The sequence below is a fragment of the Liolophura sinensis genome, chromosome 6, assembly GCF_032854445.1.
Source record: "Liolophura sinensis isolate JHLJ2023 chromosome 6, CUHK_Ljap_v2, whole genome shotgun sequence".
In the NCBI taxonomy this organism is placed as follows: domain Eukaryota; kingdom Metazoa; phylum Mollusca; class Polyplacophora; order Chitonida; family Chitonidae; genus Liolophura; species Liolophura sinensis.
The window spans coordinates 17,512,121-17,574,923 of NC_088300.1; the positions used below are offsets into that span (position 1 = coordinate 17,512,121).

Genomic DNA, 62,803 nt, shown 5'->3' on the forward strand with positions numbered 1-62,803 from the left:
GTATAGATCTACAGAAAGATGACCGCAAACTAATTGTTTTCTTGGAAGACGCGGGTCACTAACGGAAGGAGACTAAATGTAGCAACCATGGACCCATATAACTTTTGAATAGAAGTGATAACATTTGTTTTAAACATGTCTATTTGTCCTTTTGCATAAACCATAGACTTATAAGATGTAACAAGCGACAATATTTGCTGCATCTTTCAACAAATATGATAAGTGGTATAGTAAAGCTGTTGTCTTGATACTCACTTGATTCATTCATGTATATGTAAACGTGATAAAAAATATGTACGGGAATAGACCAAACAGACGACATACATTACGTCACACAAAACCCCTCTTCTATAAATATAGATATTTAAAGATATTTAACATCGTGTGTAGTTAAAAAATACCAAGTAATACTCAAAATACATGTACTTCTAAGCCATCAGCAAGAGATGTAATAGTGATGTGATCTCTTGCCAAATATTTTATGACAGATGAGTTGTTTTATCAGTATAAAGTTCGGTACTGATTTGAATTACCACTAGCGCTTTCAATCATCCTTCACCTATAGATGCACATAGCTCATTTCCATCATCAACAATTGACAAGTTATTGAATCGAAAAGAAAATTCTGTCCGAGCAAAAATAATTCTGTCAAACAAAATAATTCCACTCATAAAATCTGAACAGCTGACCTTCTTCTGTTTGGAAAACGGTTTTAAGATTATACACGATTGCACTGGCACATACGGCAGCGTTGACCTGAATAATACTCCACTTGCCTATATATAGTGTTTGAGTTTCATGCATTAAAAACGAAAATATTTTACTACATAAGAAATTCAATATTTGATTATTTGTTGAAAATAGGACGAACTCTAGTTAATAAGATATACACCTTTCGATTGATCAGGACGGTTTTTCAGCCCTAGGTCTCCCTGCAAAGTGAGCTAGTTTCATGTCTGAACATGTTATCGTTATAATATCTTTCATCTAATACATACAAAGTAGGCCTATTTCGAAAACAAATCGATGAACCAGAAGAAAGGATTTTCTACCTGCCAGGAACTTCCGTGATTCTTCATGTCTATAGGCTATATCTACACGCAGCTGCTTAATTATGTTTATAAACTGGGTCTTAAAAAGTGAGCATGCAGTTTAGACACGCATTTTAGATCACGTAATTAAGGCAGTCACGGAATTTAGATTTCATTCAAAAGCTATATATACATTGGTTTAATTGCAGTTCGCGTATATACAATTATCTTTGTTCAACATATCAAGTGTTCATGGAGTTGGCCTGGCACGGCGAACAAGCTAGCCGATATTACAGGGCCAAGAGGATATACTACACTTCCCTCTTGTATATGCATGATTAGCTATAGAACTATAGTATGGTCCATAAAAATTTTTGCGAGGCCACTGCATAAGACACAATATTGGTGTTACAGAGGGCTACATCATGTGAGAATTCCTAATTCTTCATATTATGTAGTAATGCACGTGTCTATAAATATGCCAGTAATTAACAAGCATTTGTATTTTGGTGAAAGGGTGATAACCCCATATAGAAAAGTTGTCACCATAATTTGCAAACGTGCTCACACGGCACTTGGCTAAGATGCAAACGTGTGGAAACTTATTGGGGCCACGGTAAATAAAAAGTATGGGTGGAGAGTGGTGGGTACTTTACAAAGTTTGTTTTCTTTTTATCTGGAATTTTGAAAATCTTTCCTGAAATTCTGAGTTCCGGATGCCTATATTAGAACTTTATTTTGCCGAAACCCTGACTGTTTTCCCCAAACCTTTCACTTACATTCCTTTGTACATTACCTGCGTAATGACACCCGTAACGTGCAACTGTGCGCGTTCTATTTTGATCTGGTGCCCATGGAATTGTACTTTTAAAATATTCTTCTCTTTACCGGACATTATACTTGTACCTGGGACTGAATACCGTTCTGAATCACCAGATAAATTGAAGTAGTGGACATTTTCGCTCAGAAAAAGGTTATTATTTGCAGCACATAGCAAACAAAAAAATTAAACAGATTTGTTTGGAACAAATGTGTTTTATTTTTTACACAGCAAATTTAATGGGCTTACAAAACCTGTATAATAGATGTACGATTAATAAATATTCCGCAGCGCGCCTTGGGGCTGAAAGTTCATATTTGCAGTATCTATATATATGTGGTTGGGTCAGAAGTCTATATGATATGATCATAAAGATTACAAGTTCCAACAAAATTCAACTTATATCGGAGGTGGAAATAAATATTTTACCTGCGGGACGTCATTCTAAAATTAATGGGACCTATACTACCTTCCTTGGGAGGGCAATCCAATATCAGGTCTCCGCTTTTTCTAAATTTAAAGCAATCTAACCGTATGCTAAATAAATCTACCACAAAGTTCCTATCTCCAGCTGTATGGATTGTGAAAAAAATTGTGATTGTGAATAAAAATAAGCGGATTTACCACGGTCTTGCCGGTACCTCGTTTTACCATTTTTATTCCGGCCAAGGCGCATTAGTAAATTGAAAGCTATTTGGCATTTTAGTGCCGCACAATCTGTTCGCGGTACCATCCACATTTAGGATGTTGAAACACTGTAACAAACAATTATGTCCTAAATCACCTTAGGAACTAACCTGTGAATGATTTGTCTGGAACCGATGAAGCCACTAACAACAAGCTCCCCTGTCTTTCAATGTCTGTGGAACTAGCCCCCTGATATCTCCACCACTACCTGTGCACGGATGGCGGTAAAGCTTCTACTGATTTGCTATTGCGCAGACTTATTGGTTAAGTAGTTTTCTAATTTTGGACAGATCCGTGGGAGGCTGGTTTTGCAGGCACCCAAAGAGGCAATCTTACCAGCCCATTTCTATGATTCCCTTTTTCCTGCCGAGAAAATTTGCTAGCCATTACAACCAAATCGCAAGACAGGTCATCACTGACATGTCATTTCCTGTATGCCACTTGGCTCATAGATCAGCTACATGGTTTTTCATGTATACAACAGTGCCAAGAAAGGTCACATGGCACTTTCCATCCTTGACCAAGGCTGTATTCCTCAAAGGTATGGATCAAGATTCCTCTCACCATAATGCTTGCTGCTGTCTTATAAGTGAAATATTCTTGAGTGTGGCGTAAAACACCATTCAAATGGCAACACCTTTAACATGTGTAACATGTGTTGACGTTGATCAAGAGCCTGCACTGGCTTTCTGGAATTAAATGGTTTAAGACGGGACATAAGACAAAAAACAAGTTTGCTATTGTATTATTACCAGTTTATTTGGATGTTTGAATGAGAGGAGAGGAGAGCAGGTCTGACACAACATTTCACCCTTCCATACACTATTATAATATGATCGAGTAGGCGAGGTGGAGAAGGAAGCTAAGCTATAGGTTAAGAATGACAGAAAGATGAGTGCTAATATGAGGATTACATTGGGCTGTCGCCAGAGTGAAACCTAAAACACTGCAGGCAGGCACAAGATCTTTAAAAGAAATGTTGAATGTGAGATGTAAAGACTTGTGAGATGTAAAGACTTGTAAAATGCGTACATCCCTTGTTTGCTTTCCAATGATGTGCAAGGTAAAAGCTTGTCCGCAGTATGGCACTGCAAACTGCGAGTTGTCATTCAGGCAACGTTTGAATGGGAATAATTGGACAGATATACACTTGGCGACACAGGTCTGCCATTGGACTCCTTAACTACTACAGAAAAATTTCAACATCTGATGCTTTGATGTCTACACGTAGGTTCACACACACTCAGCGTTTAATATCATAAAACCACATGAAAACATTTCCATTAAAAGGTGCATAAATATAAAATCAGCACCTCAGCAATTTGCATATTTGTCAGATAGCATATCATTGATGTTCAAAATGATCTGTACTCAGCCATCTAATTGTAATCCTGTGAAATGATCTAAACGGACCGCTAAAATCTGATATTAATTAAGTTTGTATCAAATGCATGTAACCAACAGAAAGATGAATTTACTCAGGCACCAAGCCCAGAAAGGAAAGCAATACCTATACAATTCTGATTACTAGCAAACGATTCTTTGTGCTCACATACAAAGCAAATTAACTACAGGTAGGTATACTGGATTGATTGGATATGGAACGAAATTCATCATCACACCCAAAGGCCTATCCCACTAGCTGTGTTAAAAAACTAAATGGCCTTCAGCAGGATGGTGATGCCACTGGACTAGCCGTCTTAACAAGGCACATACTCACACTTGACAAATTTATCCTCATGGTCTCTTCCATAAAGCACTGGCAAGTCATGGCAGTGGTTGCAAACATTTTCTTCACAGATACATGTTCTTGTTACTCAAAACTGGTTGCCAGAAAATTATACACATTTTAGTTATCAAGCCACAGAGCATTCAGAAAAACTATCACACTCAGTAGCAAGCATAGGTTTACTAATAACAAATTTATCACCCGTTACAAGATGCGTCGACATCAATATATATATAGCTTTCTGCATATGTGACTTCACCGCTGTTAGTTTTTGATAAGTACTGTAATATATAAAATACAATTGGCTAGTTTGATAACGTATCATTGTACGGAATATACCTGCAGAAAAAGACTGGTGGCTACAAAAGTGCTATGTCATAGGGGGGAATGCTCCAACTGAACCCAGCATAATTACTGGAGAAGTGACAGAGCCTACACAGCTGTAAGGTATGAGTATCACTGAATATACAGTTACAAGTACAATTGACGTCTGAGCAGGATACAGCCAGTCGCACTACTGTTTAATAATTACTTAGTTTACAGGTGAATTGCACGATTGCTTGGAGGAGAAAATATAAGATTCATATTGAGGGTTAGTTTATAGAATTTCTGAGAATCGATATATCTAAAAAAAAAAAATTATAAAAATTATACACTGCTTGGCCACTGAAGCTGTGTCGTCAAAATGTTTGCGCCACCAGAAGTGTTCAAGTGTAATTAGCTCATTCCACCGTTGAACAGCACAGGTTTGGAATGTACCCCCAGCAGTGATGCAGCAGACCGAATGTTTGCAAAATTAGTGGAGATCAATTCTTAACAGACAGATCCAAAATGAAGAGAGTTAAAAGCAGCAAACCAATACCAACCCATCTAAAAACAGAAGACATGTGGAGAGTGATGTATGATATTCATAATTCTGTAACACATTTGGGAGGATGGATGAAGACAAGCCCTCAGCTTGGTCAGCATCAGGAGTCAAAAGGATCTTGTCAGGAGACATTTGGCTTAACTGGCCATAGGTGTACATTCTCTCCAACACGTTAGTTTACTGCACAGAACACTGCATACCTGCGTATTATACAATATACTGGCTAAGATAGTCACTATACAAAGTTATTGTACATGTGGTGGGTGCAGAGTGAGACGGTGTATGCCCATGGACAATATCCTGGCCTAACTTTGACCATCTCTACACTGCTTCATTATGATAATGTAAGTAGTATAATACAAATGTCACCAATAATAATAATAATAATAATAATATTACTTTTCATAATATTAATAATTACAATTTAATGTGGCATGAAAAGGTTATATATCAACACTAGGTACAAAAGCGGTGGTACAGTTAACAGTTATGTGCACAGATAGAAAAGTTGTATGTACAAAGACTGTACAGGACACAGCTGCTACTGGCATGGGGCAGGCTCGGTAGTGAGGCGATTTCTCATATACATTACATACATGCAGAGAGCTGTGCGCCCCTTACTAGGCTTCAGTACAGCTCACGTTGACACGTGTCTATATCATACACATATAGCAGTAATATCACCCCATAATTATGATGTACCAGGCCAGACAGAATCCTCGGGTCTGTGAAAGTTGACAGGTGACTGAACCCTTCACTATGGGAACCTCTGTACAGATTGTCCTCGTCATCAGGGGATATAACTCTGTGGAAGCATCCTCAGAACAGGAAGACAACACTGGCAAACCCAGTCAGAACACATGGGGGTAATGATACAGCCATGACTGGTGGGGTAGACGGGGAGGGAACACATGGGCAGGTGGGGAAGGAGCCCTTCAGGGCAGGTCCTGATAGGACAAGGGAGGGAAAGTCAAGGGCTGCTGCCTAAAATGTGCCTTTATTGATCTCAGGATCTGTCCGCTAAGCCTTCATGCGCCTGGTGGTCACTAGAGACAGCCCTCTGTAGGACAGGGGAGATAACCCAGGAAGATATGTTTATTGTATGATTACAGGCGAGACCATTCGCTTCCAGAGCTGTCCTGCCCCTGATCACGATCGTCCACCAAACTGTGGCGGTTTGAGCCAGGCGGGCTGCTGGGATTGCTGCTTGTATTGGAAGCTAAGGACAGTCGCCAATTGCCAGTTTCCAAGGCATCCTGCCATTAAAAAGAAACAAGATTCAATTATTTTTAAATTTGAATATCTGAAAGAAAGAAAAAAAAATCTATACATGTATCTTGACATCTAATATAAAAATTGACACTGCCATAATTTAAAATTCATAAAAGGTTTAGTAGACATGCTGATGAAATATGAACCAATGAATTCCAATTTTTTTTTCCCTTTAGATGAAATGTAACAAAGTAAATGTAGTTAGAAATAATGAATGAAGTGACAACAGGCTGACGATGAGTGACAGGCTACATGCCAGGAAATCATCATAAGGGAAAACAAAACACATTCTGCATGGAAAATGGTAGCTGTGATGAAAACAAAAGCAGGATCTGGAAGAAAGGAAAGGTTTTTAACAACAACAACAACAACATTACACATTACTGTTAGGAGAACCAAGACGTTATCCAGCACATCATAAACACCAACACTTGAATCGCTACAAACTAAATCTTTATACCAGCGAAATCTCCACATTTATTGACTGGAAGCAAAGAAAAAGAAATCTATAACTAACACTTTAATACTGCAGCTACATGTAGGAGAGAATACCACACTATGAAGGACATTATTATAAATGCCGAGAGTTACTGATTCCATGGATACGTGGTGTTTATACACCGGCATCCTGTACAACAGATTACAACAGCTAGATGGGAGGCTACACAGACTGTCAGCTGGGATGAGGTGATGGGCATGCTATCAGCTCACAGAGAGGCAGCCATAACCACTAGTCTCCACACACACACATCTTCACTTTTTCTTTGTTCACAATAGTTCTGTTGAGTTTTAACTTTTGTACATCTAGTGTGCTTCAGGCTCCCGCACCACAAAAGGTGCCATAAACTTACTACAGACCTAGTCCTGACTTGAGGTATTATTCCTGAACATATACTTGAAAGCCAAAAATAACTCATAGTGTCAAAACTAAATTCCTAAGTCACAAGTTTAGCGTGGTAAACTCTTTTGAAGTCAAGACAAAGTCAGACTTAAGACTGCTTCGTTATTCTGGGGCCTGATATTTAACATTTAGAATTAAATGTTCAAAATTTTAGAGCAAGAAATGTCAATAATTTGGATGCTGAGATCTATCAGGTGTACCTATTACAAAAAACAGACCTTGATATTTTTTCAAGTTTTCAAAGGGTGACAGATGAATTAGTGTATCTCTCACACACAAAAACCACACCGTTTCAATCTGAGTAAATATAGCCTTGACTTGCAGATGTCTTGGTGTAAGAAAATGTCAAAGAGTGATTTTCATTTCAAATGACTTCTTATTTATTGTCAGGTAAAATGCTGAGAGGTGAAAGCTTGAAGCTGGTGCTGCATGCTGGGTGTGGTTAGGGCAGACTCTGGGTGAGATTTAGGGAGGGGCAAGAGGGTTTGTCATGCAGGGCTAGAGCCGGTACCCTGGCATGTCTACTCCTGCCAGCAGGTCTCATAGGTGTGCACAGAGCTGTAGTCAGTCTCAGTAAGGGCGTGGCCACCGCCGGGCTCTCGGCTGCTGCTCGAGATCTGGCAAAACAGAAAGTCACACAACCAAGGATGAGGAGGAGTGGGGAGTTCTATAGAGAGGACGCCTCATGTTACAGCTGTCAGTCGTGGTGTGACCCTGCCCTCTCACTCGCCTCCCGACAGAGAGGCACCTGCTGGGCTCGCCTACCGTCCTACTTCCCCCTCTGCTCGTCACACGCTCGACTGAAGGATGGAAACGACAAAAACATAAGAGCCCTGCACATCCTCAATAGCCTGACAATGTCAGGGCCCTCACTGGGGTAGCAGCTGTGGTGCATGGCCTGAGTTAGTTCTGGTGGCACTACAGTACATGGCACTAGTGCAGCAAACTACAAGCACTACTGTCGTATACCATCTTCATGGCAGCTAGAATCACCTGAGCTGACTATTGCTCCAGGCACATATCAAACAGCTATGCTTACAATATTTATGTTTTATGTTTCATTAAGCCTCTGGGGAACAGACACTGACTGGTTTTTGAGGCCAAGTGAATAGAAAATATATGTTGCAATCTAAAACATCTTCATATCTAATTAGGCCTAGGGCTACATCGAGTGAAATGTGATTGCCGGACAGAAGAATGTGCAATGATATTTTTCTAGCGAATGTGTTCTGTCAAACCAAACCTACAGGCATATGCAGACCTTAGGGAAAGATGAGCACTAAGCAAGATCATACCATTGACAGACATGTACTTAGCATAGAAAGCTTACGACCTGTCCAGTGCTTGTGGCTGAGATTGAGTGAGTGATTTAGAATTAGCCAAGACCTGACAGCTGGCATCATTCATCAAACCTGACATACACAGAAGCATGGTTGAACAGGGACTCAGGGGAGACTACCTAGTCATGCCAGCATGTGACGAGGCTGAATAAGAGGTTACAGATATTACAGTGCTCAAACTTGACCAGTGCTGACGAACCACACAATCACTGCGAGGGAGCTCATTTACACAGACAGATAATCCACTTTATGTATCAGCACATTACATTCACTAGTATGAGTATGAAAATCTGAAATCCTTCATGAAAACAACCCAAATCCTAAGGAGTACAGCTGTATTAGCAATTGTGTGTAGTTGATGTGAACAACCCTAAGAAAGCTCCCGATACATGAAAAAAAAAAAAAAAGTAACTAGTGCGTCCAACTGTGAGCCTTTAAGGCAAACAATTCCATGACTAAGGGTATTTAATGAAGCCTTATTCCTTACCTCAAACGACGTCTCCTATTCTGCTGCATGACCTGTCATGCTCTTTCACACTATGTTATTCAAAACATATGCTTTTATTAGTTACAGATCCCCACCATGCTACATTGATGACTTTTCTACAGGGCCAGAAATTTAACACCACTGGTGTTAAATGGTTAACAGTCACATTTCTACAGGGTAAGTAATTTACCACCCTCCATTCTTTAATACATATACAAGAGTTAATTTCCTACAGAGCCTGTATTTACAACTCTCTGCATTGAACATATATAGCTCAATTTCTTACAGAAACAGTAATTTACCTCTTATCTGTAGTCCCCATTAATCACTCTTCTACATGACCAGTATTTACCCTCCCTTCTGTATTAAATGTACATAAATTATTTTTCAACAGGGACAGTAATCTACCCTCTCTTACGTAATAGATGAACATCAGTGGCTTTCCTATGGCTCAGTGTCCACCTTCCCTTGTGTGTTAAATGTACAGCAATTTAGCCTCTTTTCTGTGACAGATGAATATCAGTGACTTCCCTATAGAACCAGTATTTACCCTCCCTTCTGTGTGACATTCCTGTGTGCAAACCCAGCCTTACCTCAAAGATAGCACCAGCATCGCCTGAGCCAGCATGTTCCTGTGATGACCCTGAGATGTCCGCTGGGGAGGCAGAGACCCCTGAGGGCATCATGCGAGGGCTGCCCCCACTACCCCCACTCCCACTAGGAGAGTCCCGTCGCACACCTGCACTACCTGAAATGTATATATATGTTCATTTATCATCTCATTTGGTGGAGGACCATTAATATTAATTATTTTGACTTGTGTAGTACGGTAACATTTTGCTGAATTTACCATTACCAGCTACAGGCTCATCAATCTGGGGTGCACATATAGTGCCATGACCAGTACTATCTATTACCTCACCAATACGGTACTATACAATGAAAAATTGGTGTCTTTACCACTGACTGTTTTACCATTACTGAGGCCCTGCCCAACAATCTTCCCTCCAACACACACACACAATTTGCCATTTACAACCTAACCACTGAAGTGTGATACAGTAGCATGACAAGTTGACATTTTACATTCCCCAGACTGTGCCTTACCATTAAACTGTGGTGCTGTGCTTGCCGGCCGGGCTCCTCGTAACTGGGCCTCTTGTAGTGACTTCATGTTAGGCTGGAACAGACTCTTCACCCTCTGCTGAATCTTGTCACCCTCTGAAGGGGCTCCGCCTGACTGTACACAACACAAACAACAGCTGCATCACTAAAACAGGGTCATGCGACATTTAGACAGGATGACTAGCAGGTGTGTCCATTTGGCATTGCCTTCTTACATAACGTTTATCATCAGATTTAATAACTTACCTGAGTCTCTTCACCTTTAATCATTCTTCAATTCAGAACAAAGTTCAATCTAGTTTTTAATAATATGTGTAATTTTTATATTAAGTTCTTTATTTTATCTCACCTCAGTTACCAAACTACTGTAACACTTTGATTTTAGCAGGGGTAGGCAGTTCTTATCTAATTTTTGCCAAAAACAAAGAAAACATGACTGCCATGACTGAGGTGGCTATTCAACCCCTAGACCAGGCATGTTGACAATATCCTCCAGGAAGCCTCAACTCACCTTCCCTCCCAACCCTCACCTGTCTGGTGTATCACTAACCTTGGGTAGATCTATGAGCACTTGCATGCCCTGATCAGGGCCCATGTGGGCAATATGACTGAAGTTCATTGGTGTAGAGATGAATTTTGACCGTTTATCACTTCTGAAAATTGACCACAGTAAAGTATGTTAACATATATGGGATTCAGATAGAAAAATGTCCATGTTAATAGGGTTGGCTGATCAATCAGAGCAGGGCAGATCACATCAGCCACACTTAAGCAGATGTTATTGGCTCACTTTAAGCTAAACAGTTCAACAGAATTGTTTTAACAAGTTGTTATGACAAGGACAAGAGAACTTAATCAGCAAAAAATCATTGACAATGATACATAGGGAAAAATTGAGAGGGTAAAACTCAAAAGGCACAAAGCAAAGTTTCTCTAACTTAAATAATTATTACGTAGCAGAATGCAAGGAAGATAGATGATGAATTTAAGTTCTTCATAGAGAAAACAGGGAAGTTGATAGGAAGTGTTATATACTGGCAGATCATGCAACTTAGGAAGAAGCCCACAACCATTATAAATAGAAGACCTTTCTATGTGACAAACTAAAATACAAAGAAATGCTACATACACGTATGTAATTAAACCATTCAGTTCTATCAATGTGACACAGGGAGCTAAAGAAATACCTTCACCCACAGACATACCTAAACCAGTTACAGAAGCAACTAAACTACTGACTTATATAATTATAATATATATATATATATATATATATCAGTGCAGAAACATTTTACATTTCTGTTGGATAGAAAATAAATTATAATGCAGATATAAGCAACTCACTTCTACTTATACATTCAGCAGCAAGCTAATCTACATATTCAATGTAACAGCAACAAACAAAGGCTCCAATCTACTTGTGCATTATGTGCACTGACTGATGTGCATTACATGTACGTGGACCAATCCATGTCTCTAAGACAATCCATGTCTGTAAGACAACCATCTGCAAATGCAGCAAAAAACAACATGACTGCATATGCATCACTCATAAAAACCTACCAGTGAAAAAGTAAGCACATTGTCTCTATGGTTAATTTCAGCACAAATCCAAATAAAGCTGTCTGTTTTTAGAGCTATCGCAACCTGTGTATTGCCAGAGCCTGTCACACTACCTGCCCCATAGTAACGTAACACACTGCTCTGGCATGCTTACCCGAGTGTCAACATACATAGGTTTTACTGTGCAACAAGCTCTGATATTAAGTTTGACAAATATTAGCAAGTTCTTTGTAAACCGGAGCCTTGTTCATCTGTTAGCAGGAGCATTACAATACACTTTTTCAGCCATATCCCACTAAAATCACCTCTAGAAATGGTTTTAAAAATTGACACACTACTAAAGGGAGATAAGCAAGGCAAGCTCAGACAGGGAAGAACATTGGTGTTGGTGTTGTTAGATATAGCCTACATGCCAATATGAGACTCTGAGTGTGGTAAAAGATGCATGTCCAAATACCAAGCATGCAGTGAACTGTGTGACTTGATAAAGTACTAGCACTACCACCCAGGTCAGTGCCCTATGGCACTAGCCCACCCACACCTGTCCTGGCTGACCCAGAGAACAGAAGCGGAGTAGAGGAAATGCTTACTGGCTGCCTGTCACAATTACTTGTTCGGGGCCCATGTGAGCCACGTGGCTGAAGTTGAGAGGTTTTGAGATATCCCGGCTTCGCCGCTCTGGCCTGATAACACAAAACACCAAGTCAACATCTTCACTGTACCCCTGCCCTCTACCACAAATATCTCACAAGCTTTATAGGCCCAGCAGTGAACTCTACTGACAACTGTTCTGTATGTCACCTGAATCTGTTCAGCTAACCTGTAGATGTTCTGCATCAATACAGAATATAGTTTACCACACGAAAATTCCTCTTTCTTTATCTCCATATATCCATATTGAATAATACCTCTCCCCACAAAATTAGTATTATGTTGTATTACTTTCATGAAGATTATCCAAGACTATTACATTTCATTACATATTGCAAATTTATTAGATATAAGAGCCTATGACAGGTGGATACAAGTGGATTTTGTTCTAATCCTAACGATTCCCCTCACATAGGTCACTTTAGAGAATGAAGTGAGAAAGTTTAGATCAGTAAACTCTTCATTTACATGTCCATATCTTTATAAACACCATTTTAATCTTGGGAGCCCTGAAGTAGTACCTGTACATGTATAATGGTAACTGTAGATTATTACATCGAAGCCAACCCAAAAATCAGGGAAAGGAATATGTTCAGGGATACAGACAACACTGCCACAACACTGTTCAGTCATGAACAGACTATAGAACAGCTTTAGGTAGCAGGACAGGAATACAGGCATTACAAACAAGGGGGAGGTTACTCAGTTCAGATCATTCATTATAGCCTACTTCACAACAGAAGTATTATGAGTGTAAACCCATACACTAATTCTAGACATCATATTGTTTTCTGAATTTATTTTCTGTTTTCAGAAAATTAACAATGAAACCACTGTGGTGGCATTAAAAATGAATGATTAAGAACTGAATGTACACAGAGCTTGTAGTGTTGCAGTATTTTGTTTAGATGCATTCCGCTTGATTTTTCTTCATTCAAAGCCTTTAGCAGCGCTATATTAAACAATCCAAACATCTCCTTGGCTGGAAAAGTCATGGTTTAGTCTTACAACACAGCATGTCATACAGCCACCCATTTGACAAACAGCCAAACTGTCGTGTTATCATGCCACATTTTGCAATTCACTTGAAGAACCTTAAAAGAACATCTGTCTATTCCATTTTGCATCTCCTTTTGCACTGGTGCATCTCCTTGGGTTTTTGTGAACAAATCACACTACTGGCATCCATACCAATTCAGGCAAATAAATGAAATGTTAACTAAGATATACTGAAACGTTCAACACCTGTTATTAAAAATGTGACACATTCTTTGTCTTTTTACAGCAATAGTCAGAGTAATGTGAATCAGGGGGAGATGAACACCATGAAAAAGACAATGCAAGGTTTTACATGACGACATCGGCCAGTATTCATTTTTATTGCCCCCAAAAGACGAGTGTTGTCGTCAACACATGTTGGAGACCCATGTCTAGCTTATACAAAGTTTTGTAACTGTACACTCTACCTCTCGTGTGACCACTAAGTTCCCCAAAAACCTCTACGTCTGATTTCAAGAAAAATCATGGGAGTAAAAAGGAGAAATTTCAGGTACAAAATCGTCAATCAAAATAGAGACTGAAGAAAGGATAGCAGTTGGGTATGGCAGAAAGAATGAAATACAGGTAACAGGCCAGTTTCATGAAGCGCACTTTATTAAGAAAGCCCTTAACTGCCATGGCAATGTATGTTATAGAGATATAAAGTGCACTTAGCCAAGGGCTACCTAACACTACATGTAAGAACGCTTTCATGAAACTGCCCTGTGTTCCAAAAATTATAAAAGTTTTAAAAATTATCCCACTTTCTTCTACTCATTAACTTTCCTCCCTTTTCCACGAGGAAGACAGAATAGCTTTAACCAGTTCTAATAATTATTCTACTCTCTTCTATTCATTAACTTTCCTCCCTTTTCTGCTAGGAAGACAGAATAGCTTTTACCAGTTCTAACAATTATCCCACTTTCTTTCTAGCTGCCATATTAAAGGAATATACTGCAAATCAACACAATTAAGAATCGTAAAGTCTCCTATAATTCACTTCAAGTGTCAGAAAATAATTCTACAGCTGACTGATAAAGACTTTGTTAGTCCTTCTGATTAACAGGACTATAGAACTACTTGTTATTCAAACCTTCAGACAGCTGTACAAACGACATACAGGACATCTGACAAAGCAGCCAATGTCTTGTGTGGTACATGACACTTCCTGGTTGGATCAAGAGAGACCTTACTTTCTTCTTTACTCAAATAACAGGACAGGGATATTCAAACATAACTTTTAGCAAAGAGATGACATAACAATAATTACCAAGCATGTCAAACATGCTGTAACCTTGCTGTAACTGGGAAGTGAGGAAATAGATTTTGGACTTTATTACAACAAAGTACACTGCCTTGTAATGGAATAACTTGGAAATCCAATCTGACATCCAGAGTCAACAGCTTTTAAATAAAGTGGTACACCTATATCGCTGATTTCTTTCATCAACAAGCAAATGTTTTCAAAAAATTCCCCCCCCCCCAAAAAAATAAATAAATAAAATAAAATAAAAAACAGCAATTGCCATCAGTGCAAGTCATTCTCAACTTGAAGATTTACATTACTTTTACAGGCAGTAATTCAGATCAGATTAACATCTGATTATAGTTACAGAAAGGTTACACAGTATTTCACAAAGCGCACATTTCACTGGGTGACCTGGGAGAGAGTTACAAGTGCAGGGCCTCATCACTGACCCTACAGACAGGCACACTTACCCCTTTGCTGCTCGCTCTTCTTCACGCGTTTTAAATGAAAATCTCCTCTTACTCCTATTGATGCCTCGTCCCCTAATGAAATCAGGGACCACTAACCTCTCCTGAGCTGTGAAAAGGAAATGAACCACACTAAGCAACTTTACAATGCCATGCCTGCTACTTTACAACATGTTTCACTGCCCAATAATAAAGCATTTGGTCTGAATTATCTGGTTTATGTAAGAACTTCTCGTCTTTCTTTGGGTTTGAAGTGGGTGCATGCAGAAAACAAATTATCATGTCATAATACTCTATTGGGGCATTTGTTTAAACCAGATATCTCACATTCATCCTCAAATATTTGTGTAGATATTTCAGGTTCTACCATACAATATACAATAACATCTTGATACTGCCAATAAATTACTGCTTCAGAACTCATAGGTCTTAAACGCCTTCATAAAGTAGGTTTTTCCCGGCATTGCGCTTTATTAGACAGTGAGGGGGAGCTGGACAGTGAGGGCCCGGACATTTCCGTTACCAATATTTACCCAGATGCTATGACTAATCAATACACATGATATGTTAAATGAGGCTTTGATGACGCCTACAGTACTTACCTTCCTGAATGTTCCTAAAGTAGACAATGTGCTGGGTGTCTGGGGTGATGCATAGATTAAGGGAACCATCCTTACACAATGGCTTAGTCTGCAAGTGCAAACACATTATAGCAAAAAAGGCCACACATAAGTACATTTGAAAGATGAGAATCAGAATCAACCAGAAGTCTTCCAGGGTTAATTCCATGGATCCATTTTTGACTTATGTCAAAATGTAAATCCTCATCACGATGCTCAGTTTCTGGTCAACTTGATGTTGAAATCTGGATAACATTTGAGGCTGTCAAAATTTTCATTTTAAGGATAGGCTCTAAAATTAAACTTTAAATTTTAATATAAGTCAGAAATGGTTCTGTGAAAATGGCCCGTGTAACCTACAGCTACATATGGTTCACATACCTTAATTGTCGTTTACATTAGACAGGTTAAAAGCATACATGTATTCCCGTGGATGAGGTATCATAGTGCGTATCAGCTAGTCACAAATTAAATCCTGCAAAGACTAATTCAGCAGGCTTGAACTTGGTCCAACGTATTACCAAATGTGTTCCCATTTCAAAGCTGTCTTTTATGACTTTTCTGCAACTATACTGCAGAGGGAAAGTACATGAAATTAGCCGACCAATGCAACATGGATACTGGATGAGAGAGCAGCTATAAATGAGCCTTACCTTTCTGAGACAGAGGGTCTGCACCCAGTCTGTGTACTCCACATCAAACACAAACACAGCATTTTCTGTATGGCAGCAGAGGTAGGGATGCGAATAACCTGAAGAGACACAGACAAATTGTCAGACCAAAAGGTATGTCTCATTTTAAGAGAGTGGCTTTGTAAAGCTGAGTAACATTACTCCTAACTAAAACCCCTTTTATTCAAAATATAGATTACAGAACTTAAGGGTGGGTGATGGTGCAGATTGTAGGGTAACATCTTACTTGTTAACCAAGCACTGAGTACCCCTATGCTTAAGACAGTGTGAAGATATGCAAACAGTGACAATAAGCTTAGACATAAACTAGGGACACCTTTGAGAAACAGTGGTTTTAACTGGTTTTAAAGGAAAAGAACTCTAAAATTCAAAGTAGGTATCACTGAACAGACCACTTAAAACTATACATTACTATGCTTTTATATATTTTTTTTACATTTTTGTGGAAAAGAGTTAAAGACACTTGAACATTTCAATGGACTTTAAGGACCACACTATCACAGGTTGGGAACTCTGACATCACAGGAAATTTTTTTCAACTCTATCACAACAATGAATGTTGGAATAAATCTTTTTACCTATAAGTGAAAGACAACTGAAATAATGTTCTCAAAAATTCCTTCTGGTGAACATCAGGAAAAAAAATGGGTTACTAGATACCGTCAGTATGGTTCATAAAGCCCACAGTTTTCAAATATTTGAATGCCTTTAAACACTCTTTAGAATATCTAAATAAATACATAAAAGTATTTTTACACATAGTCCTCAAGTTCTCAATTGTCTGTATCATGAACCTTATTTCATATTTAAGCTTTCTTTTACTTTAATACACCAGGAGCTGTATGCATAGATTACGTCTCAAAATGCAAAACACAAATCAATATTTTCAGATTTTGTTTTAAATGCAGGATGTCTTTTAACATATTTTGTTAATGAAATAAATTTGATGGAAATTTTGAAATTGGATCTTACTGATATGAAGAGGTGGAGCTGGCCACATGATTTCCTGGAGACGGCTGGGTTTGCCACTACTGTCCACATACAGGGCCAGTGCTACAACAGAGAGAATCACATTACTCAATACCACAGTACAGGTAAACACAGTAGTTCACTGTAGGTCAGCTCACAACTCACAGATGGTCTGGGTTTTCCCCAAGTTTCCTCCCACCATTTGGGCTGGCCAGCGTCATATTAGTGACTCACTCTTTGAATATGGCGTAAATCAACAATAAAATAAATAATTATATTATATTATTATAATAATTATCATCTCAATACCACACTCTTGTAAACACAGCACAGGGAAATTGATTACTTCAGTACAGGTAAATTGATTTATATAGTAATGGTGAACTGATCAGCACATGCAGCACAGGTGAACTGATATGGCACACAGAAACCGATTTAAAAGCACAGGTGAACTGATAACAACAGTATAGGTCAACTCATTCATAAATTACAGCTTAACAAATTTACGAAGTGCAGTTCACAGTGGGCTAGAAGTTAACTAATAAAAAACAAGATGAGGTGAACATTTACAAACCAATGACTAAAGCGGACTTCCAATAATTTTATCCACAAAGTTTAATTTACACACAGAATAAGGCAGCCCAAAGGATTTCCCTGCACTCACCATTGAACACCAACAAGTACTCTTTATTGGGCTGTATTTCTATGGCCATCATAGCATCTATTGGGGATTGTAACAAGAACTGGAGGCTATGTTCCTCTGTATTCACCAGTGCTGAAAAACGGCACAATATCACGGAACATTTGTTGGATATAAAACAAAACATTCAAATAACACATAACAAGCAAATACTCAGACTTTACGCATGGAGTTTGCTGCTTTTCAAACTTCATCGGAGGGTTCTCTAATTAATCTGCACATACCATTTAATCCAAGTCGGACAATAAGCAGTTGTTGCATGAAAAGCAACAACTGCTCAAGTCACAGTAACAACATATTGCAACAGTTTTATAACAATAACACTACCGGACCAGCAGTAACAGTGAATAAAGGATTGTTTGTTAAATAGGGACTACCTCCTGACAAATGTCCCACACTACTTACAGATAGGTGCTCCATCCCCTTGAACGCTGTAGACTGCAAAACAGGAAGGATACCCAACACACAGTCTCTCATTGATCATTTCTATAAACTGCACGGTACCCGGCACCTGAATATCTTTGACCTTTCTGTGTCGCTGTCGTGTTTTGTTAAGTTCGTACACCTGAACAGTTCGTTTGATGGCCACACAGAGCGCGACTGTGGAGCCCTGCCTCATTAGGCCTGTACAGAAAAACTGGCAACCCTTCGTCTCCTGTATCTTAACCACTTCTGCTTCGTAACCGTCCAGCGTTGATCTGTGCAGCAGTTTGACATGTCGCTGTTTTCCTGTAGACATTAGTATTAATCTTCCACTAATCATTTTTGTTCATTTGGTCAATTTGTTCCAAACAAACTTGTCCTAAAATTTGCCCCCCCCCCCCAACCCTGGACAACAAATAGAGGCAAATAAAGGTCATGAGGATTCATACACAGCAAAAATTTCAAATTTCCAGGCTTTTTGCAGGCCCAAAATACATATTTTAGGTATTATATGGAAAAAATATCTACATTTATAAAAGCTTAAAGCAACATAAAGAAGTGCACCAGAAGTGCATCAAACAATTTCAAAAAACATTCGAAACAAATCTTTCTAAGAGAATGTCAACATGCCATATACAATAGTCCAGGGTGGATATGTAGTATGTTAGAAGTCCCAGTCACACCAGAACTATGACTAGCAACAAACTCTGCTATTCGTCACAATATTTTAATTGTGGTTTATCATAATTTCTACAATAAAAATTCAAAAAAGCATTGTTTCCAGTCACATGGAAACTGACCCATTGACTTTTCCCAGACTTTATTCATGGTAGTCACATAGTTCTACAAAATTAAAGACATTCTGTGACAAAAATATGCATACAATTCACATACAAGATCATTTTCAATACTGGTACATAAGCTAAAGTAGAGCTATGAGCAAGGGCGCTAGGCTGGGGCACTAACTTATCACATTCAAAGAACAATGTTATCTGAGACCTCACCCCAGGCCAGTTTGTATGCCACATATCAAAGTTTCTGAACGTTCCTGTGATCTCTGAAGAAAAGAAAAAGTTTCCCTTCTTCATATTAATCGCAAGTTTTATCTTTCTCATCCAAAAGGCTAAAGTCCGTCCATACACTTACCACTCAGGTATATCAAAAGTTGTTCTTCCTCGACTAGTTCAATTTGATACACTGGCTTCTTCTCACTTTTATCCCCTATTCTGATAAAAGCTGAAAATAATGAAAATAACATACAAGACATTGTTCTGTTAACATCATGAGTCCTGAGAAGCCTAGCTGGCCATGAAGTAATAATATGATCAAGATGTTCTCAATCAATTTAAATCTCTTTAATTTTATCCCTACTAACGGATTATACATCAATTTTCTTACCTGTTACATTATCAACAAGAATGCAATACTTACTGTCTTTACTCAACTCTGCAACATAAAGACCGTCTTCTGTTCCCAATAAAATTCTATTGACATCTGCAATTGACAAAATAGAATATATACTGAATACTGTTTCTAACTTACACAAATATCAGTGATACTGCACATATATGTACATAGACATTACAGAGTAGAGAAAACCAGATTTAAGCCATTCCTTCAATTTACAAGAAGCAGTATTTCATCTTCAATAAACACTGAGGAGCCAAAATAACAATATTTCAAGTTACAAGCAAAACCAAAGCTTACCTAAAACAGCAGCTGAATGCGTCCCTTTCACAAGACTCAAAGCATTGTCGTAGATTTCTTGAGCTTGATACACCTGATAAAAACAAAACAAGTTTAGTATTTTTTTTTCACTGCTTGGCAAAAAACACTAGATTCACATGTATACCACAGTAATACTCATTTCATAATTTATCCAAACTATCAGACTACTGAACATGTCAGAAATGCACACCAGTCAATGAGATTAAAGTGAAAATGCAAAGGTGCTACTGAACTTAAAAACAGTTCTTACTACGCTGAAAAATCTACACATTCTTATCCACTACAGTATTTTCCTATAAAGTGAAGTTAATTTGTAAAGAATCTAAATATTGTTGTGTCTTGCTTTTTTGTTCACCTCTTTTCACCGACTTCATATATGTTATACACGGTATTCAAAATATATCTGCTTATATTTGATACCAGTCAAGCCTATGATCAAAGAAAAAAAAAAAAAAAAAACAGCAGAAATTATTCCTTTTTGTCAGTTTGGTAAATTTTTATAAACATATTAAATATCTGTTAATTGAAAGCTTAACTTACAAATGCAGCATGATTCTGTTACGGATAATTTCATTTCCATAAAAAGTTTCACAATATTCAACCAAGACGCTGGAGATGACCCAACCTGTCACTCATTCAACCTCCATTAATTAATTGCAAAGTTAGCCTTGTATGAGGAATGAGGGCATGCCCGAGATTGAAATCAGACTTACTGCCTTGTTTGGAAGCTTGTTTTTGCGTAGAAGTTTGTGGAGTTCTGTGAGTGCCCCCACCCACCGCTGTCTATCAATTTCGGAGTCGGCTAAAAGCAGCACCTGGTGTTTTGAGTTGGGTGGGTTCATTTCACTGACCGTTACCTGTCAACCACAAACATGACCACGGCCATCACAACCATTTCATTGCTGTTTATACCAATACACATGGAAAAAAAAACTAACTGTAGAAATAGGCAGGTTCTGTCTTAAGGAAGAACTGTGGAAACCATCTCAATAAATTGATCCCAAACAGGAAGTTTCTGTATTTAGTCACACATACATTTATGTCATACACTGGACTGTTTCCGTTCCAACAATTTTACATAAACATGTATATGTATATGTAATGTAGTAAAACTGGTAGGTGTTTTTCGGCACTGTACACAGCAGACTGAATACTGATCCTGCTTACCCTGAATATACAAGGTATGTCTTTTTTGTTGGCATGTATCACATCGGTTTGTGTGACCGGGCTCACAGAAAACTCTTCATCCCTTGAAGAAACAACACACAATAATGCACAAAATGAATACAGCATATATTTTAATAATAATTAAGTCGAGGCATCACCGAATAAATGTAAAACGTTTCACAATTTTTCAATCCATACTCCGGGATCATTATCAAGTGACTAAACACTTTATTTCAAATAATATAAATTGCATACAGTGGAATGTTTAGATATACAGGAGCCACTCATTTTGTACGTACGTTTATGTGGTGATCTCTTTTTTTCATTATTATTACCATAGAAACCCATGTAGAGTCACGAGTCTTACGCAGTAAATAACATATTTGGACAAACTAATATGTAATTAAGTGATTATAACCAATACCATACTAAAGTGAATACGCACAACACAGTACATATATTTCATAAGTGAATATAAATACAGGAAAAATCTAACATTTCTGGGTATTTTCACAAATCAAGAAAGGAGATAAAAGCCATTTTACTTAACCTACAAATTCACTAAGACTACTTTACCACTAAGTTTTCATAAATGCTCAAATGGCCTTTATGTATTAACTATGACAACAGTGGAGTTGGCTGAGGAGAAAAACTGACCTCATATCTAGCACCTGACTGACCACTGGAGAGCTGACATGTTTCTGGTCAGGTTGGACATCATATAAAAATAGTTTAAAATCACAGACTACAACAAATTGCCGGGCCCAGCCTTTCTTTATCCCTCCAATTCGGGGTCCCTGACATGAAGAACAAATATCAGCTTTAAAACACATGTAAAACCACCTACACTTACATTGCATTAATGACATGGTGGAACAACAAAGTTATTACCAACTGAGAACACAATGCATCAATTCTGAAACAATTTTATATAAAAAGTTTTCTTTTCGACCTTTAAAGCACTTTAATGAAATTTATGCACACAATCACTAAAAAAAGTTACACTAAAAATGATTTATTTGTGTCAGTAAAGATACAAGCTTCATACATCTGTGGTAATTATTTCTCTACACCCCATAGTTCACTCAGAATACTTTTAGGGTAGACAATATAAGGATCATATCTAAAAAGTTTATTTTCTAATTTATGAACGTGTCAGATTTTACGATAAGTGCGAACCACCTGTTAGATTTCTCTCTCTCATCACTCACCCTGACAAAACCCTCATGAGCTGTTCCTATTCCTTTATTTACATCTATACCCAATGGCCGTCTGGCTGTAAACACAAACAAAATCAAATATCTAACATATATGCTCGAGTACATCAATATTTTTGGCACAGTCTTTGATTATTTTTAAAAAGGCAAAGAAATAATAAAAAAAGTTTGCTTGTTTACATGTACATCTGTTGTTACAGCAATAGTGATGTTTCGTTTATTAAGACAAATTACTGAATACCAATAATAAACAGAACATTGTGCATTTAAGTTCATGTATCTCAAAACTGATCTCCAGAAATAGTGCACAACTTGTTAGTAACATAAACACTATTAATGATACATAACAGAATATAAATTTCACTTCTAAGTATTCTGCAGTTATTCTGCTATTTTTACCTTCAAACTACCCCTCAGGGTTAAATTGTATATGGTACTTACTCTGGTCAGGTGGCACAGGACACACCATGGGGGCCTTGTTCATACAGTGGGTGTGACACGAGTAATTACATGCTGGAAAATAATACAGCACATAATTACGTTTAAACGGAATCAAGGTCAATATCACTCCAACAATATGTTTCAGTGGCTTAAAATATCAGGTCCTGTGAAATATTGGGATCATGCCTACTCTGATTCATATATCGCACTTAATTGTTTATTTGATTAGTATTACCCACAGATAAAAGCAGCTCTTTTAATACTAACATATGCATCTAGCATTGCTTTAGGCAAAGACATTTTTTAAGCAAAGGATATATATTTATACAAGGATGTACATTTATGATTATCTCCCAACCTAAATGGTAATGTTAGGTTAACTATACAACTGTAAACTGACGTACATGTAAACTCCCCACATTGACTGAGACCATTTTTACTGCCGAGTCTGCCTGCAACGATTCTACCCCATCAATGAATATTTTTAGTTACTGATACAGGTAACAACCTGTCTCTGAAGTCCATGAATGTATTTACTTACTGGTACAGGTAACAACCTGTCTCTGAAGTCCATGAATGTATTTTCTTACTGGTGCAGGTAACAACCTGTATCTGAAGTCCATGAATGTATTTACTTATTGGTACAGGTAAACAACCTGTCTCTGAAGTCCATGAATGTATTTACTTATTGGTACAGGTAACAACCTGTCTCTGAAGTGCATGAATGTATTTACTTTACTGGTACAGGTAACACCCTGTCTCTGAAGAGGATGAATGTGTTTACTTACTGGTACAGGTAACACCTTGTCTCTTGAGTCCTATCATCAGTGAGGTACAGTGGTTACACTTCTGGGGCACGCCGAACGACTTAACCCTGAATTGGTGTTCCTTAGGCTGTAGCACAGGGCGGGGCAGAGAGTCTGTCCTCCCAGGTACGTCATACAGGTGGGCAGGGACATCGGGCAGAGATGGCTCATCACAATGATCCCCTTGGGTGATGTCTGTCTTGGAGTCAAAGTCTGTCTCATCACCAACACTGCTCTCGGTGTCGTAGGGGTTCTAAGAAGCAAGCATAAAACAAACAGTTATTTGGTGATGGAATGCAACTTCCTTTTAGGACTCTCAGTGTCATAGAGGTCCTGAGAGAAAAGCAGGACAAAGCAACACTACTTATCTGGTGATGGAATGTTATCTTTTCATTATTTGAAATGGTTTATATATTTATTTCATTGGAATTTAATGCCTCATTCCAGAATGGCAACAAGGTCCATAAATGGGGTAACTGGAGGAAAATGGATTATACTTTGTAAAGAGATTGCTTCTAAATTAATGGCCAGTAAAAATGATTTTTTTTTTAACTTTATCTTGTGCTCTCAAAAAGTGTAAAAAAACAAGAAGGGTGCAGATGAAGGGAACTGTTGCTCTTCAAACACATCAAATCATTCCTTGAACATTGAACTTGAAGTTGACATACTTACATCATTGAACTTGATTATTTCTTGCCACTTTTCTATAAAAGATCCAGAGGACTGCACTGAAATGAACAAAAGAAATGGCAAAGGCATAAAATCCTGAAGGAAATAATTGTACATAACAAAATCATCATATTGAAGAATGCGACATGTAAGTTAATAACCTAAACAAAACGATACATATATGACAGTAGATCCACCAACTGCACAAATCTACCACACATGTACATTCCACTGACCAGTTCCCTGTTGTGTGTGTGACATAAATGCAGACTTACTTGTTGTCAATTTCTCCTTTTCTTTCATCAACATATCTATTTCTCGCAGCAATCTGTCTATCTCTCGTCTGGCATCTTGAAGTTTGCTGTTAAAGAAGGAAGACAACATTTTTAGAAGAATTAATAACAAAATTGTTAAACTTTTCTAGCACAAAATGCAACTAATATTATCTGTCATTGGTCCATGTTTTAAACCAGGTGCATGGACACCACTGATCCAGCAAATAATACCTTCTACTGAGTTTTTCTTACAAAATGCCAAATCTATATACTTTTATGTAAATTGATCAAACCTAAATTGGAGGCTGGATTAAAAACTGGCTAAACTTGTTGTCAAACATTCCCACCTTGATAAATACTCATACCTGATGTACTAACGTTCCCACTTTACTATTCAATGAATATAGTGGTATTAAGTCAAGTCAACTCACCTCTCTGATTCTGCGTGAGCAGCCTTCAGCTCCGTCATCTCATTGTAGATCTGTTGTTTAGCCTGCACCTCATTCTGTAGACTCAGCCTCAGGTTCAGAATCTCCATCCTGTCAACACGACGTGACCGGCGGTTTGTCCACTTCAATCTCTCCTGAAATCCACACACAACACAGAGGGCTGCATTGATAAGCTATTCATTTTGCTGAATTGTCAGATTATCTCATGCATACCCCGAGGGAGGAAACCCTGTCATGGTTTTAGACATCAGGAATGTCTTGGGAAACCACCACTTGGAGAAACAAAGTTGCACTTGAAGACCCACAGTTTCTCACTACCATGGAAAACAATCAGTCCCATCAGTCCAGATCTGACACTCTTGGCACAGAGATGTAGTGTGTAATGTACCATCAGCTCCCATATTACTGTTTTTTGGGGGTTATTAACGTAAGAAATTCATCTACCATCAAATTTATTTTACCTCAGCTGACTGATTTTTTATGCCTCACTGAAGAATATTTCACTCTGACCAGCATTGCGGTGGGAGGAAACTGGGCAGAGCCCGGGAAACCCATAACCGTTTGCAAGTATCTTGGGTCATTGAGCTCACTAGCATACTAACTATGAGGCCACTGAGGTCCCCATCAAACAGCATGTCAGGTGCAGAAATATCCCGACCCCCACCCCTCTTCATTAAATACGTTACATTTTCATTCATAGTATTGAAAGACACCAGAAATGGACAAACAACGTTCAAATAAGATGTGTGTCGTGGCAAGGAACTCACGTTTTCATCTCCAGTCATGTTCATGCCCTTCAGCTGATCCAGTTCATCCGTCATCTTGCCAGCCAGAGCCTGCAGGTAACCACGAGCTTCTTTCTCTTCACTCACCCTGCAAACATACACATACAATATCACCAGTCACAATCATTTACTGGTAAGAGCATTATGAACTGTGTACAACTAACAACTCAAACAATAGTCAAATTAGCCCACAGGTAAGGCTAAGCATTACTGGGATGAGAAATATGTACTGCAGTTAGCTTAATACTACACCAAAAGATAAATTTGGATATAACAATGTACTAAAGTTATCTCAATTCCAAGTGTATTACTGTTGTAAGACTGTAGCAAGAAACTCGAGAAAATTAACTTCTTCAGATTGGTAAAAATTGTGAATGATTCATAAAACCATTAGATACTGTGTTTCCCATCCATCTCGCACCCATGTACGCAATTTACGCAGCGTTTCTTTAGACCTTACCATTTAATAATTTCTCCAATCTGTGCCTCCCACTGAGCAACAGACTCTCCACGACTCCTGAGGTCAGATAACTCCTCCTTCACCTGGTTGTAATCCCTCATAAACATGTCCAGGCGATCTTGTTTCTGAAATACAATACAAAATTGAAACTCCACAGGCTAAAAGATGAAATTCTTATTTTTTTCTATAGTCCTCCTACACTCCACTACACAGAGTGATAAGGGCCCTACACCAAAATGTCTTTACACTTTGAATGATCATAAATTCAACTGGGTTTCTTCCCACCATAGCGCTCGCTGCCATCATATAAGTCAAATATTCTTGCGTACGGTGTAAAACATCAATCATGGATATAAATAAATAAATTCAACTGAACTGGATCTGTTTCACTCACATGTATGTCATCTTAAAACCAAACATAATTTTAATATCAAGATTACATAAATAATTTTCTTATTATCTTGCTGTCTTAATATTTAAATATAAAACCTACAACTGTAGACGGAAGTAGAGTCAAAAGCTTAAGGTATACTGTTTATTTCCAACACAAAAGCCATGACAAGTGTAATTCATTCATACCAGTTGACTGCCACAAACTGATTCAGGCACAGAGCCTCATCACTCCAGCCTCTGTCACCTACAACTCACCTCGTTATTCTCCCGCCTCAGTTTCGTGACTTCCTCAGTGAGTTCTCTCTGCCTATCAGTGTTCTCAAACTGCACATGGTCTACCATGTCCTGGTACTCTGATACCTGTTGCCTCAGAGAGCTGGTCTCTTTGTTGAGGAGGGTGTGGCGTGACTCCACCTCCCTTAGCTGAGACTGCACTGCCGCAATCTCTGCCGCCTTCCCTGACTTCAGCTTTTCGATCTCCTCTGCGTGTTCCACTTCCTTCTTCTCCATCAGGGCCTTCAACCTGATACACACAATACAACATCAACAGTGCTCTTACAGCACACAGTCTCTTATTTCGTATTTGTATCTTATATAATCAGAGCTTTTGTTCACATCCAAACATTTTTCACCAAATTTTTGTTGTGCAGATGTGTAAATACTGATGTAAGTTTCAGAGAAGAAAACATTCAAATTTTGTCTTTGCACTCAGAGGTTTGGTTATCATGTAGCATTATACAACGAAAGCCGAGAAAAAACACTGATTTGGCTAACAATTTACATCTAACATTCCATATTCCACATCTATCACAGGTTATCAATGTCTAACGAACTTTATATATCCATTGCTGATAATGCACTTTGCAGATTTGTGCCCTGGCAGTATCGACGTGGTGAGGAGAAGATGTTCCAGAGAGATCTAATCATAACTATACCTGTTAATCTCTTTGTCATTGACAATCCTTGTACTTGGTGTTCTGCCTAGCTGGCGTTGTTTTAACGTCTCAAAATCCTTCTCTATATCTTTGCAGTACTGCTCAGCGCTTTCCTTCAGTTTCCTCTCTTTACTGGCCTGGGCAGATAATTCATCCTTATGTCGTTTCAGCTAAATGAACACAAACATTGGGGAGTTCAGGCCAGGATTAAATTAAAGGAACCATAATTGCATTTTTCACCAGCTTGGCTTTATACCTTTTCGTTGGTTAGTGTACTTGAATTAGACTACATGTACTAACTTCATGGCATATATCAAACCCAGAAAGTTGAGAATTCATTGCAAATAGAGATATTCCTATGTCATGCAGACTAATTTACTGATCTTCAAGAGACGATACTAGAGAATTTCTATAACCATAAAGATATTTGTTGTATTTACCTCGAATTAATATGGTAGCTTTGCATGCTGTAGGATTAAATGACAATAACATTGTAAATGATGACAATGTGATGTCATCAGGACTGATAAATATTCAACCTTCATCCAGTTTTCCACATTTCACTTAAGAACATGCATATGACTCATGTTAATCAACATAGTTAATAGGTTGGTCAGGTTTCACCAAGATTGAAACGAAACATGAGCATCCATTTTGCACGAACTTTAACAAGCACCTTTTTACCTTCATATACATGTACTGTAGTTCTCATCACTTTTTGTGCATACATTTACACTTTTGGTTCAGTTCAAATCGGAACTACTAGGAAAATTAATTATTGCTTACAAACAGAAAATCCGTAGATACCTTGGGTAACATTTCTCAAAATACTTAAGTCCGCTATTGGAGGGGAAACACAGAAAGTTCAGTTTGAACTGCTTAAACTGAAAATTGCTAATTACTCTCCAGTAAGGTGTTTACAGCAGGAGTAGCTGAAAAAAACTTTCTGAACTGAATGAAAGGAAGAAAAGAAATTGTTGGAAAAAGAGTTTTGGTCCTGTGTGGAAAGACTGACCATTGCAGCTAGTGTGTACTCACATCTTCAATGGTCTTCTCTGCCTTCCTCACTTCCTGCTTGACCCCCTCTAACAGTCGCTTCGACTCTTCCACCTCCTCGTCTTTATTCCGTAACTGTCTCCTCATGTCTTTTTCCCGCACTCGGTAACGCTCTTCTCTGAAGGACACAAATACCATTTTATTTATTTATCTGACTGGAGTTTAACATCATGCTCAAGGATATTTCACTTATACGACAGCCGACAGCAATATGGTGAGAGTGAACCTGGCAAAGCGCAGGGTTAATTCACAACCACCTGCAGGTTGCGGTCAGACCTTCCTGGACTAAAGCTCAGTGTGGTCATATTGTTGAGAGGCCCATGGGTCATCATGCTGTCATTATGCATTTTATTTAAGATATGCATACAAAATTATATTTCAGATATATGCTATGAGTTTTCTGAATGATGACGCTGCAATGAAGATAACAAACATGAACATGGTTTCATATACATTATTTAGCTAGTAGATATTGAACGACACCAATTATACATGTACTTTGTATAAAAAATATTTTTTTATGATTTTCCTGATTTTCAAGGCTTTAGCAGGTATATATGTAATATGTTTTTAACATGGACAATTGCTAGCACAGTCCACTTTTTTTTTCAGTTCTGTTTTTATTTTTATATCCTGCGACAACCCTGAAAAGAGATTCGTCTGCACATACACTAAAGATAAATTGGTGTGGCTTTCAGACTACGGTAACAATGACTCACTGAGACTCGGCCTCCCTGATCTGCTCCCGGACACGTTTCAGCTCCTCAATCGTTTTCTCCATTTCACGATTCTGTTGCTTGAAGTCCTCCTGGTTCTTCTTCAGCTCCTGACATGAAATTATCCATGATCACACAAACACACACTGACAGGACATTAATTTCTGGATTGACAGCAGCATTCTTGAATATCAAACCTGCCATCCCATACATACACCAACTTATAGCTTACTAGATCTTAAGTAATACTTGCTTCCAACAGTGCTATAGGAGGCAGGAGGGATGGTGGTGAGCGGGGTGGTTAGGGGGGTGTTGGGAAGGTGGCAGGGGTGTTGGGAAGGTGGCAGGGGTGTTGGGAAGGTGGCGGGGGTGCTGCTCTTATTAACAAACCAGCCAAACCTCAGCATCAATCAGAATTGACATTTTAAAATAGGATCACACAAAGTGAAATCAAGCATATGAAAACTGCAAACAGAGTTGATGGAAAAAGGAGTTGATTTGTGGAATCTTGGACAAAACAACTGTTATGTCAGATCTTGTTAGACATACAACAGAGTAGGGAATGGCAGCAAGATCTGATTGAGACAGAAGAATTCTTCAACACACATGGGTACACAAAGGCTACTAACAACAAATCTGGCAGGACTCATGCCTTCACTACATGATATCATCTTTTGAACATCATTTTACTAATGACTACAAATGCATATCAAAGATAAGACACTTTCATGGGCTACAGAATGTTTCTGACACGAAAACTTACATGAGGCCTAGGCTGAGGGTTACTTTCACACAGTAATACTACCCAGTAATGAAAACTTCACTGGATAGGAATATCAGGTTATTCATTGTTCTTACCCTCTGCAGATTAGACTTTTCCTCTTCCAAAAGCTTAAGCCAGCGATCAGCATCTGCCTTCGAGTTTCGCAGCCTCTCTAGGTCCTGCTCAGTGTTAGTTTTGTCTGTTTGAGTGACTATAAATGAAAGGAAGGAGAAATGCCATTACTAACAGAACAAATTTGGAGAGTCAGGCTTTTCTTCATCTAAATTTAGTAAAGTATTTTGAATAGTTTAACCGTCATCCCACCGAGTTAACAAAAGGTCCCCAAAGGGCACCTGTTGTATGTGTTAATTTCAGAGTTCAAAATTATATGGAGAAGTGGCTACCACTTTCTTACTGCGGTTCATCACCAATTGTATGTAAAATATATTTTATAGGATGAGGGTTAAATACCTATCATAAATCAGCATGTCCAAAAAGGGAGTTAACTTGATAAGGATAGCGGCCTCCTCTCTCCCAAGCTAACTTGATGTGACTTTATGAAGGATTGGGGTCTCCTCTTTCCCCAATAACCTGATATGACTTTGAGGATAAGAATTCTGCCATTTCCTGACTGACCTGACATGACTTAATGAAGGATAGAGTTCTTCTCTTTCCATACTAGCCTGATATGACTTTATGAAAGATTAAGTTTCCCCCAGTAACCTCATATAACTTTACAAAGGGCAGAGTTCTCCTCTTTCCCCACTAACCTGATATGACTTTATGAAGGATAGAGTTCTCCTCTTTCAGCTGACTGATGTCTTGTTTCAGCTGACTTATCTCCCCATCATCTTCGGACGCTGCTCCTGCACCTGGTGGTGGCTGGTTCTTTGCGAGTGATTCTGAAACCATGGCAGAGCCGAAACCATGATACAGGTGTACACGGCCATTTTCTTGTACTGGGAATCTGAACATAATCTGTTTTTCGGCTCAGAAAAGCTCTGACAATCTGTTCCAACAACCACTGTGTCTGATAGCACTGTGTCTAATGTATAAAAGTCAGTATAAAAGTTTTACTACATAAAATGCTAGGCAGAATATTAAACACATGCAAATTCTTCTATTTCCTTCCTTTTTAATTCTGAAAATGCCACACTTTTTATACATCTTAAACAAAGATTATAAACAAAGTTAATTGTGATGCACTTTAGGCTAACCCTGAAGTTTTCGCTTAAGGTCTCTGTTGATGTCTTCCAGCACTTGTATCCTCATCTCGTAGGTCTGTATGATTCTCTCACTTCCGGTATCTGCTAAACATCCCTTGTCCGATAATCGGCTACAAATACACAAAAATTCATCATTTTAATTATCATCAATTTTCCTGCCATCTTAGAATTACAGAAACATCCAGAAATAAGTTGGTGTAACATACAGAAACACAGCACAATTGTTTTCTTTTTGAAAACAAAAAATTAATCAATGGGAAAGGAAACTATTCAACATAACAATAAAAGTTACATATACTTGTAGTCATACCTGTTTTTAGTAAAAGTAAAACCAATAAAAGGTAGATGATGTCCCTTAAAAGCTGTGTGCGTTGATGGGGGTACGGTGTCCTACAATAGAGATCCAGACAAAATCAGCTATGACAGCATTCAAAATCAACTTGCACATGTATCTCTACATGAAAACACCACACTTCAGTCATCAAGTACCAGGGTCAGGTTTAGATATTACATAATTATAACTCACAGTCTGCTTACGAGCAAATTCTTCACACTCTTCTTCTAACATTATATTCACACCCATAAACTTTGACAGCCAGCTTGAGGAGTAAAATCTCACTATGCATATTTTATTTTTTTTTTGAATGGATATGCAGAGTTTTAAGTTGATACTTCAGTCGTCCACTTACTGTATGTTTGAAGTCACTATCCTCAACATCAAAATTAGACGTATCAGTAGGACTGCTGACATCAGGAATGTAAGGGGCATCCTCTGCAAAACAAAAGTTACAAAGTTTTAAATCACAAATACTTTTTATGAATATGATTTTCACACTTACAATGGGCACCAGTGGAGAAAAACAATGGGCTAATCATCCAAAATTTAGCATGTTACTAACAAACTTTCCTTAAGTGATACACAATTACACGTAATTTACATAAAAAATAACTCCATGTAACAGTAAGATAATCATGAATAATATATATGTACAAATGTGATGTGAACATCACTAATACACGCTTGCTCCTAAAGTACAGTACGACGTAAAACACCAATCAAATAAATAAATAAATCGTTCCTAAAATTTACAATACATACATCTCAAAAACATATTGGATAGTTTGTGGTTTTGCTCGTGCAGAGTAAAAATTTTAAGATACATGTACATCATTCATACAAAATCTTTTTACCCCCCCCCCCCCAAAAAAAAACCACCGATCACGCTATGCATAAGTCACATTCATGATTTACACCAGCAAATCAGAATATGAAGAGTTCCACACAAATCTGCATTTAGCCGAAACCATTTCAGTAGGAACTTACGTTGTCTGACATTCTCCCAGTCAATGCCAACAAACCATGGGTGATTGCGAAAATCCTTCAGCCCATTCTTCCCCAATCTCTTGTCTGCTGTTGCTATAAGACGTCGTATGAGATCCTTGGCATCCTGTGTCACATCGTCCACATCACTCGGAAACTCAAATCGGGTCTAAAAAAAACACCATTAATTCAGCTGAAGACCTTGAAGATTAATCCTCATATACAATATAACCCAATCACTGTAGCAATCTGTCACATGGAGTTGAACAATAAGGTGTCACCAAACAGAAAACCTGGTCTGGTTAATCCATTTTATACACTGGCCAGGTAAGTAGACAAAATTCGTATGTTGTGCATTGGGGCTAAATGATAAAATTTGTTTGGAACAGTTTGCATAGATCACAAGGTATGAAGCAATGAACATGAAAATTTCTGCAGTAGTGATGCTGTAAGATTCAGTGGCATTTATAGGTAAGTAATGGATTACCTGATGATTCATGATCTTGCCGTACGTTTCCACCAGAGATTCTGCGTAAAAGGGCGTTTCCCCATACAGCATTTCGTACATACACACTCCCAGCGACCACCAGTCACATTCAGGGCCGTACTTTCCATGACCATCCTCCATGGCCTAAACATAAGATACATATAGCTTCAGTCAAATGTGTACACAGCAAAACCAATACAAGTATTGCTATCCAATAGTGTTTCTAAGGTGTGTGTGGTAGTCAGAAGCCAGGTCATAACAAAAGGAGGTCGGTATGTATGTATGCACGCTTGGGGTTTAACGCCGTACTTAACAATTTTTCAGTCATATGACAATAAGAAGTCAATAAGTGTAAGTACATATACTGTGTCTTCTTCTGGCAGTGCGAGACCATGCTGCTAATGCGCGAAGAGGTCAGCAGTTTTATGGACAACAAAATTTTGTATTTCAGAGTAGCTATATTTCTGAATAAATGTAAAATGTGCAATTATCGATGATTACAGGTAGCTTGAGAAATGTGTCGGTGGTGACACTGAAATGTTGCTAGACTGAAATACAGAAGTTCTTATCCATAAAACTATTAATTTGTTAGTAGTTCTATAACCATTCTATAATAATGATGCATTATCCATATGCTTTTTTCGAGTTACATCATCTGTTGTGGGAATGTTCTATCCTACAAGTGCATACTGCATTGTGAATTGTAAATATTGCCTTTACACAGTCTCTTCATACAACAGTCATGATAAATGAATTTCATGTAAAAGGTTACTTGACTTCTTTAGAGGAAAGGAACCATGCATCTGTCTAAAAAAGCCATAAAAGCCTTTTCAAAGCATCCGAGGAAGGGACGGAACAGATAAGGTTATGAGAAAATCTACATATAATTGCCTAAAAAAAAACCCTCCTCTTTCATGGCTTATCAAACCTAGGGAATCATTATTCTGTTTTTTCCCCCTGTATTGTTTACTTCAGTGATATGGACAGTGGCAGATCCGAAATCTGGAAGCTGAGTGAATGATGATACAATTACAGAGTCAGTCTGATATCAGTTAGGGAATACTGGCACTGTAACAGCTTAACATTTGTCTTCAGTCTGGACAGAATTAGATACTCTTGACAAAGGCCAACCACATGGCAGCATAGTTCAGAAATGTCAGCTGGCTTACATGGTTTCAGCCTGAACACTTTCTGAGAGCTGTACAGTGGTGGTGTTACTGTATCTATATGGCTGGTGGGCGGGGGTATCAGTTCAGTGGATATCACCAGTGTAGCCTGTGAGGGACCAGTGATATAACCATTTCATAGCATTCCCTCTTTACCCCCTAGTACAGCTCTATGAACAATTATATTATTGTGCTCAGCCACTATTTCCACTTGTTGGAGCACCTGTTTTACATCAGACATGGGAGCCAGTTATCAGCACTGATAGTTTACCAGCTACCTGACACCTTGCCTGGCCAAATCACCCTCAAGGTCAAAGTCAAAGGTCAAGGCTAATCAATGGCAGATTACCAGTTACATAGTCTTCCGTCAGTCCAGTTTAACATTATCACTAATATAACTCAAAACAAACATCTACTTGCACAATTAAATAATTGTACTCAACATATAAATAACAGGATAAATAACACAAGACTTGGTTCACATGTTATTCGATAATGATGATGATTATCTACAAATTATAACTTGACAAACATATGTATACATATATTACACATATGTATATGCACTTGGAATGATGATCTTGAAGTTAAGTTACACTTAACTTTAGGAAGAAGTGAAAAAAAAAAAAATCATCTCTTTCTTATTTTGTTTCATCCTTACTTTGTTCTAGTAATACTTAACTTGTCTACAAATAAACTGGATACAGGATAGGAGATATACTCTGCACCACCACAGCAGTAGCAGCCCAGTCACAATGGTTGTATGTTTTACTGTGTAAAAGCCATTTCCTTGGTAGGCCTACATGTATGATTCTATCCTCTTTTATGTGCGGAGCATTTCAGACAAACCTTCACAGGAAACCCCACAGGGTCTTCCAGGTTATCAGATTTACGGCAATGGCTGTTAATGGTGGCAGAGTAATTTATTTCTTACCCGTAGTATCTCTGGGGAGATGTAGTCTGGGGTTCCCACAGCCACTGATGATTGGACCTGAAATAACACATGAACAAACATAATGTTATTTTTGTGCACCACTATAGATGTGAAATAAAACATGAATAAAACAAATGTGAAATAAAACATGAATAAAACTATATGGATTTTTAAGCACTGCCATTATTTTATTTACATATTGTAGCTGCTTAAACTGAGGGCTAAATGATGAAATTGACTTGTTAAGACTTATCAATTTATGTTTCAAAATCAGCCAATTCTTATACTGATGTATCTGCATATGGTACATGCTTATTGTAGCAGCAGACTTTACGGCAGACCACCGTATGTACAGACTGGAGCTTTTCTCTATTTATAGCGCCATACCTGAGAAAAAATTGTTTACTACATATGCATCGAGGTTCCATTTTTTATTTTTTTTTATGTACAACACTTATAATGTTCCAGTTTGGCTGAGAGCAGTTTATGTGTATATATATATATATATATATATATATATACACACACACACACAACACCTGTATAATGCACTTTGCAATGAAACACCATAATCCATTTACTTCACTTGGCTGAGAGCAGTTTATGTATATATATATATATATATATATATATATATATATATATATATATATATATATACACACACACACAACACCTGTATAATGCACTTTGCAATGAAACACCATAATACATTTACTTCACTTGGCCTTAATTAGTAATATTATAACATGAGTTAGTATTTCTGAGAACAATATTTAGTTACTATTTCTGAGAACAATATTTAGTTAATACTTCTGAGAGCAATATTTAGTTACTATTTCTGAGAACAATATTTAGTTAATACTTCTGAGAGCAATATTTAGTTACTATTTCTGAGAACAATATTTAGTTAATACTTCTGAGAGCAATATTTAGTTACTATTTCTGAGAGCAATATTTAATTACTATTTCTGAGAACAATATTTAGTTACTATTTCCGAGAACAATTTGTGGAAATAATTTGTCATAATCTGTTTGCACACGGAAGTACCTAAGTACAGCCATTTACTTCCCTGATGTTGTAAACATACATACATATGGACATGTTAATCTGCAAATTTACTGAGCATTTGTGTTGCTGTATGTATATACACACTTTTGTCCACATGCCACTGAATGAATGAATGATGCTACTTGGGCAATCCTGCAGTCATATTGTGACCATCCACGAGCCGTTGAAAGTGTGTACATGAGGTAAGCTGATGAAAATGTTAATCTATCCCTGATGACCCAATAGGTATATGTACAGCTCACAGCTGGTCCTCACAACACAGCCTAATGTACTCCTTCACTACCCTTGTGGATAACTGTGGCACAGGAAGTTATAGTGATGGAAAACTGAGACCGCCACGTGCCAGTCAAAAACCAATAGGAAGTGACCCCTACATGGAGGAAGGGTTATGCATGTAAAACTCCACCAGAACACAGGAAGCGGACAAAATCTTAGTACTCACAAGCTGCTTACAGCTCCATCCTTACACAATTCTTAGCAGATACGATGTAATGCTACATGGTGTTGTTTGAAAACAGATTTATTGATTTGATTGCCATTCAATAAAATTTTCCCTTATATTGGAGGAGGAAAATGGTGCATTCAGATCTTCGAACACTGTGGCACATTCACCATAACTGACTGGTAAAATTACATCAATTAATGCAATTTTAGTACAACATCCTTTGTCACGCATTCCTCTGTCAGTTGTCAGAATACCAGTGAAGAATCTCTCAACATTCGAAGGGCTAAATTACCTTCTCGGATAACCTTTTCCAGCTAAGCTATAACTTTTATATGGGGGGCGGGGGGAGGGAGAGAAAAACTTCATACATGATGACGAGCAAAATACTTTTTCGTTCCTTCTTGAAACAAAGAGAAATAAAATGAGAGAACTGCCTTACCGTGCCATCTTCAAGGAGCCGTAGACAGGACCCAAAATCAGCTAGCACTATGTGACCCGTCCTGTCCAGAAGGACGTTGTCAGGCTTGATGTCCCGATGGACGTAGCCTAGTTTGTGGAGGGAGTGGATAGCTAACACCATCTCTGCGATATAAAACCTGGCCATCTCCTCAGGTAGCCGATCCTCATACTTACTGAGCAGGGTCAAGAGGTCCCCACCACAGTAGTAGTCCATCACCAGATACTGATACACAAAACATCATCAAAAAGGTTTGTAAACAGTATAGAAAAAATGTTTTGTATTATGTCTTTGGCCAACAGGTAAAAACTATGTACCACAAGAGAATCCAAGTGCTCATGACAAAGGAAACAATACAATCCTCATTGCACTTTGTTTATGACAAACTGCTCAACTTGCCTTCAGCTTTCACTCTTCCTTGACTTTTTTCAGATCATCACATAAGCTCAGCAATCTTAAATACTTTCCCGAAGAAGAATTACTTGTCTGGTTAGCACTGTTTTATGTTTTCTTTCGCCAGAATATTGTGAATTTACACAGACCTACATTGTATGCGTACTAAACAAATACGAAACTGACAGCAAGTTGCTACATACCAGATAAGTGTCATCCTGGAATGCGTAATGAAGGTTTGTGATCCACTGTCGATCTCCATGTACCAGTACATCTCGCTCCTCCTTGAAGCATGCCGTCTGAAGCAAATATCGGGATGCTTAGGTTTACTATTTCTTTTTCTTAGTTTTGGACATAACTGATATTAACTGCTTCTAAGAAGTTACCACAAAGGCTCTGAGAACAGAGGAGCCAGGGGAATTCCTGCAATATTAACTGGATGCTGTTAAAAAGGACTTGAGGTTGTCCAAGATTTAATGTAGTCAAACACCAACAGAGAGGTCAAGAAGCCATTAGTGTCACCTTATGACAGACTAGTCAGATTGAGGGAGCTGTTACACAAAAAGAAAGGTAATTCTAAATAACACTATTAATGCTGACACACAGCCTGCTGCATGAAATTACCTCCCTTTTTGCAAATGTGATTAAAGCGCCCTGTCATTGAAAAACTTGGGCCAGTGTTGAACACTTGTGGGTGAAGTCTTTGACAATACTGAGTCATTAAGGAAATTCTTCTGTTTAAATGTTCTTCGTTTATGAAAATAAATGGATTGTTTGTTGAGCCTAACTGCTCTTTGTGAAACATATTTTGACAGCTTCTTCCATCGATGATTCATTTATTAGGGATCTAGCTGGCCTGACACATTCTCTGTTAACTGCATTAACTGCTATCAGTTTGTTGACTGATGCAAATGTACATATTGCTTATACTGCTTTAAAGGAGAAGAAAATTTAAATATCAATCAAATACCTTGAAAAAAGTATGCATTTCCTCGCAGGTGCATGCCATAAACAAAATTCTAATATGTACCTCAAGTTGATAAATTATAAATAAAGTCAGCCCCAACATCCGCTGTGGGCGACTCCATTTTGCCTAAGAACTAGTCCTGAAGTCTTCTGTTTTAGGAGGAGAATTGCCGCCGGAAACCGCCAAATGCAGTTCACAGATTTTCGGTTGAACTCTTCTTCTCAGAAAGTAGCAAACAATATAGTTCGTTTTCTGCCTGACGATCGAGAAACCAGAATGGTGGAAGTAGGTTCTGAGTTTACACGAACAAGCGGGCAGTTTTAACGACTCTCACTGGCTGAGAGGCAACACAACCCCAGCATAAATTACAGCGTGTCTGGATGGAGGAAGCGATGGACTCAGTGATTTATGCCAGCTTTGCCGTTTTCAGGCTATACGTGTATGGCGAGGAAAAATTGCAAAATTTTTCAGCAGGTACCACCAGATAGAAAAAAAATGCACTCTTTTCAGCCTATAATGTCATTTTTTTGAGTTGCCTTCATCTTTAACTCTTAACTCACAATCATTTACGTAAATATGTAAGCAAATGACAAGTCTAAAAGAACACAGATGTATATATCGAACAATGAGCTATGGCAATGCTCCAAAGTTCACTTAGCAAATTTTTTAAAAATTTACTGAAACAGATTTATAAGTCCATAAAGAATTATCTGAAGAACAGATTTGAATGTATTGACTGTCATGATTTATTCCTTGATTTGTATGTGTACTTAAAAACAATGTCCTATATCATTTTCTACTGACTATGTTTCTCTCCTGAAGGTTTTGCAACTAACGCCGTATAATGACATGTAACTATGGTAGTCTTTATGTTTTATAGCAATCTTTTTTCTCTGAGGATGTCCTGTATTACAAGAAGCCATAATTCTCCCTTGAAAATTGGCAATCACATCATTTTTGGTAATAAACTCCGTATTAAAATAGCTCTCAATCTACTAACTGTGGTAAGGAGGACAAAAACTGCCACCATACAGCCTTCCTCATCTGCAAACATGATGACTATGCAATAAGTACACATCATGGTAAAAAGTAATCAGTAAAATGGTATTTCTGTTTTTGCTGTTGTGTTTCATACACGCAGCTGCAGGACGAACACAGTGCAGCAAAAACATGGATGCTATTACCAAGATCACTGCTGAAGGAGACAACCTAAATGGTTCATGTGTCAATATATAACAGATTACGTGTACTAGCCAGCCATCTGTCATCACAAGACAGGAGAACAATTACCCCAGTGACCTAATGATGATAACATTATCCCATGGTTCCCCTGGGGTTGGGTGCTGTACAAAGTGGTGAGACTGGGGCCAGTGGACTCCAGCATGTCTGACAGAGCCTTTCTGATCTGCCATCAGGTCCAGACAGATCAATAATGCTCTCTGATTGTTATAATGCCGGGTGAGCTACACAGTCCGGCAAATGCCTAGGATAAAAAAGGGCAAGCTCCTGCACCATTCAAACTCCCATGTGTCAGTGTCTGCCAGATTCAATCCATACCTCTTAGATTAGTTTACCACTGCATATGTAAACAGGTCCATCAAGGTACCTGGTAAAGTCAAAGAGAAAAATCCTTTTGTTGAGCCCATTAACTCATTCCTACTTATCTTTTTTTTTTTTCACTTTTCTTTCCCTTCTCTCTTTTTGCTTATTCTTTTTTTTTTCTTTCATCTCATTTTTTTCTTCTTTGTTTGCTGAATTGTTGTGTTGGCTTTCCAGGACTGTAATCATCCAAACATTTCCTATCTATATTCTCAGCTACACTAATCCTTACCTCTGCTCTTTTTAACATCTCCCATTTGTTGAGAATCTTCATGGCATAAACATTCTCTGTACCACGAAGCTTAACAACTGCCACCTGGAAACAAATCCATTATTTATAGTCATTGCACATTTATTAGTATGTCATTTAATGGCATACTGAATACTTTTTCACATTTGATGGTGGTCGGTTTTAGGGGTGGAAAAAAACAAAAGGCCCAGGATAAAGCAATGATTTTTGACAACAGGCAAAATTTCCCACACACGACACAAGAGACAAGCCATGATTTGTTGGTGGAACACAAGTGGTCTTCAATGAAGTTTCGTTACTTATACAAAGAATCAATGACATTCCTCTCAACTGACCTCTCCAAAAGCTCCGCGCCCAATGATCTTCAGCGTCTCAAAATCATCTCGCTGTAACCTGAGGGACTTGATTGAGTTCACGATAGGCTTAGCTGTGAATGAAATAATAAAACGACAATACAGCATACATGCTAAATGTAAATCAAAGATTCTTGCACAAGGTAAACCATGGTACATGTACATGCGGTGCTATGATGTCAGGTTTCAACATTGTTGCCTGCGCAAGAAAGTGTTACCTGTATTCGCACCACCTATAATATAACTATTCAACTCCGTTTTCAGACCATTCCTGTGTCACTACTAGTATCACCACACATGCACAATCAACCATGGCAAAATAAGAGTGCTGGAAACCTGTGTACTATTTAATATTATCTATTTCTGTATACATGTGTTTACTTCATTTTTTTCTGGAGTTTAAAACGAAAAAGAAATTCATGTACATTTATACAAGTATGTATGGCTCACAGGACTAAATGTACTCTCTATCTTACAAAGAAATGAAAACACTGAATAAAAAGTGCCTGCCCTTGTGAGACAGCTTTGTGTCATCACACAGCACCCAAACACTGTACAGGTACATGCACATTGTACAAGTCTCCCTGCATCATAGAGTAAATATTAACAGCATGTAAAAGGATGGATCCAGGTATATACTTATGGATGTATGGGCCAGACACTCCTACTACAGGTACGTGAAGAATACAATACAGCCACATGGCCATGTTTCTATAACACAATAGGTGCACTTGCCCTTCAAGCAGATGTTCCACCAACGAACAAGTCATCGAAAATGACATGTTGAACACTGGAACGTGCTTGTACAAATATACCGTATTGTAACTGCACACTAATTATCTTCATGTAATAAACATTGCACATCATTCATTATGTAAATGTTACAGAGCGTTGAAGCTTTCCTTAGACGGCGCACCTATGGTAAATGTACTGTATGGTATTATAAACACCTACGTTCAGATATTGCCATGAACATATATTTTGTCCCAAGATACTTGTACATCTACTGGTGTGTTACATAAAAAAGATATACATATACAGGATATATATGATGTATAGGTACAGTAAACAACAATCATAACAAGCATGGTTTTCAATGAAAGAAAAGTAGATACATGCAAACACGTGTGGGTTTCCAATGAATGTCGCTTTGATTCACACTATACCATTGGCTATATCTTTCCTGTGGACAAATGAGTGAGCTTTTAAGAAATTGTGAACTGTGCACAAGAACACAACAGCCAATTTGACAGATACGGCACTTTCTGACTGCCTACAGAGGATGCTTAAAACTGACAACAATTCAAACCTAATTGTGTGGTTTGGAGGTGTTTTTCAAGAATGAACGACTGAGGTTGAAGCATTGGTTGTTGACTAAAATTACTCATCATTACTGATAAGTCTGGTGCAAAACAACCGAGACTTTGAATACTGTTCACGATAGGTGCGAAAGTAATCTTACATAGTGATAATACATCCCTCACTGTTTTAATCTCTGATCCAGATTATGAGGATGAAGGACACGGCAGGAAACAAAAGAGGATTAAAGACACTCCTGATAATACTTGTTAAATATCCTGCATTATCCACCAATTGCATCCCTTCTGTACAGTAAAAAAAAAACACTGTATTATCCACCAATTGCATCCCTTCTGTACAGTAAAAAAAAACCACTGTATTATCCACCAATTGCATCCCTTCTGTACAGTAAAAAAAAAACACTGTGTTATCCACCAATTGCATCCCTTCTGTACAGTAAAAAAAAAACCACTGTATTATCCACCAATTACATCCCTTCTGTAAAGTAAAAAAAACACCGTATCATCCACCTATTGCATCCCTTCTGTATGGTACAAAAAAAACACTGTATTATCCACCAATAGCATCCCTTCTGTACAGTAAAAAAAAAAAACACTGTATTATCCACCAATTGCATCCCTTCTGTACAGTAAAAAAACACTGTATTATCCACCAATTGCATCCCTTCTGTACAGTAAAAAAAAAACACTGTATTATCCACCAATTACATCCCTTCTGTAAAGCAAAAAAAAACACCGTATCATCCACCTATTGCATCCCTTCTGTACAGTACAAAAAAAAAACACTGTATTATCCACCAATTGCATCCCTTCTGTACAGTAAAAAAAAACAACACTGTATATTATCCACCAATTACATCCCTTCTGTAAAGTAAAAAAAACACTGTATCATCCATCTATTGCATCCCTTCCATACAGTAAAAAAACACTGTATTATCCACCAATTGCATCCCTTCTGTACAGTACAAATTCACTGTATTATCCATTATTGACCAATTCTACCCCTCTAATACAAAAATGCTGTATTATCCACCAACAACACTCTGTTAAGTACAAATATATGAATGTACATATAGTGTCCACCAAACCATTGAGCTATATGTGCATAAATTACGCTTACACATGTGAGAGGCATTGTTGAATATGGCAGTGTCCCAGAATACAGCCTGCAAGATGTACATGTGAGAGGCATGGTTGAATATGGCAGTGTCCCAGAATATACCCTGCCAGATGTACATGCGACGCGCATGGTTGAATATGGCAGTGTCCCAGAATATAACCTGCAAGATGTACATGCGAGATGCATGGCTGAATATGGCAGTGTCCCAGAATATAACCTGCAAGATGTACATGCGAGATGCATGGCTGAATATGGCAGTGTTCCAGAATATAACCTTCAAGACATGAGATGGCATTGTTGAATATGGCAGTTTCCCAGAATACAGCCTGCAAGATGTACATGTGAGAGGCATGGTTGAATATGGCAGTGTCCCAGAATATACCCTGCCAGATGTACATGCGACGCGCATGGTTGAATATGGCAGTGTCCCAGAATATAACCTGCAAGATGTACATGCGAGATGCATGGCTGAATATGGCAGTGTCCCAGAATATAACCTGCAAGATGTACATGCGAGATGCATGACTGAATATGGCAGTGTTCCAGAATATAACCTTCAAGACGTGAGATGGCATGGTTGAATATGGCAGTGTCCCAGAATACAGCCTCCAAGATGTAAAGATGCTGACACAAATTCTTTACGTACTGTATATATAGAAAGATTTCTACCAGCACAGTACCTGTAACTAATTACAAACGCTAACAGGCCAGGTAGCATGGTTCCTGGGGAATAAGAAGCCCCAGCATTTCAGACCAGATACATATCCGTTTTCTGTCAGCTTTGCAACATATAAAAAAGAAAGCCCGCATACTTGTACATCTGATGCATAGAAGTACATTGTACACACTATACACATGCGTTTGTACATCTGCACTATGTTCTTGTCTTCAACCAGACAGGTGTATGTGAAAAATGCAGGTCTACAGTAAAACATATTTGCTTGATCTGAACATGGTCCAAACATAGGACATCCATGAACTAAAACCACATTTGGCATTTAGTGTACATGTCTGATGATCACAGTGTGTTGCATACAGATCAAAAATATTTCTGTGATTTTTCCATAACCCATATGTCACGAAGCACCATCATTCCAATAAATAATCAATGCCTACCTGTACATGTCATCAGATTTTGTGTTTATTTGATCAGTACACCAGTATTTTAAATTTCAACAATCCCTTCTATAGTATGATTGCAATGATGTACCATGCACCAAAATAATTATTATTCTTGTGGATAAACAACAGCAATCATACTATGAGCATGGCAATGCATGCAAGCAGCAATTTTATTATGCAGACAGAAATTCAACTAAGACCATCATAGATATGTAGTCTAAAAATGTGTACTTATCACAGCAATATATCAACAATATACTATGAAGTTCAGTTTTGTCATGTACAAATCGTCAGAAGAGAAATATGCATGTTGAGTACACATGTACATCCAAAACTTGCACGTTTGTAAGAGTGTACAAAGACCTGTTCATCAATAACAGCAATTTCCACCGGATATTGTATGGAATAATGGAAATGTACATGTGTATTTGAAAACTGTGACATTCATATTTCACTTATTCATGTATATGTAGCTGCAAGGTTGAGCTTGTACTGAGAGCGTCTAGGACAATTATACACATAGCAATGCTCGTGCACACCAGGCCAAACCACCATGTGTATCAATATCACAGTTAAATGTAAAAACTCTCATAGATATGTGTAGGGGAAGATCTGAAGCTACTGCCTACACAGCTGTGTGTCTGCCAATGTATTTATATCACATGCTATTACCAGTGGGATTAAGTCAACCTAAAAAGCGAGCTATATAAATATAGTCTAAACAAGTATGGAGTAAACATCACTCTGGGTGAATGGGATGTGCAGTAACATGTCGTTTTGAGCCAATATTAACAAGGACTGCTACAGCTAAAGGCTGTACCCACAATATATCTACACCGACATGTAAACAAGGAAGGGAGGGGGTCAGTATTACACACATCGTCCCTGCTACATAGCTTAGCCTGGAATGTACTGTGTGTACACACAAATACATGCATGCTCACTTTATATTTAGGGAAAAAAGGCTTTAGAAAAGAACACACAGTTTACCGATAGCGTAAATGGACTTGTAGTATTACTTTTACAGACAAGAGCCTTCACAATAAGACTAATGCCAATGGTAGATTGGTATACAAATCAGTGATGATAAATGTTTTCATCAGAACCAGGCTTGAATTATCGCTCAGCACACATTGGCAAGATAGCTTTACATGTACATGTGTTTGCAGCGTATTAGGATGTAGGGTTGTGCCCGGTTTCCTCTCACCATAATGCTGGCCGTGGTCATATTAGTGAAATAGTCTTGAGTGTGGCATAAATAACCAATCAAATAAATAAATAGGAAAAAGATGAAGTGTTGTGACTTGGCCCAAAATAGCAAGACAATGTGCACGAAGGACTATGCAGCTATAGTGCGCACATGTATGTCCACAGTACTACACTCCTGTTGCCAGAGATGAAATAAATTAGATATCAATAGAACTACAGAGCTGAAGTAGTTTACGCAGAGAACAACACAGTAGGAGTAGAGTATTACCATATAATGACACACAGTTTGTCACCTCAAGTAGTGCATTGCCATGGAACTACAAACCTGAAGCAGTGTACGGCCCTACAACAATGCACAGTTTGCCACCTCAAGTAGTGCATCACCACGGAGCTACACACCTGAAGCAGTGTACGACCCTACAACGATGCACAGTTGTCACCTAAAGTAGTGCCGCCACCTCAAGTAGTGCATCGCCATGGGATTACACACCTGAGGCAGTGTACGACCATATAACGATGCACAGTTTGCCACCTCAAGTAGTGCATCGCCACGGAATTACACACCTGAAGTACTGTACGGCCCTACAATGATGCACACTTTGCCACCTCAGGTAGTGCATCGCCACGGAACTTCACACCTGAAGTGGTGTATGACCATATAATCACACACAGTTTGCCACCTCAAGTAGTGCATCGCCATGGAACTACACACCTGAAGCAGTGTACGACCCTACAACGATGCACAGTTTGCCTCCTCAAGTAGTGCATCGCCATGGAACTACACACCTGAAGTAGTGTATGACCATATAACGATCCACAGTTTGCCACCTCAAGTAGTACATCGCCACGGAATTACACACCTGAAGTAGTGATGACCCTACAATGATGCACAGTTTGCCACCTCAAGTAGTGCATCGTCATGGAACTACAAACCTGAAGTGGTGTACGACACTACAACGACACGCAGTTTGCCACCTCAAGTAGTGCATCGCCACGGAACTACACACCTGAAGCAGTGTACTACTCTACAACGATGCACACTTTGCCACCTCAAGTAGTGCATTGCCACGGAACTACACACCTGAAGTAGTGTATGACCATATAATGATACACAGTTTGCCACCTCGAGTAGTGCATCGCCAAGGAACTACACACTTGGAGTAAAGTATGGCCACGGATCTACATCTGGAGTAGTTTTGCATATGTCCAACTTCAAAGATGAAAGATATGTACATGTAAACAGAACTACAAAGTGCATGGCCACAGGTCCACACACTTACCACCTGGAGTAGACTAAGATCAGAGAACAACACACCTGGAGTAGGGCAAGGCCACAGACCTACACTCCTGTCACCTGAAGTAGGGCATGTGTATGTATGTCCACATTCAATGTTCACACAGTTGCCAACAGAATTTATGTCAAAGCTGAATAAGTGTGAGTACAGAACAACACACCTGGTACAGTGCATGATCACAACAGAGTAACACACCAGGTGTAGTGCGCATCTATGTCCACCGACCTAACAAGCTGGAGTGGTGTATGACTGCAGAACTACATGACCATGCCCGGAGTTGTGCACAGCCATTGAACTACATTGCTGGAGTACTGCATGACCATTGCACAATGGAAAGAAGCTTATGTCCATAAAGAAACAAAGCTTAAGTACATGCCGCTGGTATGCATACACATTTAATATTACATCTATACATACATATGAACAAATCTGGAGTGATATGCAATATGAAGGCATATAACTTCACTACAAAACTGGAGTACTGCATGCACAGATATGTTGCCATAGAAATTACAACTGCAAAGCTACAGCACTTCAGTGTATTATAATTTCCATTGTCCATAGAACTGCAAAGCTGGTGTAGTACAGCTATGTATGACCACATATACAATATATAGACTGGCTGAGGCAAACTGTTTGTCGATGCACAGTGACATGTACAGATCCAGTGTGGTGTAGCAGCAGTGGCAAGAACCACAGAGGCCTGCACACTGTCTGGGCCAACAGAGCAGCTCTGCATGAATGAAGGCCCACTGCTAAACACCAGCATCTGGAATAAATAAACAACCTCTGAGGTGCCTGTGTGGAGAACCCTCTCTTTGGACCCCATCATTAACCTCCACTATCACTATGAGTACATGTTTGGGGGCAGTCTTGTGGTGTTGGAAAGCCAGGGTCATCCAGACAGGCTAACCGCATGGTCCACACAAGGATCATCTATACTACTACACATGCACAACAGTCCATTATTTACACTTGTATGCTCAGGACACAAAGTGAACCTAGTGAATGGTGGCCACTCCACACACCCAGCCATGCTGCTGTCATCTGCTAGCATTCATGAAGTGGGCAAATAAGGTTATTAACGCCTCCTTCACTGACCTTGTTCACAGCTAAAGACGATAATGACAGAATGCATGTGACGTTGATGTCCAGAAGCAAACATCAAATATAATATTTTTGCAATGAGCCTTTCCACATGTGAACTTGCCAACAGACAGCTATTGAATGCAGTACATGTACATCTACAATGAAGTCTACATAAGCATCATTGAAAGACATGGACATTAAGCCTCTTGAACTTAGGTTACATCACATTTTATTAAACACATAATGTAATATTTAAAATGAACATATGTATGTATACTTGGAGTTTTATGTTGTACTTCACAACTTATCAGTCACATGATGATGACGCGTCATTAGGTGTGTATACATAAACTGTGTCTTTTTGAGGCAAGGCGACTTCAGGGCATTAACAAACACCAGACATGACACCCCACCCAGTCACATTGTACTGACACCAGGCCATCCAGTCCTGTTTCCCTGTTCTAACCTCTCAAGTGCTGAGTGCCAAGCAAGGCAACGACAAGTACCATTTTTTTTAATCTTTGATATGACCTGATCCAAGTTTGATCCCTTGTCTCTCGACTTCAACGCGGACGCTCTAACCATTAGTCCACCGAAGTGGTGTGTCTTAGAGATGACCCTGTTCAATAGGCAGGATGAGCGGTGACATACATGGATTTGAAACCCCACTAAATTAATACATGTACCCTGTACTGCAGTATACATTCATGAATCCATATTTATCCTGGCAGTGTGTAACTGAAGTGACCTCATGGTTTATTTTCATAACCAAGAGTAATGGGGTTTCCGGTTTCCACAGATCCCCTTGTGGAAGTCTAGTGTACACTGCCTAATATACACAGTGAAGTTAAATCACTAAGTACCCATACATATACACATTCACAAGTTCACATTGTGTCTGCCCATGTATACAACATGTATTTAGACTGACACATACCAAATCCTACATGTACTTAGCTGAACACTGTTTACAGACTCGTGCATTAAACTAGTGCAAAAGAATAACATGAAGTATGTGTTGCTTTTATTGGCTCTAGAGACTAGAGTAGAAACACTTATCAGTAGGTCAAGCTGTAAAAGATGTAGATAAAGTTGGTTTAGCTGCTGGAGAGGAGTACACTGAGTCATCATGGTCTTAGGACTGCCAAATGCACCCAATATAACATTAGTCCAAAAACCCAAACCACAGAGGCTGAAGGGGAAATTAAACTACACGTAGCTACAAGGGACAGTCATAATCAAATGTTACATAAATCTCTTTCCTGAACAGTGATCAATACACGCTTAGGCAATGAACAAGAATAGGGTCTAGGAGTCCTGCAAATATTATGCACGTAATATCAACTGATAACATCAGTTTGTTACACAGATGCACATGGCATTTGGAATACAGTTATAAATCCATGCCACTTACATGCATTTCCAATATGAAAGACAGTTAAGAAACACGGAATTCCAAAAGAGGCTGTCTTTAATACACTGATAACCATTTTTTTTAAAAAAAAACATGACAGGTGGAAAAGACTTCAACACATTCATAATTGTGAATACACAGTGAGCATAGGCTGAGTATAATCTGAGTATTATGTTGCCAGCTTGGAATGCATGTACATGTACACTGTACAAATGTGAAGATGAAATTTCACACCATAGCATACAGAATTAACCATCTATTATTACACTGGAATTATCCGCAAGGTGCAAAAGACTGAATAACAAAATCGTTCGTTGCACTGCTCAGTACAACATACAATATTCGGGCTTAATGTACATGTATCTTAAGTTAACTACAGAGGGACACAACTGTGGCTGTAGAGGGTTATGTCTACCCTACTGGCCTACCCCCCATGTATTGACTAGCTTGAGAACCTGAGGGGTTCAAGGCAGGAGAGGATGGTATAAAGTGTCTGGAGGAAGATGACTACTGCTGGCTAGCAAGCTGGCTGACTGGCAGGCTGGGAGAAGGTATGAGTCATGCACACCTCTCTCTATGCCACTTGTAATCAGTTTGATTCTCTGAGATAAACAGTGTCATTTAAGCAGCAGCCACAAACGAGATACAAAAAAAAAAAAAAAAAAAAATTATAATAATAATAAAAAAGCAAGCAGGAGCAGAAACACCTAATAATTACGCTAAGGATCAACCGATCAAGACAAACAACCTTCGGCACAGGTACAGGGCTCATTATCTTTTTGGACATACATCAAGATAAACATGAACTTCCAAGCTATGTTCTGTAGTTAACTATCTAATCTTGGAAATATGTAAATAATGTATTTTCTTGGCATTATAGGCTTCATTTAGAAAAACAAAAATTAGTTAACTCTCTCCCATTGTTTATATGCTAACACTTGACAGTAGGAGCTACATTATTAACTCTCTCATTATTTATATGTTAACACTCGACTCTAGGAGCTGCATTAACTATCTCCCATTATTCATGTTAACACTCGACTGTAGGAGCTGCATTATGAACTCTCTCCCATTATTTATATGTTAACACTCAACTGTAGGAGCTGCATTATTAACTATCTCCTATTATTTATATGTTAACACTCGACTGTAGGAGCTGCATTAACTATCTCCCATTATTTATATGTTTAACACTTGACCTTTGTTTGAATGTTTCTAAAGGATAAATGTGTATAATATGCAGTTCAGGAACTACACATTACAAAACAAAAATTGATTAACGCTCTCCCTTTATTTATATATTTAACACTGGGCCAGAGAGTTCAACATACCTGTCCTTTATATGAATGTTCCTAAAGGATAGATGTGACTAGTATGCAGTTCAGGCATTATACATTACATAACCACAAATCCATTTTTCTTTTTTCATTAGAAATCTTAAAATACATATAACTACAATTTATCTAGTGTACGCGTACCCATCAGCCAGTAATGAATAATCAGTTACTTGAACGACTAAAAAGAATACTGTCCTCTGCAATGTAACACGTAAGACATAACAACTGGGTTTTACATCACACTTAGCAGTTTGAGTCATATAATGACTCATTTACACACATGTACATATTGTGTCTCCTTGTGGCAGGGCGAGATCATGCCGACACTGAGGTATGATGCCAAAGACACCAGACTTGACACCCAAACCAGTCACATTATACTGACACCGAGCAAACCAGTCCTGTTTCCTCGCTCTAACCTCTCATTGCTGAGCGCCAAGCTAGGCAGCAAGAAGTGCCATTTTTTAAAGTCTTTTGGTGCAACCCCATCTTGGTTTGTACTTAGGTCTCATCTTCAAGTTTTCATTGTAGTTTATGTTAAGGCAATTTAACAGATGGTGGGAACCAATGATACATTTTTAAACTGAATTGTAAATTCAAATTACAAAATTATAAAGTTTAAATTGAAAGTACTGTTCATGTATATGTAAGTGATCTCCACAAGCAAATCAGTTACATCTAGTACTGTTGGTTTCTGCTTGATGCCACTGTAAGCAAGTGTCTGAAATGAAAAGTGAGCAACATCATACTACATCATGCCATCATCATCAAATCTTATTGTTCACATAAGAGTGTTTGCTTTTTAGAACTTTTGTCTCGTAATAATGCAATTTCTCTGCAGCAGCAAATGTGCAGATATGCTAGGGTTGTCCTCATTGTCAACAACATTGTATTGTGTCTAACCAATACTTAGTATTAGTAATGTCATCACAGAGGCTTTGGCTGGTGCTTACCCAAGCTTACAGATTACAACAACACATAATACAGCTGTATTACACTGGGCAGGGCAGAACAGGTGGGGGAGGGCGTGTACAAGGGCTTAGTGCCTGTGTCGCAGTGCATTTGTGTGCATCGTGTATAAATGTATGAACTCCTAATGCCATGATCTTGTACATGTAAGGTTATGCTCAACCCATCATCACTACCTGTTTAAAACAACGTCAACCTGCTAAAAAGTATAAGAGCAGCCATAAAAATATGTCAAAGTAAGTCAATAGGATTTCTGAAGACTGTATGTACATGCAATAGGTTTGTGTACATACAGAAAGCTGAAAGCAGTCTTGCATGTCCACTGTAAGCTGTGTATAATCTTTCAGGGAATGCATGTTAAAATCTAGGTCAGCTAGTCATTAGAGTTGTTGATGGGTAAGGTGTCTACAGGCAGTCCTGTTCTCAGATTGCCAGCCTACAACCCTCCTGTCGAGGCTAAACGAGCTAGAGACTAATTACCAGCCCTATCAATGTGTCATCCATCTTGACTCTCTACCTCCTATTGTTCACAGAGGTGTGGCTGAATAATCATCGATACTAAGTCCTCTGTCAATACCTATTATTGGACCCAGCAGGCAACTCCTTATTCACATTCGGTCTAATTAGTGAGAATAAATGTCAGTAAACTGTAGCATTACAGTTAACTGCACAGCTTTACTACAGTAACTCTGACTTTTCATTAGACAGTAATAGCCAGTATCTTTACTACCTCTGCCCATTCATAACTTGAAAGTACCTGGTGAATTCTCATGCATGCGTATACCGGTATATAGAAAATACTTACTTACATGTCTCATGCCATATTCAACTATGTTTATTTATTTTGATTCATATCTTTTAAATCTCTAATAAATGAATATGGCTATGATACACTGTCAATATTACAGCCATCTTGTGGAGAAAAACATATTCTTACTCGTAGATATTACACTTACAATGTACGAGAAAGTGACTTGGTTTACAGGTGGACAGAAAACCACAATGCTTTGCTGGAATCACAGCACAGGGCTAGACAATGATAAATCAAGATAATTTAAACTGATAGATTCTTGTCTAAATGCCCCGTTTCCGGCTGACCACTGTTCTCTTCAAATACATAGGTACTACAAGTATGTTAACAGAATGCCCACAATGTTCCCCATTAAAATTACATATATGTGTTTACGAATGATAGGATAATCATTTAATCACAATGTAAGCAACTACCGCTACATGCATCATTGATCCACAGCAAAAAGCAACTGCAGTACGATGTAAAAGTGTGCATACACATGTATACTGTTTGATTTATTTATTTATTTGACTGGTGTTTTACGCCGTACTCAAGAATATTTCACTTATACGACCGCGGCCAGTATTATGGTGGGACGAAACTGGGCAGAGCCCAGGGGAAATCCGCAGGTTGCTGAGAGACTCCTGGGTCAATATACTGTTTGATAACTGCCAACAATAAGCATACCTACAATTGTACTGTACTTTTTTAAAACAAATGAGCAAATAACATATATTATTACACCTCATTCTTGGTTTCCATCGATCAATACAGTCACATGCTATTCCGAAAAACATAAGGTTCAACGATCACATGCCAAAGGAATGCAATGTCATGCTCACAAAGTAATATCCCATATTCACGAGGCAATTGTCAACGCTAATATTCTACGATCACCTGCTTTTATTCCACAGCAACAATCTCCCTTTAGGAACTCTTTGACATCTGCTTGTTTGCAAAGTAAACAACCAGACGCTGGTTATAGCTCCGCGATCGACAACCAAATTTGCAGACTTAAAGTACAACCGAAAATGTATTGTTTTTTCGGTGTAATAAAACATATCATTATCTCACACTCAAAGTAATATCCCATGTTCACGATGCAATAGCGAATTATCTTGTTCTGATGTCCAACAATCACATGCAACAATTCTACTGCAGTTACCTCCCTTTATGTGCCTCTGACGTTTTTGACTCTCGTTTGTCATGTTAACAACCGCACAATCACTAACTCTGCAATCAATGCACAAATTAAACGACTGAAAGCACCAACTGAGCAAATACTTTTTTTTGATGTAATAAAGCGCAGCGCCTGCTGAGGATGGGATATCAGCAATTGACAGCTTCTGTCAAGCCAACAATTTCGGATGTCCCATCCTTCAGCATGCACTATCTGTATAATGTGCCGTGTACATATCCACATGTGTATGTGTCTTGAATACTTTAGCTATTCATCATCACAAAAACCATGAAGCTTGTGTACAAGATTATGACAAATAAATGAATTTACTTAAATTACATACCGTCTTCTCTAAAAGATCCTCTGATTTCTTACAATGGATAATGAGTGACAAAATAATCAACGATAAGTGGTTGTTGGCATGTCAAATTGCACACTGCATATTTTGTACATCGACAAATTATGAATGTCATTTACATGCAAATTAAAAATACTAGAAAATGGGTCACGCAACAAGCATACATCATGATAAGCCAGTACAACACAATTTCTAAACATTAAAAAAAAAAATTGGGCTCGCAATGTCAAAAGACAGTTGTCTATCAGGTGACAACGAAGTTTAACGCACAAACCTGTAGCAGGTGCATAATCACAAAACTCCCTAATACACATGTGATGCGCAATAATTACTGGGGTATAAACATAAGCATTGCTATATCAAGTTTCAGAGGAAGTATCAACAAATGTTACAGACAAGGAATTTGACTGGATATGATGAAAATCAACCCCTGCAGTCCTTATCTTGAAATTTTGCCAAAGACGTTATTACCTTACAAATTAAGGGGGGGAGGGAGAATCAGTTTAGAAAAATAAAAACAATGTCACACTGTCTGTGGTTCACAAAGTCTCTGCTTGGGTTGAAGGATTCCCTGGTCTTTTAACCAACTTAGAAGTTCATCAATGCTATATTTTTCAACATGTTTCTTTCTCACTTCAGTCCCATTTTGTATTTTCCAAGTCCTTTGTCTTGCTAATTAACCATTCTATCAATACTACAAATGAAATACACATGAGAAACCAGGACTTCATTACGCATTTTGTTCTACTGGAGAGGCAGTAGTGATACCACCGACCATTTCAAAATTATAACTACCTCAAATCTTCTTCCACTAAAACACTTTAAGTGAAATTTATGCAGACAACTCATATGAAAATGACACTAAAAATGATTTATTTGTGCCACTTAAGATGCAAGCTTCATAATACTGTGCAAATTAGTTACGCCCCTGGCATAGTTCTCTCAGAAAAGTTGAAAAATACTGGTTCAGGTGGTTGAAAAGGTTGAAGAACTAGAGTATCCTTCTAATCAAGACCAGCCAGGTGGGCATCCCCTGGAAGTTGCCCATCTCACTCCTATGATCATTATACTTTTGAGATGCCACAAAATGGCCACATAGTACAATTTGCTTAATTATTTCCAACAAGTCACTAATAACAGATACTTTTTAAATTTATAAAAAAGTAAACGTTACTGTATACTTTAATGATCAAAATATGGGCCATATTAAAGACCAGAATAGAGAGGGTTGGCTAAATATAAGTAGTCGTCACATAGATACAACTGTATCCATATCCATCAAGGTAACAGACCCAAAAAGACCACATTTTTGCTTTATTTGCTTTATCATCTGATATATTTCGTGTATTTCTTTCTTTATTTGATTAGTGCTTTACGTCGTACTCAGGAGTATTTTATTAATACAACCTGCATTATGGTGGGAGCCTGGTGGAAACCCACAACCATCCGCAGATTGTTGGCAGACCTTTCCATTTTATATGACCAGAAAGGAAGCCAGCATGAGCTAAACTCACAGCAATCATCGCGTTGGTGAAATAGTTTTAAAACCTGTAGAAGAATGAGAGCACTGTTGTTAGCCTCAGCTACCATTTTGTTAGAGGCATGTGACCAAAATTGAAATTTCAAATACAAAACATGGGCTATCAACAGTTTGTTACTGTCATCAAAAGGTTTCAGTAACAAGATCACATTAAAAGAGGGTTTTGGAATCGCAGGATTTCAATAGGGAGTCAGTGTGTATTCTGTATACTAAACATTACGACAGAGTTGAACGAAACCCATGTTTCGGTTCTGTGTTAAAAAAAGGCCATGCTAGTTAGTTGGGCTACATATACATGTACATGTGACTTCCTCTCTGGTCATACGTGTGAACAGGCAGATGGTTGTGGGTTTCCGCTCAGGGGCTTCGCCAGAATCTCTTTTTGAGGCCATTTTGTTGTAGCAAGGTGTCCAGATTTCATTTTCTCTTATCTCTCATATGTTAAAAGTGGTGAAAACAGGGTGTCCAAATAGCACCAGTTTTATCTACTTACATGAACATGTTCTTTTGTGTTAAGATTTGCTAAGCTTGTCTGCTTACCAGAGGAGATTCATTTGAATGTTGACCACCATATAAACGAAGATACATAAAGATGATGAACTATACATTTCTGGATATACAGTATACTACTATAACAGAATTCACTTTGTCTAAAATTTTAGACAGTATCTGATAAGATATCCATACATAACTGAAGATGAAAGACCTTAGTGTAGGTAGTTGTGCCAATGAAGACCACAGACAACCATGCATTTGCCATTTTCCTATCGCCTACAGGCTTTGCTCCAGCAGACAAAAACATGATAATACAGTCTAAAAAACGTGGAAGTTAATACAAAACTCAGCTTTCTGGTGACATAGATGTAAGTTCAAAACTTCAATCACAATTAACATCGGCGGTGCTGGTCTTCCATTTTCTAGCACACTAATTTCTGGTATTATCCAACTAAGTTCTCAGGATACAATGTCCACATCATCATCTCCTCCACTTCCACAAGAGAATTAAGTGCAAAATATACACGGTATCAAATATTAGATACAAAGTCTGTGACAAGAAAATAACAATATGTATACCTCCATGATTCTTAGAAGAAAAATAGGGCCATAATGAATTTCTTAAAGCAAACAGTCTGCCACTATAAATACACAGAAAAAAATGATATAGGACACAGTTAGCACAAAAATATGTAAAAAAAAATGCTAAAAAAAAGTTTTGAAAGCCACAAAGATAAAGTTCAGCACTGGAGATATGGCACGGACGGACAATTCACTCCAAGTAGCCATGTTGTAGAAGCCTTTAAGAACTTGGTCAATCACTACCACTAAGAGCATCATGTGGTGACAGCCTGTCACCTCAAAAAACCTATTAGTTCCCGATTATCAGTGTAGTTTTTTTTAGTGGATAAACATATATCAATGCAATAAATTTTACTTTATGGTTATTTTAAGTGTTTAACTGATGCATTTTGAGCCACGCCTTTATGAGCAGGGAATTGATAATGGCTGCCCACGTAACAATGCGTATATCTTAGGCAGAATCCTGCAGTAACTTGTCGTGGTGAGCTGGCATGGAAACTGCCTCAGGAGAGCCAATGCTTGAAGAAAAATGTGTGACTTTGCATTCTTTTTCCTTTACAAAGTCAGATTTATTACAAAAACATCTTCACAAAATATGAATGAAAGAGTCAATCAGAATGCCCTACTATGTTCGGTAAATTCTGTGAAGTTTGTACAGTCAGCTGGACCAAATGCCTACACCCATGCAGGATGAGGCGGAGCAGGGCCATTAAACCATGTGTTTGTGTCCACAAACATCGCCCTTACCGAACGTCAAACTGCCAAACTAAAAGAAACATCTGCCTTTGAACGTGGAATAGAGCTGACACTCTTTGGCTGAGTATCAGGTGTTTTTGTTTGTATTGTCATATTGTTTAATAATGATGGAACGGGAGAGCTCCTAGATCTCGTAAGGTCACTCTAGATAGCTATAATATGCAAAATGGCACCACCAAATGAGTGGCCAGGTACTGACGATTGTTACCTATTTATTTTGTTGATAAGCAGTGTAGAATTTTAAAAATATTTTTACAACATTTCTGGAATATTACTTTATTAATTAATTCAGCTCAGTGACTTTATGTTCACTTAAAGCACTTACCAGCAGCAAATGTTATTACACGTATAAAGAATTCAGCAATCAGATATCTGTTTACAGTACCATTACCTTGTGGCAGATCACTATGCAAGCATGTGTATAGTGCTGTCTCACTAAAGCATAACACCGAAAACAAGACATATATATAAACACTCCATGTAAGTACACTGGAGTACACTGGCACTGACATAATCACTACCAGCGTTTTCCTTAAATAGGTGAGTGCCAAAGAAAAATCCACAAGTACCATACTACAGGGCTTTAAGTGGGTTCCATGTTCATGGGATTTCCATGTGGTGGACCTCGCATATAACCTGGAACCTGGGGGAATAGCACAATCTAAGTGTATACCGGAGTTCAGCAAATCCAGCTCATTTTTAGGAAAATAAATCATATGCCACATTCAGTTATGAACTGTCTGTTCTCTTTTAACGTCTTTTAAAACTTTTCTAGTGATAGGCATTAGTGTCAATAGTTTATTTTCGTCAAACGAGGCATTAGTCTAATCACCATTATGCTAGGCTCACCGATTTCCATAACATCCATGGGTGCTACCAAGCAAAAGACCATAAACCGAGGACTCTGCTTAAGCCCCATAAATATCTGGTATGGCCTAGTTTGGAGATGAACCCCAAAATTTCAGCAACAGGGGCTGTAACCAAGACTGTCCAACAACCATAATAACACACCCTGCATGACTCTACTACTCCAAATAAAATAAAGTTGATCTTTGATCAGTTAAATTAAACAATACTTTTACATAAAAAGGCACAATTTTCTTACCATACTCCACAAAATCTGCAATGTTCTTCTCCCTTCTGAGTGCAGCATTGCAGCACTCATCATACAGCACAACGCAAACATCCAGTAATGATTCCACACTGACACACTTGCCATGGCTACCTTCAACCCCTGTGAGATACAAGCGCTCTAACTCCTTAAGTCGCTCTTCTGTCATTGTGCCCCCTGCCTGACTGTTGGGTCCGGCCGATAGGCGCTGTTACCCACTATCTGACACACCAAACTGTCATTGCTGGCCTCACGCCTGCCATCCACACCCACCCGGGATACCCCAGACTCTTCACTCTGGCACAACTCGCACTAGTTACTTAGTCCACCGGGCAAACTGTTCGCTTCGCGGGGCAAAGATATAATCAAGTGGACGATGCGCAGACAGGCTCATTGGATCTGTCCAAGTCTCTAGTCGTACTTCCTGGCTCAGACACGGGCACTTCACGCAGCGCTTTTTAGTCTCTTGCGAGTGTCCACGGCAGCAAAGTCGCTCTGCTGACTAAATTGACACGCACCGTGCTCTAGCCTACTCACAGATGTACAGTATAATGGATCCAATTCAAATACCCGGAGATTTTCGCAGACTTAACTTACAGACACCGTTTATCAAGGCTTGCATTTGTGGTAGAGCACTAAAAATGGCCGCCTATGTATTCGTGATGAATTCTGGGTATCTGGGAACGACGCACGCGTAGAAGGTCACGGGATGACGTCAGTTTACATTATGATAATTCAGAAAAGCAGCATGAATGAAAGTGAACTGCGCACAGCTGAGAAATCTACTGCACAGGAGTTCTGTATTGAAAGTAGTTTTAAGAAGCCCAACTGGCAAATACCTAAACAAAGAGCTTAATCGTTATATGTACGAACACCTGAACTAAAAACCCAAATTACTTGTGCCTTCAAGGTTTCAGGAGGCAACACATATTAAAGTTCAAGAAGTAGGTCTACTCATGACACGATAATTTAGAATAAAAATATTGCCAACCCTTCAATTGATTTTGCACCATTTTGAATGCAAGTTGTGAATGTTGGTTATTTCTCTGTGATCATTAAAACTACATGTACTGACTGGGATTTTAAACTTCAGATGTTTCAAGGAAAAAGTACTATATAATATAAATTTAAGCCTGTCTGTGTTTTCTTATTTCGTGTCGCCACGATATGGCTGCAAACTTGCCGATGTGGCGTTAAGCCATAATCATTCATTCATTCTTTTAACGTCTTCGGTGTACTGGTAATTATTTGATGATGCCGTCGTTTAAATCTCTTAGACCTAACCGATAAACATCAGTCAAACAAATAATTCCAAGCCCTCTCATAAGACAATCTTCGAACCCACTCGACCCACAGACGACACAAGGCCACAAGAGTGCTCTCCCCTGATTCCGTAATCCGTTTACTGGGAACAACACTTAATCTTTATAAGACAGTAGAGTATTGCATAATTTATAGATCGAAAGCTGTTATAAATGTGTGGAGCGAGATAGCGGATGCTACCGGCTTCCTTAGACAGATGGATATTTACAAATATTTAAACTACTATGGTAGGTCTTTACATACAGTAGGCCTATACCATACGCATAGATCTAGGTAGTGCGTGGAATGGTCTGACAGCAATCTGCGGATGATCGCGGGTTTCCCCCGGGTTCTGCCTGGTTTCCTCCCACCGTAACGTGGCCGCCGTCGAATAAGTGAAATATTCTTGAGTACGGCGTAAAACACCAATCAAATAAATAAATAAACAGGTCTATATAACGTATGAATGAAAGCTTCGGTTTTCACGTCGTACATGAAACCCCACCCAGTCACATTATTATGACACGGGGCCGGTCAGTTCTGTTTTCTTGCTCTAATATCTCAGCGCTGAACGCCAAGCTAGGCGGCAAAAAGTATTTTTAAAGTTTTTGCCAAGACCCTACCTGGGTTCGATCTCAGGTCTCCCGACTTCGCATAGGCCTATACATAGAAATTTCAAAATGACTTCATGCGTAGGTCTACATAGGCGTTTTGTATGCTTGTACTGTTCACCTATTCAGTTTGACTATAGCTGGTCTGGGCTTCCTCTCCGGCCGTATGTGGAAGGTCCCGGCTTCCTCACACCATAATACTGGCAGCCATCATATAAGTGAAATATTTTTTAGTATGGCGTAAAACACCAATCAAATAAATAAATACAAATGGTCTGTCTTGATCCTGCACCACGATGGAAACCTCGCGCAACCTAATGTGTTCTCTTAATTGTTACAACAGAAAGGGATAGGCCGGCCTATATACAAATAAAAGTATATTTAAAAGCAAAGAAAACACTGAAATGACCTATAGTTCAAACGAAAGGCCACTAAACACTGATCAGAAAAATAGTTCGATTTACTTTCTTAGAGTTTTTCCAACCAAGTAAAATGATTATAAAACATCAGATTCTATGGTTATTTGTAATGACATATAGTGTCGGTGACATCACAAATATATTGTTTGCTTGAAACACTTCGTTTGAAGTGTTTATCTGTGTATTTATGCATTTTGAATGATGAAATTTAGCAGTCTGTGTGTTGAGTGACAATAACCTGATGTGACGTAACTTGCACTGTAGAATCCAAAATTTTCAAACGCATTTTACTAGGTTGAAAAAAACACTAAGAAAAATATATCGACCTATTTTTATGAACAATGTTTAGTGTTCTTTCATCTATCACATTCTGCATGTCAGTGTGATCTTTGACTTTAAAATTTGGCCTATTTATTTTCGAAGCTGACAACAGTGGTTGGAAGATGGCTCTGGCTACCTCGCTTTAAAACGTCACTATCGCCGCTGACGCGATTAGCCTCTCACCAGTTTTATGTCCGGCTTGAATCCAGATGTGTCTGTTTTGGTGGCGGTTTTAAGTCTTGGTCATTATTCTACTAAGATTATTCTTTTTTTTTTTTTTTGTTCTTCACCAGTAAATCATTTTAACAAGGAGATGGGCGAATGGAATATCCTTTTGGGGTCAGGTTTAGCCTCTTCAGACTATATACACGTACATTGACGATCAGGGATGATCCTTTTCAGATTTTTTTTTCTGAATTAAATGCAAATATGTGGGCATATGTGTAAGCCGGGCTTTATGCATGTTGATAATGTATAACGCTAATGACATCACCTAACTTTATCTACACGTTTATGTTCAGATATGAATAAAATTGTTGTGAACTATATTCGCTGCAATGTGTATCTGATATTAAATAAAAAAAGATGAAGTTAAAATGAAAAAAATATTAATAACCGACGGCATTTTCATGCATACAGCTTTAATGGGCTCTCATGATGCTTATATAGTTCATTTTTATGTTTGCTTTTAAAAGTTGACTCTGTTTAAAACTGGTTTTGTGAATTTATGGGCGGTGTATCATCTTCTCATGTAGGAATGCATGCTCCTGAACGGCTCTGCACCATCGAATAGAATGCACATTTTAGGTCGATTTCACATCGCAGTGATATAGTGACTATATAAATACCAGTACAGGGTTGGCAGCAACATGTCATTACACTGTTTTAAGGATACATGAAACGCTTGGTTTTTATTTCGTAATATAGAGTATATGTTGTGGCCTAACATAAAAGTGCAATAAAGCTTTCCGATTAACTCGTTGGGTGCACAGTTTACATCAGTGGCGGATTTCCCCTTGTAATTCTCTAAAATATAGTGCTAGGGCGTTTAGTTAGGAGTCAAGTGCAACTCATTTTTGCATTTAGCTGAACCAACTCAAAAAATCGGAATTTCTCTCAGCAATATGCTCCTTTAATATCGTACTCTCCATTTTACAGTACATTTTTGTGTATCCTTTACGTTATCATGTCTTTTTGACATCAAAGATATCTCAATCAGTTATAATTTAAATGAATCACGGTGAAAAAAAAAACACAAAAAAAACAAAAACATTATAAATTCATAGTTCACTAACTAAA

The 62,803-nt window shown here is 38.4% G+C and overlaps 1 protein-coding gene across 6 annotated transcripts; it reads right to left on the minus strand.

Annotated features, from left to right (window-relative positions):
• Positions 1-3,279: 3,279 nt before the first annotated feature.
• Positions 3,280-59,487, minus strand: LOC135468624 (serine/threonine-protein kinase MRCK alpha-like). Of its 6 annotated transcripts, none has more exons than XM_064746981.1 (43): positions 58,846-59,487; positions 41,145-41,236; positions 40,792-40,875; positions 38,197-38,292; positions 37,583-37,825; positions 35,627-35,683; positions 33,527-33,670; positions 33,043-33,208; positions 32,408-32,490; positions 32,029-32,108; positions 31,710-31,828; positions 31,263-31,394; positions 30,588-30,703; positions 29,733-29,839; positions 28,996-29,131; positions 27,958-28,127; positions 27,278-27,545; positions 26,630-26,754; positions 26,152-26,257; positions 25,367-25,518; positions 24,936-25,021; positions 24,664-24,719; positions 23,974-24,244; positions 23,186-23,257; positions 22,739-22,803; positions 22,185-22,324; positions 21,528-21,609; positions 21,074-21,217; positions 20,340-20,412; positions 20,064-20,126; positions 19,779-19,868; positions 18,615-18,938; positions 18,174-18,284; positions 17,513-17,593; positions 16,502-16,599; positions 15,831-15,918; positions 15,232-15,337; positions 12,414-12,506; positions 10,811-10,913; positions 10,243-10,375; positions 9,729-9,883; positions 7,820-7,925; positions 6,259-6,391 (listed from the first exon to the last, which is right to left on the minus strand). In XM_064746981.1, the coding sequence occupies exons 1-42, from the start codon at positions 59,018-59,020 to the stop codon at positions 7,830-7,832; spliced, it is 5,181 nt and encodes a 1,726-aa protein (XP_064603051.1). In that variant the 5' UTR covers positions 59,021-59,487; the 3' UTR covers positions 6,259-6,391; positions 7,820-7,829. The 6 variants fall into 6 exon arrangements, with proteins under 6 accessions (XP_064603050.1, XP_064603052.1, XP_064603051.1 ...); XM_064746985.1 differs by lacking the exon at positions 7,820-7,925 and adding an exon at positions 9,136-9,185 and having other exon boundaries at positions 6,296-6,391; XM_064746980.1 differs by lacking the exon at positions 7,820-7,925 and having other exon boundaries at positions 3,280-6,391.
• Between the last annotated feature and the right edge of the window lie 3,316 nt (positions 59,488-62,803).

Bases quoted from the DNA above. Each gene is read 5' to 3' on its own strand.
- LOC135468624 (XM_064746980.1), bottom strand. From the start codon at position 59,020: ATGACAGAAGAGCGACTTAAGGAGTTAGAGCGCTTGTATCTCACAGGG. The intron at 21,610-22,184 runs GTCAGTTTTTCT...TGTTTCTTCAAG, and splicing joins AGTCAGGTGCTAGATATGAG to GGATGAAGAGTTTTCTGTGA. The intron at 17,594-18,173 runs GTGAGTGCAGGG...TCTCTGTTGTAG, and splicing joins GTACTTGTTGGTGTTCAATG to CACTGGCCCTGTATGTGGAC.